At 41.8% G+C, this 72089-nt stretch overlaps 1 protein-coding gene and 1 pseudogene across 1 annotated transcript; one reads left to right on the forward strand and one right to left on the reverse strand.

Moving 5' to 3' along the window:
* The first annotated feature begins 33770 nt into the window (after window positions 1-33770).
* LOC133099617 (olfactory receptor 6Q1) lies at window positions 33771-34724 on the forward strand. The gene has a single exon (XM_061203381.1). It carries the CDS (start codon window positions 33771-33773, stop codon window positions 34722-34724), a length of 954 nt encoding a protein of 317 aa, XP_061059364.1.
* A 33969-nt stretch (window positions 34725-68693) lies between these two features.
* Window positions 68694-69617, reverse strand: LOC133099618 (olfactory receptor 9I1-like; annotated as a pseudogene).
* Window positions 69618-72089: the final 2472 nt, after the last annotated feature.

Consider the following 72089-nt stretch of genomic DNA (forward strand, 5'->3'; position numbering starts at 1 on the left):
ATAATATGTGAGTACTTTTCTTAATTTTTAAGGTGGGATGTGGGTGGTAGGGGAAGGAAATGGGTAGGAAGGGCCAATGAAAAAAAGGAGTATTCCTTTGCTTAGAACCTACACTTGGGCCCCCCATCTCATTCAGAATGAAGGTCAAGGCTCCTACTGTGGTCTACAGGCCTTATCTGATAACTTCCTGCCACCCACCCCACGTGGTTTCTTGTATCTCCCTCTTGCCCATTCTTCTCCAGCCACCCCAGTTTCCTTGTCTGACTCGAATCCCACGTTATTGCTCAAATGTCATCTTATTAGAGAGACCCTTTCTGATCTTGTTTAAATAGCAATACTCAACTCCCTATCCTCCTTCCCTCTCTCTCTCTCTCTCTCTTTTTTATAGCATTTATTACCATCTGCAATAGCACATGCTTACTTTTTTTTTCTGGTCTGCATTCTCCACAAGGACAGGAATTGTTGTCTGTTTTGTTCACTGATGTGCTCTCACAGCCTAGATGGCACAGAATAGATGCTCATTAAATGTGTGAGGAATGAATGAATATATAGAACAAGTAAAAAAAGAAAAAAACAACTCGCATAACCAGATGTCCAATATGTTCCTGTGTGTGTGTGTGTGTGTGTGTATGCATAAACTATACATACCTAAAGGTTTGAAAAGATATATGCCCAAATGTTAAAATGGTTATCCCAGGGCAGGGGGATAGGGGTGGGGCTTTCACTTCATACTCTTGTGTATGTCTGAATTTTTTTCAGCTCTCATATATGTACTCTGGCCCCCTCCTACTCCACTCCTCTCAATTCCAACAACAAATACGAAGGAAGGCAAAAGACCAGCTGACTTCAGTGAGGGAAAAGGAGGTGACTGCTGAACACTTGTTGCAAATATTGGCAAAGTCTGGTCAGAATCCAGATGAATCTCTGAAATGGAGGCTGCCGAATCTGAATAGAAAGATTAGGGGGTGCAGGTTCTGAGGGAAAAGGTAAATCTGTACATTTATTTTGTGAATTTCCAGAAGGTTCAAATCAGTAATTGAGATGTTCTACAATATCACATTACCCACCGGGAAAAGCTATAGATAAGAGATGTCGATTCTGTAGGAAAAAACAAAGACGTAGAGATGATAAAAATAAGAATTTCTGAATCAGATTCCTTTAAAATTGTAAACTGTAAGTTTGAGTGTATAACTTTTCCGTTTTCTGATTAAAGGTGAAATTAATTAGGTGAAGCGTATCTGCCTGGGGAAGAAGCTGTCCCGAAATGGTTAATGAAAAATACAGGATCCTGGGATTAGAGGTGCAGGTTGTTTTAGACAAATAATTAAGACTGTGCAACTGAGAGAATAGGGGCATATTGTACAAAGTTTGGAGAAATTTTAAATGGGTATGTGGGTCCACACTAGTCTTGGTATTCAAGTTGGGTTATTTGTACAAAGGAGTAATTTACCTTTGAATGGACTGTTGTCTTCCTTCCCTGTCTCCTAGCCAATTGAGAATTAATTTGTTTCTAAAACAGTACAAAGTTTTTTGGTTTCACCTGGGAGAGTGAATGAGCCTCTGTCTTTCAAGGTTGCACATTTTTCTGCATTTTTGTCTGGGCAGAGATAAGAACCCCAGGGTGGCAGAATACAATAGGCTATTCTTGTAACTATTCTGGGCACCGTCAGTAGCCTCTGTTCTTGACCCTACATCCACCTTGACGCGGGAACTTTGTTATTGTTTCCCAGAAAGCAGATCCAATGTGACAAAGGATTAATGAATAATGTCAATTCTACTGAAAATGCCTTGGGGGGACTGAAAAGCTCTGTGAATCCTGGGGAAGTAGTTTTGATCTATGACAAAACTCAGTAACAATCCCCGTTAGTCATATATGTTTTCCTTCCAAGGGGGAAAGGTTTTCCCATTTCTTTCATCTCTTTTCTCTGTGTTCTTAAGCAAGACAATCTAGTCCCTTTCAAACTCCCCAGTCTCTCATCCTCCCATCTATTCCTCTGCCTGGCAAATGGAGGAACCTCTTTAGGGTCTGTTCCTCTTAGAAGGGAGATAAGGTGTGGGGAAGGGTTTAACTGGTAACCCACCTCCGGGCATCTGAGTATGTACTTGGCTCAGAGGGATAAATGGAGTAAAGCAAAAGAGAGCCACCTACCTCTCCAGGACTGGGGGTTCCATGGCCCCTCTTGGACACTGTTTTCTTGTTCACCCCTCTCTGTGCACTGTGTGTATTTAGGGGAAAGGATTGTGCTTGGGGATTTTCTGGGTCCCACCTGATAGCTTTATGGTTCAAAACAAATAATAGAAAGTGTGGAAATTCCATTTCGGACCCTCTGCCACTTCCTTTGTCTTCCGAGTCGCTGACCGCTCCCAAACCCCAAAGGGAGCATCCTTGGGTGTTTATCCCGTATCTTCTTACCTTTTCACCTTGGCCTTGCCTCAGACACAGAAACCATAATAATGCAACCCTGTTCCACCCCGACACTGTTGCCTTTCATTGCAGTTTTTCCTCTCAGGCAGACATTCTTCTCCATATTAGTCTTTAATTCAACTGAAAAATAGAAGAGTCACACATACATCACTGCTAAGCATTAGTGTTCATATCTTTAACATATGTTCATGGATGGTTCAAAGATTGACTGCTCTTTCTTTTTATTCATTGGACTCTGGTTCTTGTTGCCACTGACTGTGGCTTTATCTATCTTCATTCTGATATGAAAATTTTGCCACTGAATTGTGATTCACTCACTCATTCACTCATTCATTCACTCCATGTTTATTGAGCACTTACTATGTGCCAGGCAGTGTTCTAGGCACTGGGGATATAGCGACAAACAAGGCTGAGAAGATTGCTGTTCTCATGGCTCTTATATTATGATGAGAAAGGAAAACACAAACAAACAAATATCGGACGGTGACAAATTCTTTGAAGAAAATGGACATGAACGCCAGACAGGGCTGTGTTAGGGGCTACTGACACTGAGTGAATGAGGAAGGCCTTTATGATGAGGTGACACTTGCTGATTTAAACCTTCAAGTTCACAAAATAATTTTCAATTTACCCTTCCCTTTCAGAGTCTGAATTTTTGGATCAGTGTTCTAATGTATTCTGCCATTTCAGAGGAAATATGAATCTAGACCAGGGATTGGCAAACTTCTGTAAAGGTCCGGATAGTAAATATTTTGGGCCTTGTGGGCCGTAGAATCTCTGCGGATGCAGCTCTTGTGTTTGTAGCACAAAGGCGGCTCTGACAATATGTAAATGAAAGGAAGAGGCTGTGTTCTGATACTTTACTTACAAAAAGAGGAGTCAGGCCTTAGCTGCGTGCCCTCCCCCGCCCCGCCCCTTGGCCAATAGTTTGCTGACCTTTGCTCTCAACTGCACTTTGTTTTTATTTACTTCAAAGTAAATAAAAAAGGCAGCAGCAGCCCTTTTTCTTCGATGGGAGAGCTCCTCCCTATTAAATAGTCCTTTCCTTAATTTTTTCTCATTAGAAAAAAAATACAAATTGAGATAGATTAATTCAGAAAATTTATACAATAGACAAGAAAAACTAGGAAAAAAAGTTAGTTTTAACCTTTATCCTCAAATACACTCCATGGATTACCACTGTTAATGTGTTTATTTTCAGGTTTTTCTATGTATGTGTATATACATAATGAGTATATACATCCAAATAAAACCTTTTCTTTCAGCTTTTTTTCTTTTCTCTTTCTTTCCCTTCCCTTTCCTTTCCTGTCTTTTCCTCTCCTCTCTTTCCCTCCCCTTCCCTCTCCCTGTCCGTCCCTCTTTTCTTTCTAGCACATGTGGGATCGTCCTGAAATACTGTCCCACAACTTGCTTCTTTCACCCTACATTACATCATGGTACGCCTCTTTGGATTTGAGAGGCACACATTCCACAGTTGGTGGCTTGTTGTTGCCAACAAATGTGACGTGAGCGTCAAATTATTTTGGGTGAATGGAGCTGTGAGCATCTCAGACCAAATGCCAGCAGCTGTACAGCCCTTTCCTTGTGAGCAGGCACAAACAGCTGGTCCGGAGTTCGGACGGGGGCTCTGTCTTGTTGGTCAGGCAGACTGGCCAGCACTGGCTTGAAAGGCTTGCTCCGAAGCAGGAACTTCTCACAACAGGATGGGCAAACTCCTCTACAAAATGGAGAGAAATGGGCCCAAGGGACCCGGGAGTTCAAGCATCCCCTTCCCACATGGACTGATGGGCTTGCCTTAATTAAAAAAAAAAATACATTATTCATAGGAATGCCAGGAACCTTCCTACATGATCCAAGGAAATCACAGATTCCCTTCCCCTTCTTATGTAGAAAAATTGAGAGACTAATAAAACAAACACCCTCATATCCTTCACTCAAATTTTTTTTTTTTTGACCACACTGCGGAGCATGTGGGATCTTAGTTCCCTGACCAGGGATCGAACCTGTGCCCTTGGCAATGAAAACATGGAGTCTTAATCACTGGACTGCCTTTCACTCTGATTTATGATAATATTTTTCCACATTTGCTTTGTCTATGTTTCTTTCTCTCTTTCTAAAACACACACACATATATATATATACATATATATGCACACATACATGTATAAATTATAAACATATATGCACGTATATATTTAAAAATTTAAGTTAATTTTTAATTGTGCTTCTAAAATAAATCACATATTACATATCCAAAATAAATCACAACTCTAATTTCTCCTGTCAAAGCTATTTCTAATATTCCTTTACCAATTAGCTAGCTCTAAGGGGTTGAATAAAATTCATTTTTCTCCAGTAAGTTCCTGTCTTTAGTACAGCTGCTTAGAATGTCAGAGTTGAGACCCACATGAGTCTCTTTGCTTTCCTCTGAGTTGCAAGATGGTCCACTAGAGTGTATACATCACAAGGGCAGAGATATTTTGTTATTGCTGGTTCTCTGCAGCTCGGAAGAGTGCCTGGCACATAGCAAGTACTCAGTAACTAAATGTGTGTGGAGCGGTTTTTTTTTTTTTTAACATCTTTATTGGAGTATAATTGCCTTACAATGGTGTGTTAGTTTCTGCTTTATAACAAAGTGAATCAGCTATACATATACATATATCCCCATATCCCCTCCCTCTTGCATCTCCCTCCCACCCTCACTATCCCACCCCTCTGGGTCATCACAAAGCACCAAGCTGATCTCCTTGTGCTATGCGGCTGCTTCCCACTAGCTATCTATTTGACATTTGGTAGTGTATATAAGTCCATGCCACTCTCTCACTTTGTCACAGCTTACCCTTCCCCGTCCCCACATCCTCAAGTCCATTCTCTAGTAGGTCTGTGTCTTTATTCCCATCTTACCCCTAGGTTCTTCATGACCTTTTTTTTTTTTCCTTAGATTCCATATATATGTGTTAGCATACAGTATTTCTGTCCATCAAGAGATGAATGGATAAAGAAGATGTGGGGCTTCCCTAGTGGCGCAGTGGTTGAGAATCTGCCTGCCAATGCAGGGGACACGGGTTCGAGCCCTGGTCTGGGAAGATCCCATATGCCGCGGAGCGACTAGGCCCGTGAGCCACAATTGCTGAGCCTGCGCGTCTGGAGCCTGTGCTCCGCAGCAAGAAAGGCTGCGACAGTGAGAGGCCCGCACACCGCGATGAAGAGTGGCCCCCACTTGCCGCAACTAGAGAAAGCCCTCGCATGGAAACGAAGACCCAACACAGCCATAAATAAATAAATAAATAATTAAAAAAAAAAAAAAAGAAGATGTGGCACATATATACAATGGAATATTACTCAGCCATAAAAAGGAACAAAACTGAGTTATTTGTAGTGAGGTGGATGGACCTAGAGACTGTCATAGAGAGTGAAGTAAGTCAGAAAGAGAAAAAGAAATACTGTGTGGAGTGGTTTTTTGTGGCTCCAACTATCACTTAAGAGCTACAAGCAGAAGAAAAGAGGGCAAGATGCAAAAGAAAGGATAACCCTTATGCCAAGAAAATAAAACATTCCTGGGAAATCCATAGCCAAGGGATTGAAATCCATAGCTTTATCTACTTGAGATGCATTGGCTGGAGCTCAGGGCTACCCATAGAGAGGCTGGGACATAAAGTTTAGAGTTGGGCATATTGCTGCCATGCACACACACACACACACACACACACACACACGCGCGCGCGCCTATTAGTTTTCTGTAAGTAAGGAAGAGGGGAATCAATATTGAGCAGCGATGGAGAAAATTTTTGCTGGGCCTTGGGCGTGTGCATATGGACGTGTCCTTGTGAGACCCTGAGTCTAGAGAGTGTGAGAAATCACTAGACAGATAGATAACAAGGGGTCAGGCCACAGAAAAAGAAGCCAGAGCAACTGCTTCTCAGAAAACTGATCGGAATCAGCAGAGAAACAGCCTTGATGGTGAATTTGTGACTGTTTTCTGTCTGTGTGGGATCCGGATGTCTTATTTATGTCCAACTTAATGAACTGATGAGTTAACCCAGTTCCTAAAACGCTAAAAATGGACTTACAGGTTTAATAATTGGCCTGAGCTGAGCTCCACTACTGGTCAGTCCTGAACTGACAAGACTGTGAATTGCTTAAATCAGACAATCTTCTTTCCTGTGAACTTTGTGACTTTTGCATTTACACATCTTGCTGCTGCCTTTGGTTGGTAAGACTGTCTTCACGAGGTTCCTATATCCCAAGCATATCCAGGACTGGCTACATGATTTATGGGGCCAAGGCAAGATGAAAATGTGGGGCCTCTTGTTTTTGGGTTTCAAGATGATGACCGTGGAATTTTAAACCAAGCATGGGGTGCTCTGAGCACGGGGTCCTGTCTTATCAGTCCAGAATGTGGTAGCACGTGCTCATGAAGCTGGTTTGCTGGATACTTACATAGGATGAAACCCTCAAGGCTTAGGCCAGTCGTCTCTGAGTTATTTTTGACAGTTAATCAGAAGACCCCATCCCACAGGGTCGAATCCCTCTGTGTTGGATCAGATTTTCCCTGCTTTGCCTGGCAGTGAACTCAGACTAACATTCACAATAAATCAGAAATTGTTATTTTTAAATTTTATCAGCAGTAATTTTGGAGTGGTTGCCACAAAGGAATTATTCTAATTAAATATGGGGGATTGAGAATACAATTTTATGTGTGTTTCCTTCCATGATTTCACTAAAATGTCAGCAAAAGAAAAATAAACGGTATGAATCCATAAGGATACAGAGAGCACGGGAGGTGAGCAGAGCAGTTGAGAGATAAAGAAAGCTAATTCTTAAACCCTTACAAAGGGTCAGGGAGAAGCTAACAAGACATTAGTTGAGTCTCACTGCAGAAGTCCTTAAAGACCCAGGAGCTGGGGACCTAGGTATTTCTAGAGACAGGGGTAGGCTGGGACTAAAAACCGGAAGACAATGGAAAGTCCGAAAGAAGAGGGGTTGCACCCCAGATTCCTTACCTTGCCCCCAGAAGATTGGGAGCAAGTTTTTTCTCTGTAGATGTTGAACCACAGAGCTTTTGGATTTGGGGATACTATGTAGAATTGAGGGCAGTAGTCGAGTACCAGATTGCAAATGGGGATTAATGAAAATCTACAAGGGGTTTCCTAGCTTGCTCATACCCATTTGGCTCCCAGAATGCTGGAGGCCAGGCTCAGCAGGGACACAGGGAAGTCCTCTCTGGGGAGACCACCAATTAAGGGAAGAGGGCTACCTTGATCCCCCAACCCCAAAGGCCAGCACCCCTCTAAACTGCCCTTTGCTAATGCCTATAAGCCAAGAAGCCCAAGGATGCTGAGCTGTGCCTCACTGTTAAATATGAGTGGACAGCCAAAGATTTGGGGAAAAAGACACTAGAATAAAAGACAAAAGTCAACAAACAGAAAAGGAACCTGGGGGAAACAGAATACAGAGGTTAGATGTCAGTTTCAGAACATTATAATTAATATCATATGAGAGATGCAAGAGGATGCGACTCTCCATCACTTTCTATTTCCATTTCTTGTTTAAATCTTTTTAAAAAATGGCTCCAGTACCTCCTGATATCATATATCTATTAGTGATTTACTCTCTGTTACTCCTAGTTGAATAGTAAGCTCTATGAGAGCAGGAACTCTGTCTTGTTCATTTTTCTATCATCAGTGCTCATGACCGGCACAAGGTTGGTGCTCAACTAATACCGTTGATTGAATGGATAAAAACTGTATTCATAAACAAGAACAGGGTACTATAAGAAAAGGAGCAGTGAAGAGCAAAAAAGATACTGGAATATTAATAGCATGATAAGACAATTTAAAAGTTCAATAGGAGATTTGAAAAATAAAATGGAGAACATATTCTCCAATATAGAATAAACCAATGAAACATAATTAAAAAACCAGAGTAAAATTGGAAGATGAAGCAAAGAGTTTTAACATCTGACTGATAGAAATTCCAAAAAGAAAGAACAGAAAAATTGGAAGGGTAAAGGTTGGCACAAAAATGATAAAGAAAAATTGCCAGAACCAAAAGATGTTTTTAGAATTCAAGTTCACTGAGTCCAGGAAAGTAAATGCAGCAGAGTAGTCTCAAGGCACACAGTCATGAAATTTCATATTGCAGGGATAATAATAAGATCCTATAAAGTTTCCAGAGAGTAAAAGAAGCCACAGATAAAAAATGAATATCAGAATGGCATTGGACTTCTCAACAGCAACACTGGAAACCAGAAGACAGTGGGGTAACACATTCAGAAACTAAGAGAAGGTGATCTCCAACCTTCAATTCTACACTTAGACAAAGTATTAAACTAAAGTGGTGGTAAAATAAAGAATTGCTCAGATATGCCAGGTCATAAAAATATACCTCTCATGCAACCTGTCTCAGGAAGCTACAGAGAAAGTGGCAAAATTAAGAAATAAACCAAGAGAGAAGAAGATCCCAGATATAACAAACAGAGAATCAAGAGAGGAGGGGGAAAAACACCCATTCTGAAGGTAATCTTAGGATGACAGCTATTCATCAGATCGAAAGGACAACCAGTCCAGAGAGGAGCAGGAGTGTGCAGGGCCCCAGTAGACGTGTCTCTGAGAAATACACTGAACTCATGGTTTACCTGATGTATTTGTATGGAGATGGATTTTTAGTTCGGTTTGGAAATAGTTTGGGGATAGTTTGAGTTTGTGTCAATTGTAGGTATATAAAAAACTAAACAAATGAAAAACTTAGGCAATATTAACTCAGGAAAAACAAAAAGTTATATAAGAAAGGGTATGTGATCATAACATGTCAAATGACTCAGCTAAGAGTTACATTTTTATAATCAACAATGTAAACCTTAAATATTAATTTAACAAAAAATCTTGACATAACTTTATTGAGAGAATAATGTAGAAGGGATATAGGGATATGGGTGTGGTGTGTGGGTTAAAAGAACGAAATCCTTGTTTTCCATCTTATGAAGTCAAAAGTTAAGTCTTGAAATGAAAATATTAAAAAAAACCCATAGGCATGTGATCTAGACATACGACAGTAAACAGGATAAGAAACAAATGGAGTTGAAAGCGATTGCTTTGGGGTGTGGAGTCTGGGCATAGGGAGGATTTAGAGCAGGGAAGCTTTTTCCGTTATAAGCGTCATGGTACTGATTGACTCTTTAAACTGCACAATGAAGTCCTTTGATAATAAAAAGTAATTGAAAGCAGTATGCTAACGGGGTGATGCGCTGCATACCACCTCATCTGTAATCTATTGGTCTCTTGGTGTGGTGTTCACAGTGAGGGCTGGGAGACAGCTGCATCCTTGCAGCTTGGTCATGTGGAGTGTGGTATCTTCTTTGAAGCCATCACGAGCTTATCATGTTCTTTTCCTCTCTGAGGGAATAGAAGGTCTGGGAACCAAGGGTTGGAAATGGACATCGAGATTTTCACTATAGATTTAAGGATAAACAAACATGCAAATAGCATACAAACATTTGGTTATTTCTTCTAACTGAAAAAAAACCCCAACCCTCTTTTTTTCAAGAGTTCTGCATTATGTTGCTCACTTTATTAGTAGCGTTGGAAAATTTTAAATCCCATTTTGATGGGAACTTATGAGTTACTTATAAACCAACTCATTTAAAGGGTGGAAGGAATCTTGTTCACTGCCTTTGTTTCTCTTTTGAACATGTTCTCTGCTTAGTGTCCTATTTTTAATTGATTAATTAATTTATTTTTACATCTTTATTGGAGTATAATTGCTTTACAGTGTTTTGTTAATTTCTGCTGTATAACAAAGTGAATCAGCTATATGTATACATATATCCCCATATTCCCTACCTCTTGAGCCTCCCTCCCACCCTCCCTATCCCACCCCTCTGGGTCGTCACAAAGCACCAAGCTGATCTCCCTGTGCTATGCGGCTGCTTCCCACTAGCTATCTATTTGACATTTGGTAGTGTATATATGTCAGTGCCACTCTCTCACTTCATCCCAGCCTCCCCTTCCCCCACTGTGTCCTCAAGTCCATTCTCTAGGTCTGCGTCTTTATTCCTGCCTTGCCACTAGGTTCATCAGTATCATTTTTCTAGATTCCATATATATGCATTAGGATACGCCCAACTCTCTTTTGACCTCACTTCCCCCTCCAGCTATTTCCCTGTTTTTTATATCAGTTTACAGTCACATTTCTCTAGACAGTTATCCTTACTCATTGTCTTTAATTTTTCTCCCATTCTCCCTTGAACCCACTCCAGTCAGCGTTCACTAAAAACAGCTCATTTCAAGCTCTTTAATGGCCCCTGTGTTACTAAATCCAATGGTGAATTCAGTTTTTATCTTACTGTTGGCAGTGTTTGACACAGTTGACAGTATTGGATTCCCAGAGACACTTTTTCACTCAGAAGGAGGGCTGAGGCTAATTGATGTTTCTGGTTCCATGGCAGAAGAGGAGAAAAACTGGAGGGTCACTTAAGGGCTTTCCACTGCTTCAGCCTGGGAGTGACAGACATCTCTTTTTCTCACATATTATTGGCCAGAACTAATCTTCCATGTGCCCAAGGAAGGAGGAAAACAGATGGGATTTGGTGAACAAAAAGCATGACCCTGACTCAGTCACTTTTCAGGATGCATGTGTGTGAGGGTCAAAGGGAGTATATGTACCATCATGGAATTGTATTTATATGTGGTTATGACGTACGCTTTATTATTAAAAAGTTTTTAAATGTAGTTCCCAAAGTGAGCTCTCTTCTTGTCTCCTGCTTCTGATTTAGGGCGTGTGTGGTCTCCACTTTTGCCCTGAGACAGCTCTACTGTAGAATTCAGCAACTCTTCCCAATTCTTTTAATCTTTACAACAGCTTGGACCCTTAATTATCCTCATTTTAGAGACTGGGACGTGAAGACTGGAGAGGTTATGTGCCTTGTCTAAGGTCACACAGCAAGTAAGTGGCTGAACCAGGATGCCAGCGTGAGGGTCCTGATTCCTGGCTTTGTTTTGGACCTCATCCTGTGTTCCTGGGGGGTAGACCCTATCAGAGATGAAGGGTCATCTTCCCATGATGTGTGGGTTCCTTCTAGCCCTATAGCTCTTTGCTGCCCTCTCCTGACTTCCACAGTCATGTTGAAGTGAGAAGTTGCTGCTGCGGAGAGCGCCCATGATCTGGCAGTCTCTAAGGTTACAACCTGTATCCCCTCTTCTTCATATTTCACACCCCCATCCCCCCTGATTCCTAGACGCTGAGTATATAGTAGGCACTAGGAAATATTCTTCTTTTTTTTTTGTTTTTTTTTTGTTTTTTGTTTTGTTTTTTTTAATAAATTTATTTATTTTATCATTTTTATTTTATTTATTTATTGTTTCTGGCTGCGTTGGGTCTTCGTTGCTGCACGGGCTCTCTCCAGTTGCGGCAAACGGGGGCTACTCTTCGTTGCGGTGCGTGGGCTTCTCATTGCGGTGGCCTCTCTTGTTGCGGAGCACAGGCCCCAGAGCTCGCAGGCTTCAGTAGTTGTGGCACATGGGCTCAGTAGTTGTGGCTCGCGGGCTCTAGAGTGCAGGCTCAGTCGTTGTGGCGCACGGGCTTAGTTGCTCCGTGGCATGTGGGATCTTCCCGGACCAGGGCTCGAACCCGTGTCCCCTGCATTGGCAGGCGGATTCTCAACCACTGCGCTACCAGGGAAGCCCGGAAATATTCTTCTTGATTAATGTCTCAGAGCAGCAACTCTGATGGCAGTGTTAGTGGACCTTAATGAGTTTCCACTACATGCTGCTCACTGTACATACATCACCCCATGGACTCCTCGTAACAACTCTATAAGGACGTGCTATTAAGTCTCTTGCACATAAGAAAACTGAAGAGTGGAAAAGATGTAGTAATATGCTCAGGATTATCCACTTACTAACATTTATTCTACATACTGTTAATGAGCATTAAAGTCCTGCAAGTCTCTGGGGTTATAAAAGCACAATTGGTGTCCTGTCTTCCGGTCCTGGGAATGAAGGTCTGGATGGCCTCTTCTAAGGATGGCAAATGTATGTTACTTGTGAATCACTGCCCGGGCTTGAGCTCTTTAGCAGGCATTGCTAATCAATTACAACACCCTTTCTAAGACGCAGCCTGGGAATCCTCCCTGCTTCCCCTCTGATGTATCACAAATTTCTGTTAGAAGCTTTTGAACCCCAAGGCTTTGCTCTAACACATAATGACATGTGGGATTATGGGTGGGACAGTTTGGTAGCATCTCGGTGGGGAGAGCTGGGGTGAGCAGGCATGTTCAGATGAGGGCGATAAGAATATCACATCTCTCTGGCCACAGTGGTGACCTGACCCCTTTGGAGTCAGTGAGATGCTTTTTCATGACTTCCACTTAGATTGTGGGAGAGGTGAGCTCTCTTTTCCACTGGACTTGTGTGTGAGGTTATAAATCTGGAGCTGCTGGCAATCCCTCTGCCACCGAGTGGAGAGGGCTTGTTGAGAGTGAAGCCAGCATAGAAGTGGATAGAACAGGGAGATGGAGAAAGTTGACCCTGGGGACTCTTCAGTTATACAAGCCCATAAGTTGTTATTCTTTTTTTTAAATTGAAGTGTAGCTGCTGTACAATATTATATAAGTTACAAGTGTACAATATAGTAATTCACAATTTTTAAATGTTATACTCCATTTATAGTTATTATAAAATATTGACTGTATTCCCTGTGTTGTACAATGTATCCTTGTAGCTTATTTTATACACAATAGTTTGTACCTCTTAATCCTCCACTCCCATATTGCCCCTCCCCCCTTCCCTCTCCCCACTGGTAATCACTAGTTTGTTTTCTATATCTGTGAGTCTGCTTCTTTTTTTTTGGTATATTCACTAGTTTGTTGTATTTTTTAGATTCCATATATAAGTGATATCATACAGTATTTGTCTTTCTCTGTCTGAGTTATAAATTGGAATTCTTGATTAAGAGAGCTTGAGTTGGTTTTTCTGTTATTTGCAACCAACATATTCCGGAGAGACAAGGTCTCATTTTATAGATAAAGAACCTGAGGACCAGAGAAGGGGAAGTGATGTCCCCAATGACACATGTGTGGTAAGTGGCATTCATCCTCTCAGCCACTCACCTGTAAAGAACCTTGGAACTGGGACACCAGCTATATCCTGAGTACATGGGGATTATACAAATAACCCTATAATCTATGCAATTTATTTTTGAATCCCTTCATAATTGTTATTAAAGGCTCTTCCTGGTCATATTCTCCTTTCCTAGAACTTCTAGGAATACCTGAAATTCAGGTCAAGCATTCTTCCCATACAATTGAGTTAATACGTTTATTTGACAGAGACTATTATATCACACACACACACATACGCACACACAAACACCCCAAATATTTAATCAGTGATACTTTACTCACGTGTGAATTCCTGTGGGGTGGGCTACCTTGTGACTGAGACTTCACCATTTTCCTGCTGGGAAGGGATGTCTCTGAATGCTTCTACTCTGATCCTCCCCATGGCCAATGTTGGACACACATTTATCTGGTTTGATTCTCTATTTGCACTCAAGTTACATTGAATCTTGGAGGCTGAGAGAATTATACCCTTGACTGATTTGCTCCCTCTCTGTCTCCATAATATAAATTCGTTCTCACACATACTTGCATTGGGACCTGCTACAGCAAATCATTTCTGAGCACCTTTAATCTATTCATTCATTCCCCAATTATTAAATGCTCACTATGTCCTAGGTGGAAAGCTATGAACAACACAGATAAATCCCAGCCCTCACAGAATGTACTAATACATTCCAGAGGTCCTAGGAGCTACATTGTCTTCCTGTAGTTCCTCTGGATTTATAAAACCTGTGTATTTATGTTAATAATTTATTTATTGTGTACAGGGTGAGGGTTACTAGAAGGGAGGAAAACTTCATTTCATGGGTGATAATCATCTTTTTCTGTTTTTAATCCTTTCCCCTGTTGGCTGGAGAGTTATTTCCTGTTCCCTTTTGTTTCTCTCTTCCTGTTGATCCTCTAAAGACCTCTATACCCACTGGATTCTCTGGCGCCTTTGCAGTGCATTCTAACACCAGGTGTATCCTAATGGACTTAAGACATGCTAGACGGTGTACTAAGTGCCCTACACAGACCACTCATTTCATCCTCCCTACAACCCTGTGGGGCTCTATGGTTGTGTATCATAGGAATAGATTTTTAAAAAATGAGTGACTTCAAATCTTTGCTTCAATTTCATTTAACTTGATTACTGTTTGAATTCTGAAGATTCAGAATAGATTCAGTTCATATTTAGTCTTGACAGCCTCTTACATGTCTGGTGCTTCAGTAATATGCCACAGATGGAGATAAAATTAAGCCTGGCTAAGGTGGCATTCAGTACCACAACTGACCTGGTCTGGCCATGTTGGGCATCAGAAGTTTGACCACACTGAAGATTTATACATTCCAAATATCTAACTTCTTTTTTTTAAAATAGCTTTCTCTCCTTTTTTTTTAAAAAATTAATTAATTTATGTATTATTCACTTTTGGTTGCATTGGGTCTTCGTTGCTGTGCGCGGGCTTTCTCTAGTTGTGGCGAGCGGGGGCTACTCTTCACTGCGGTGCGCGGGCTTCTCACTGCGGTGGCCTCTCCCATTGTGGAGCATTGGCTCTAGGTGCGTGGGCCTCAGTAGCCGTGGCTCACAGACTGTAGAGCGCAGGCTCAGCAGCTGTGGCGCACAGGCTTAATTGCTCTGTGGCATGTGGGATCTTCCCCGACCAGGGCTCGAACCCTTGGCCCCTGCACTGGCAGGCGGGTTCCCAACCACTGCGCCACCAGGGAGGCCCCAAATATCTAACTTTAAGAATATCTACTGACAGCTAGATCAAGATGGAGTTCAGGCTTTAAGAATCCCCTCTGCTCCACAAACATAGCAAGTGCTGGATAAAACAAACAAACAAAAAAAGAAAACTGAAAAAGGCATAGTCAGACCTTAAATATCAGACAAGCATTTTTGAAGATCCAAGCTGTCACAGAAGCACAAACTGTGATCAAGACTGAAGGGGTGGGTGGACTTGCGGGTTTTGAATGCAGAGGCAGTTAGGGGTGGTAAATGAGTCAAGAGCATTCCCTGTGAGATGGGGAAGCAGAGGCAGGCTCACTGACTAACTCCCAGCGCTAGGGTGGCATTCATTTCTCGTCCTCCACCCTCATGGGAGGAAGCTAGAAATAAACCTGCACCCAAATGCTGAAGGAGCAGTGGCTCATTTCCAGCTCCAGGCTGGAAGAGGAGAAGGATGAGACATAGCCTTGTGACCAAGAGCTGAATCAAGCTTCCCCCTGACCTAGCCTGGATCAGCCACAGCCCAGTGGCTCTGCAGGACAGTCCCCTCTAACTGTCCGTACTAGATTTGGATTGAAGACCCCCAAAGCTGCTAAACAGGACAATTGAATATTCAGGTAAAGGAGAAGGGAAGAGAGAGAGGGAGAGAAAGAGAGAGTGAGAGAGAACAAGAGAGAGCATGCGAGAGAGAATTGAAACAAACATACCACCTCATATTCCAAATGAGACTATAAACCAAATTAAAAAAAATTGATGAATAAAAGCGAATACTAAGAAAAGTAGCCAACAAACCAACAGTCAGAACATGGGTTCACTTCTGATGAAACTGATTTTACAGAATGACCAGACAAGGCTTTAAAGTAAATATATTATTTCAAAGAAATAAATGAAATAAAAACTTCCATTAAAATAATTAAAAAATAGGCTGAAAAAAAGAATGGAGAGATATGAAAAAGAACCAGTTAGAATATTTGAACATGAAAAAATAGGCATGTGGGGCTTTGAGTTATGATGGCTGTTTGGTTATATATATCTAATTTCACTACCTTTCTAAAGCACACTAAAATTACAGTAAAGGGATTAAAGAAAGAAAAAAGAAACAAACCAACAGGAATGGGGAGAATAGGTGAAGAGACAACAGCAAAAGTATTTTGGAATCTGGAGAGGAGATGAATTAGTGGTAACTGGTTAGTAAGCCAGCCAGACCTGTAAGTCATTTTGGTCTCAGAAAGCTGACAAAACCCCCAATTCGTCCTGAGAACCCTCTAAGTCTCAAGAACTAGCAATTCCAGAAACCTCTGGGCCTGACCAAAAGTAGAGGCTAAACCAAAAGGACTGAGTGAAAGCTGTTTGAGAATCAATTATACCTCGATCTTCTCTCCCACCCACAGTGCTAGACAACTGCACCTCTCTCATCCAAAGAATACTGTGAAATGATGAAACAGAGCCTGTGTGTCCATGTATATCAGGCACTGTTGAGAGTGGGGCTACCATACTGAAAGCAGGGGTATTAAGTGACCATATGGGTAAAGACTATGGAATGCTGAGACTACCAGGCCCTTTCTTCTTGGTTCTCAAAATGCTGGTGGCCAGAACTGGACCCTCTGGAAGGAGTTTGGAATATTCTTCTATGAGGAATAGAATCAGTCTAAGAGGAAAGTCCTAAAGACATAGACATGGGGTGGGGGTGTTCCCCCAAGAAGTGGCTTACTCAGATCACCATAGAGCAGGGGTCCCCAACTCCCGGGCCACAGACCGGTAGTGGTCCCGAGGCCTGTTAGGAACCGGGCCACACAGCAGGAGGTGAGCGGCGGGCGAGCAAGAGAAGCTTCATCTGCCACTGCCCATCACTCCCCATCGCTCACATTACCGCCTGAACCATCCCCCCACCCCCGTCCGTGGACAAATTATCTTCCATGAAACTGGTCCCTGGTGCCAAAAAGGTTGGGAACTGCTGCCGTAGAGAAAAGCTCCTAAGTCATACTCATCTGCTCAGAACTTCCAAACTGCTTTTTAATCCTGTTTACCCTTAATCCTGAGGAGATAATCTAAGATTACTTGAAACTTGAGGGAAGCCTCTAACATGGAACATAGAAAACACAATGAACAGACAGAAAAAAACAACTTGGAGGAAGTGCAGACTTTGTAGAGGAATGGGGAAGCAAACAAACAAAAAAATGCAAAATTAATATTGCTAGAGAGAGAAAAAGATATTGTATTTATGAAACAGAATGTGTAAAAAATTCAGAAAAAAATTTTAAAGAATGTTTGGAAATTAGAAACATGATGGCAGAAATGAAAAACACTCAATGAAAGTGCTGGAAGATAAATTAAAGAATTGCCTAGAAATTAGAACAAAAATACATGGAGAGGAAAATAAGAGAGAAAAGATAAAAATTGAAGGACGGGACCAGGAAATTTAATGTATGAATGATATTAGTTCTAGAGGAAGAGGACAAAGGAAATAGATGGGGGAAAATGAATAAAATAATTCAGGAAAATTTCCCAGATTAAAGGACATGAATTTGGATATTGAAAGGGCTCACTAAATGCCCAGTAGAATGGCATATCAAGGGTTTTCAGAAACTCAAAAAAGGAAAGACACCCCAAATATCAGAAAATATACTTTCATGTACCATTTTTAAATTTTTATTTATTTATTTTTTAAACATTTTTATTGGAGTATAATTGCTTTACAATGGTGTGTTAGTTTCTGCTTTATAGCAAAGTGAATCAGTTATACATATACATATATCCCCATATCTCTTCCCTCTTGCGTCTCCCTCCCTCCCACCCTCCCTATCCCACCCTTCTAGCTGGTCACAAAGTACCGAGCTGATCTCCCTGTGCTATGTGACTGCTTCCCACTAGCTATCTATTTTACATTTGGTAGTGTATATATGTCCATATATACACTACCACTCTCTCACTTTGTCCCAGCTTACCCTTCCACCTCCCCGTGTCCTCAAGTCCATTCTCTAGTAGGTCTGCGTCTTTATTCCTGTCTTGCTCCTAGGTTCTTCATGACCATTTTTTTTTTTTTTAGATTCCATATATATATGTTAGCATACAGTATTTGTTTTTCTCTTTCTGACTTACTTCACTCTGTATGACAGACTCTAGGTCCATCCACCTCCCTACAAATAACTCAATTTCATTTCTTTTTATGGCTGAGTAATATTCCATTGTATATATGTGCCACATCTTCTTTATCCATTCATCTGTCGATGGACACTTAGTGTACCATTTTTTTTGAAAGCTATGGAAGGACATGCTCCACAAAATGAAGGGTGTAAACCAAGAAAGGGAACTAAATGAGACACGGAAAACCAACCGAGAAGAGAAGTGAAGGCAACTCTTAAAGTGATAATGATGGGGAACCCAAGGGTAGATCTGAGAGAGATTACTAGGTACCAGGCACAGTGAGAAAAGCAGACTGGATTGGAGCTGGCCTGAAAATTTGTGACCAAGCACAATGCCTATTTCAAAGCCAAAGGAACCTTCACTTTTACTGATAATATCCACAGTGATGAGTCTATATGGCTGAGACTGAATGATAAGACAAAAAAGAAGTATGCCCTAATAGGAATGATTACACTAAAGTCTAGTGTGTCTTTTGATCAACAGTATGGCAAGAGCCTTCTGATCTCCATGGACTTCAATGCAGAAGACAATATTAATTGTCCTGAATAAGAGAAATCTTCCTATACATACATATAGGCCTACACATGCATGCAATGACTGTAGAAGGATGTATAATAACCTGATATTTACTATTTTGTTCTTTTTGAATTTTGTATTATGTACATGTGTTATCAATTCAAACTTTAATGAAATAAAAATAAAACATTCCCTAAAAATTTAATTCAAATGCACAGAATTATAAATGCACATATCTAGAAGCAATCATTTTACCTGTGGGCATATAGCCTAAGGATAAAACCTCACATGTTCAAAATGATGTACACAAATAATATAATAAATAAACAATTAATTAATAAATAAACAATTTAAATAAATTTAATAAATAAACAATTAATTAATTAATTAATTAATTATTCCAGCTTTGTTGAGATTTAGTTGATGTGTAACATTGTTTAAGGTGTACAATGTGTTGATTTTACAGAATTATTTTAATAGCAAAAGAGTGGAAACAACCTTTACAGGAGGCTTGTGAATTAATCATGTTCATCCATAAAATGAAACACTATGAAGCCCTTTAGTAGGTAATGAAACTCATTATGTACTGATATGAAACAATCCTCACAATATTGTCTCAAGTGAACAAAGGCAAAATAGAGAAAAGGATGCATAATATGCCAATATGTGTGTATAAAAGAGAGAAAAATGACTCTCTCTCCGTGTGTGCATGTGTGTGTGTGCATTTCCACATATATGAATAGAGTATATTAGAAACAATAAAAGTAATGGAAAACATTGGTTGCTTCCAAGAAGAGGAACTGAGTGTTGGGAAGGAGGAAGAAGTAGGAGGGTAACTTCTCATTGTTTACCCTTGTGTAACCTTTGGTTTTGAACCATACAAATGTATTACTTATTTAAAAGCAAATTTAAAAAATGTAATGAACGAGATGCACTCTGCACCAGAGAGAGGAAAAGAAAGAATTAGAGAATTGGAAGATAGAATATAGGAACCTGCTCAGAATGCAATACAGAGAGCAGAGAGATAAAAACATCAAGAAGGGTTTTACATATAGAGAGGAATGACAGACTGACAGCAAACTTCTTATCATTAATGATAGATGTTGGAAGATAATGGAATAATAACTTTAAAGTGCGAAGGAAAAAACTGTCAATCAAGAATTTTACAATCAGCTAAATTTTATTCAAGAAGGAGGGTTAAAAAAAACATTTTTAGACATACAAATACTAAATACATTACTACACACAGATCCTTACTAAAAGACTATTAAACTTTGCTTCAGAAATAGAAAGGTGGGAACAGAAGGAAAATGTGGATTGCAAGAAGCTAGTATCCTCTAAATAGTTCTTCTTCCCACCCACCCCTAAATCAAATAAGTTGTTCTAGAGAGCACAGAGATTGACGAAATGTGTTGAAAATTTTAATTAATGATTAGAGTCTAAGATTATTTTTTTGTTTCATAAAACAGTAATAACAAGGTGAGGGAGATAGTCAAAGAAGGAGATACTTAAGTACATTAAGGATTTATTGAAGTTGGGAGGAATTAAATAATTGTAGACTTTATCAGAACATTTATAGTTAAGAATGCAGGTTACAAAATTCAGAGTAGTCATTAAAATAAGACATATTGATATCTTCCAAATCAGAAGGGAATAAACATTATCAAACAAAAGAAGCTAAGAAAGAAGAAAAAGAAGCAAAGAATGGTAATAGAAAACACAAAATAAGATAATATAGTTGTGTAAACTACTAAATTACAAAAAATGGAAATGGGTTAAATTCATCTATTAAAAGACAGAAGCAATCAAATAGATAAAAACAAAATGCAACTCTATGCTTCCTACAAGAGACAGAGTGATACACACACACACAAACACACACACACACACAGGCTGCAAATAAAAAAGTGGAAAAAGATGTGTAACATGTATACTAACAAACAAGTTAGTGTAGCAAAATTAACGTAAGACAAAATAGATCTAAAGGCAAAAAACTTTCATAGGGATAAAGAGAGAAACCACAAAATAATAAATGTAACCACACACTAGGAAGATAAAACAATTATGAACTTTTATATCCCTAATACAATTTCATATAATGTAACATAATAAATAAAGCAAACATTGAAAAATTCTAAGGAGAAAGTCAGAAAACAACAGGAGGGGATTGACACAACTCATAAAGCAAGCAGACAAAGATTAGAAATGATATAGCAGCTTTGAATAACAAAATTAGCAAGTGTGATCTAAAATGTATGCATATGTATATAAAAACTTTGCACACAACAAGTGCACATGTATTTTTTTCAAGTACAGATAGAATCTTTGTAAAATTTGACCATGAGGCCAAAAAGGAAATCTCAATAACTTTTAAATAATTGATATCATAATGACCACAATATCTTATCACATAATTAAATTAGAAATAATTTGAATGATAAAAAGTAGTTTAACACACCCCTACTTTCTTTTTTTCCACTTATTGGGAAACTTAAGAATGCAACTCTGAGTAAAGATGAAATAAATGCCATAATAAAAAAATATTTATAGCTGAGCAATAATAATTTACTAAAATAAAAAAATTGTTTGATGTAGCTAAAATGGTGTCTAGAGGGAAATATGTAGCTTAATTGCATTTATTATAAATGATAAAAATGAAAATAAATGTGTTGTATTCAACCAAAAAATAAAAAGAGCAATGAAGTAACTTATGAAGGTAGAAGAAGGGAAATAATAAATACAAGAGAAGAAATTAATGAAATAGAAAATTAGAGAGGACACAAAACCAAAAGCTTGTTCTTTGAAAAAAGAAAAAAGGAATATAATGTAATAGGTAAATCACTAGCAAGACTCATCAGGAAAAAAAGGGAAGATATATAAATAAGTAATATTAAGAAAAAAAGCTTGGTTGTCACCCACGAGGTTGTTAAATATTTTGAATATCCCTCTGGATATATGACAGAAGTGATAGTATCAATTAATGAGGAAGCATGTTATCAGCATGAGAAAAAATTAGATCTCTGCTTTGCAGCATGACAAAGATTAAATCCAGTTGTGTTAAAGATCTCAGTGTAGTAAGCAAAACCTAGACATTTTTAGAATACATTTTAGTCAAGGTACAATAGCACAAACTGTACAGGGGAAGATAAGTATATTTTACTACATAAAACTTAAAGATGCTTCACAAAGTTAAAACACTGGGAAAATACTGACTGTATAACAAAGTATGGGTGTTTAGAAAATACACAGAATTTCTACAAATTATTAAACTACTCAACAGAAAAATGAAGGAATGCAATGCACAGGAGAGGAAATCCATGTGGTCAATAAGCATTTGATGTGATGTCTAACCCTCTGTTGGTCAAAACTGTAAGAGGCTGTATCACCCAGTGTTGGCTTTGTATTAGAAATATTGTTAAGTAAGTCTCAAACACTGCTGGTGGGAATAGAGGTGGGGCAATCCCTTTAGAGAGCAATTTGGCATTATTCAGTGAAGTGGGAGGTGCTCATTTAGGTATACACCCTAGAGCAGCACTGCTCATTTAGGTATACACCCTAGAGCAGCACTTCTCAAACTTCAGCTTGTCTCAGAATCACCTGGTGGGCTTGTTAAAGCACCCATCACTGGGCCCCACTTCCAGAGTTTCTAATCCAGTGCGTCTGGGGAAGAGACTGAGGATTTGCATCTAACATGTTCTCAGGTGCTGCTGCTGGTGGTGGGACCACACTTTGAGAACCACTCCCTCAGACAGCCTTTTGAAGGTGTGCACAACAAGATGTGCACAAGAATGTTTATCGTTAGGAAGAGCAAAAAATCAGAAACAAATGCCCACCAGCAAGAGAATGAAGAGTAAATTATGCTTTTATAGTAAAACAGAATATACATAGAAATTAAGATGAATGAAACTAGAGATGTAAATATAATATAAAAAATGAAAAAACACATTCTATGAAAAAAGCAAATTACAAAGTGATCTATGGAGTTTGATACCATCTATATACATTTTAAAGAAATGCAAAACAAAATAATATAATGTTTATGGATAACAAATGGTATAAATTATGCATGAGCAGTATAATGCTGAATTTATGATACTGGTTAATTCTAAGGAGGGAGTGAGAGTGATGGGATTGAAAATGGATAAACAGAGGGCCTCAACTGTATCTGCATTTTATTTATTTATTTATTTAATTTTATTTTTTGGCTGCATCGGGTCTTAGTTGTGGTACACGGGCTTCTCTCTAGCTGTGGCCTGCAGGGTCCAGAGCGTGTGGGCTCTGTAGTTGTGGCATACGGGCTCTCTAGTTGAGGCGTGAAGGCTCAGTAGTTGCGGCGTGTGGGCTTAGTTGCCCCGCTGCATGTGGGATATTAGTTCCCCGACCAGGGATTGAACCCACATCCCCTGCATTAGAAGGTGGATTCTTATTGATTGATTGATTGATTTTGGCTGCATTGGGTCTTTGTTGCTGCGTGTGGGCTTTCTGTAGTTGCGGTGAGTGGGGGCTACTCTTCATTGTGGTGCGCGGACTTCTCATTGCAGTGGCTTCTCTTGTTGCGGAGCATGGGTTCTAGGTGTGTGGGCTTCAGTAGTTGTGGTACATGGGCTCACCAGTTGTGGCTCATGAGCTCTAGAGCGCAGGCTCAGTAGTTGTGGCACATGGGCTTAGCTACTCCATGGCATGTGGGATCTTCCATGACCAGGGCTTGAACCCATGTCCCCTGCATTGGCAGGTGGATTCTTAACCACTGGACCACCAGGGAAGTCCCTGTATCTGCTTTTTAAATCTATCTATCTATCTATCTATCATCTATCAATTGTATTTTTACCAAAAAAATGATCTTAATTTAATATTGCTGTCTTAGTTCAGGCTGCTATAACATAATACCCTTGACTAGGTGACATACAAACAACAGAAATTTATTTCTCACAGTTATGGAGGCTGGAAGTCTGAGATCAGGGAGACAGCATAGTTGGGTTCTGGTAAAGAACATCTTACAGGCTGCAGACTGCCAAATTTTTGTTGTATCCTCAAATGGCAGAAAGAGGGCAAGAGAGCTCTCTGGAACCCCTTTTATAAGGGCACTAATCCCATTCATTAGGGATCCATCCTCCTGACCAAATCACCTCCCAAAGGTCCCACCTTCTAGTACCATCACATTGGGCACTAGGATTTAACATGAATTTTGGAGAGACACAAACATTCAGTCTGTAACAACTGCCAAAGGTTAATATTTGATAAAGCTGGGTAGCGGGTATAAAGTCATCATTGTATTATGTTCCTTCTTGTGTGTACATTTGAATACATTTGAATTATTTCATGATAAAAACGTATTAAAAAGAACACCTGGAAAAATACCAGGCCAGACTTTGCTTCTGGATGTTGTTAAAGACGAAAAACATGATTTTGAGAAGACTGAGTCTCTATTGTGAAATAAGAACTATATACAATGCCACATACTTCATCATAATGATATACAAAAATTACGACTACAAGTAGTGATTTCCAATTTCTTCTTAGAGGAATGGCGAAGGCCCTCAGCTTTTCACTCTAGACTGTGTTCCTCTTCCTTTGTCAGAGAGTTGGTGTTGCTGATCCTCCTCTATGTGTCCTGGTTTTTGAGCTGGGATATTTGATTCTTTAGGCAAGAGGAGAATAAAAGGAATATGATCATTCAAAGCCTCTTTTATTACCCTCACAGAGGAGAATGCTGCCTTTAATTGCTCAAGTTTGGACTTTGGTGGTATAAAACTGGGACAACAGATAGAGTGATAGAACTTAAGAAAACCAGCACGGCTGGGTTGGTTTACATTGTCAGGGCAGGGTATTACCGGCATAAGTGAAATAAAGTGTTCTGAAAGGTGAGAGGAGAGGAGGAGAAAGACAGGAACTGGTGGGGCCTGGGTTTGAGAGCAGAATTTGACATTTGCCTGTTTCCTTGGCTCTCTAGGCTGTTTCCTCCTGAATGCCCTAGGCCTGCTGGCATGGTGGTCTTCCTAACTTCTTTTGGTCAGCCTCGTATGTCAGTGCAGAAGAGGATGTTTTGCTTTGTACTCTTGGAGTCTCTGTCAGATTGGGTCAACTTGGGTCAGAGCTGAAAAGGGGTTTTTCCATTGAGCAGAGATACAGGTATGATACTGTTAAACATCCTCCCTTTGGCAGCCCAAAGTATTATGTGTAACCATCTCATGTCCACTGTTAGATAAGTGGACCCTTTTACTTTATTGCCTCATTCATCTCTAACCACATCCCTGTCAGGTAGCATTATTTTCCTAACTTTAGAGATGAGGAAACTGGCTCAGAGAGATTGACTTCCCCAATGTAGCACATCCATCTAGAGGCTTATGTGGGATTCAAATCCAAGTCTATGATGTTTTACACTGAGCTACACTGTGCTAGGTTTGTGAGATCCAGTAAAAATATAGGACTTGGCCCTGTTATCAAGGAGTTTTATGGATTAGTTGGGAAGATAGCTTTACTGTTTAGTTGGCACCTGAAACATTAAGGCTGGACCCAAGTCATGTGAAATCAAGGGGAATGATCCCACGTGTATGTTAAAGAAATAGTCATCTCCATGTAGAGAACAAACATATGGACACCAAGGGGGGAAAACTGCGGTGGGGTGGGGATGGTGGTGTGCTGAATTGGGCGATTGGGATTGACATGTATACACTGATGTGTATAAAATTGATGACTGATTAAAAAAAAAAAAAAAGATGACAAACAACTGAAAAAAAAAAAAAAGAAATAGTCATCTCCAGGGCCCTGTTAACTTTGGTTCAGCTGCCTCCTATGATCCAACAGAGTGGATACTCACCACCCCTGATGTTCCTTTTGCTTTATAGTGAAATGATGCCATATTTCCTTTATGCAGAAAAAGATTTCTCAGCTGTAGATAATCATCAAATCCTCTGGAGGAAATTCTCTTTTTTTTGGAGGAAGTTCTTTGGAAGGAAGGCAAATGAGCATAGTTACATTCAGGATAAAAGTGACCCTTAGTCACAGCCTCTACGAGACTCTGAACTCCTTGCAGATTTTTTAAAAAATATATTTATTTATTTATTTGGCTGTGCCGGGTCTTAGCTGCGGCATGCAGGATCTAGTTTCCTGACCAGGGATCGAACCCAGGCCTGCATTGGGAGCACGGAGTGTTAACCACTGGACCACCAGGGAAGTCTCACTCTTTGTGGACTGAGGTTGGGTATTTCACATCTGAATTGCACGTAGCCTGAACCAAACGGGCTACTCAGTTATATCCATTGTTATCATTGTAGCTTTTCCCCACCTGGGGATAAAGGGCAGGTAGGTGGGTGGGGTATATCCGACTCACCCTAGTAGAGGAAGACCTCATTACAGCCTTGGTAAATCTGGAACTCTTGAGTTTTCATTTCACCCTGTTCCAGAGTAGTTAGAGCCAGAAACTTTGACAAAGAATCTAGCTGGTATGGAACCTTCCTTGGCTGGCCCCTCATCCTCCATCGGTGTTTGTCCAGCTAGTCTACAAATTGGGATTCCCATGTAGCTTTTGCACACCCTGTGAGGCAGAGTTTTCCATGATTTATTATCTTCTTTCCTTTGTTGACTGAGTGCATCAACCCTCCGTGGAGACCTGATCCCATGGGTCACCCCTAGGGCGTTAAAGGCACCTACGTGGGATATGAGTCGTTTTATGGCCAGTGACAACCCCTGTTTCTTCCCTTTCCAGTTCAGCTGATGGTGGATCTCTGCCCTCTGCCTTTTGTTCAGAGAAGCTGTGATCCTTGAATTTGGGGTCCCTGTTACACAATGAGATCCAATAGCCTGCATTTGCCACCAGTCCCAAGGTTCTGAGCACTTGGGACCTTTGTGTTCTACCCAGAGAAAAAGCAGAGAAGTAGCAGGGACAGGTGAGTGGCTCTTCTGGAGATTTCTGAGCACCTGATTATGGGTTATTTAGCTTCTGGTTTATAGCAACGCTGGAAACTAACAGGCACATATCCTAAGAGCATGCAGAAGGTGGTGAATGGAAAAAGCATCATCAACCAAAGAGATACCAAATCTAGAGTCAGGAGCCCTGACTTCAGTATAACCCAATCCTTTCTTCAGTTTTCCCAATTTGTTATCTCATTTTTTTTCTTTCAAAAACTCTTACCAAGTCATTGTGGTTTTAAATATCAATCCATTTCTCAAGTGAGGAAACTGAGGCACACAGAATTCGACTGATTTTCTTAAGCTCACATAGAGTAGGGCTGTCAAGGGGCGTTTGGGGTTTTAGTTCCCCTTCCTCTCTGTCTGCCCCCTCAAGACACTTAAAATAAACCTACAATATAAACAAAATCAATTTTCTTGTTATTCAAGTGCAACTTCAAGGCCATCCCCTGGCTCCCCCTGAGATTGCCATACCCTAGGCTTTCCCTTTATTGAAATTCTGCAGTAATCACTAGACCATCAGTAACGGAAGCAAGATAATAAGAAGGTCTTCCTGGAGTGTACCTTTAAAGTTTTCAGAGCCTGCCTATCTACTATTCACTGATTCACATAATATCCGGGAGACAGGAAGAGCAGGCATTATTCCTATTTAGAGATTAGGAGCTCAGATAGATAGTTTGATCCACCTCGGATCTTTTCTGCTATAGTGGGCTCTCTCTGGCTTGCCTTGGGACTGGGGTCTCTGTTGCACATATGACTGGAGACCCTTCCCATTTCTTTTCTATGCCTCCACTTCCCATTTTTCCATTCATGAAGAGACCGTCCGTGAGTGGCTTTGAGGAACAGGTCATGGTACAGAGTATTGAAGCTGCTGGAATAATGAGAGAAGCTCTCAGTTAATTGATCAGGTTTAGTTTTAGGAAAGCCAACCCCCGGGGAGGTGGTACAGTGGAAAGATGGTGGGCTCTGGGGTCAGACTGGGCTGTATTCTCATCTGGACTCTGCCACTTCCTAGTGGTTGAAGCAGGGTTTGTGGGAGCCCCACATGCTAGGTGCCTCTCTCCCCCTCTGCAGCCACCTGGCAACTGGGGAAACTTAGGGCTTGGTGGAGCAGAGTTTGAGAAGAGCTGATATAATACAGTTTTTCAGGAAATTTAAAATTAAATTCAGTAGCTAAGAAAAAGAATTATATGCAAAAATCAATTCAACTTGTTTCTCACCCAAGGCCAGTGAGCGTGGGCTGCTCCAGGCACACAGGCATCATTCTTGCGGGCACCTTCGGTCTTGGAGCTGATTGGCAGGAAGGTTGCTTGGACTTCAACATCCAAATTGGACGGCTCTTCTGTAAGTATTGGTGGCCTTCCTTTCCTTCCCATTTCCTTCAAACGGATAACTGGATGTGGAAAGAAAATAGCATTCTGGGTCAGCATAATGCTCAGAGCATATATCCAACTATTTTTATTATATCAACATATTCATTGCATGCAGACTTCATCCAGTGACTCTTTTTGGCACTGGCAACACAATGATGAACAGACAAAGGCACTATCTTCAAGGAGCTTACGTGTGTGTGTGTGTGTGTGTGTGTGTGTGTGTGTGTGTATGATATTATGGACAAACAAATAAATGTCTAACAGATGACAATGAAGCTGTGACCAAAAAATTAAGGCAAGAAGGGGGTCAGAGAGTGACGGGAGTTGTATTTTCAGAGAGGTGGTCAGAAAGGGTCTCTATGTGAAGGAGAATTGAAGGAAGTACAGGAGGAAGTCACCCAGAAAGGCAGAGGGAACAATAAGAGCAAAGGCCCTGAATTTTCACTTAATGCTACGTCCTTCCATTTTTAGACCAGCCCTGCAAATATACATATTATGCCCTCCATTTGAAGATGAAAAAAAATGAGGCTCAGCAAGATTAAAAACCTTTCCTAAAATACAGCTAGTACCTGATGGAGCCAGGGTCAAGCTCAGCTCCCCTGATTTTAGAGATGGTGCTGTGAACTCGGGGGGTTGTCTGTGTGCCTGAAAGTGGGGTAACTATTGCTGTCACGACGCAGGGAGCCAGAGCAGAGAGGAGCCAGAGAACAGGACCCTGGGCTTCAGCTCCTACACCTCCTGTAGCCCCTTCTGCCTGCCTTGTGGTCCCCAGCCACCACTGTCTGCTCACCTTGGTTTGGTGGTTGGTTTCTGAAATCGTTGTCTGGGTCTTAGTATGTTCATTTTCCAATGCCTTTCACCTTTGGGGACAAGTCTCCCAGAGGCTGGGTAGAGAAAACTGAAACAGGGAGAAATCTAGCCTCTCCCACCAGGCTTATCACATAGCTGCACCAGCAAATAGCTGCAGGAACCCAATTTTAATTTCCCTGCATGGGCCTCAAACTGTTTTTCCACATTTGTTAGGGAAAATCTTAGCCAAGGGAGCACCACCTTTTGAGGACACTAAACTAGGCCAGGTTCCTGGGTGGCGTCCCCTCCTCATTCAGTGATTGTCCCATAGGACCCTATCCTCTCCCCCCAACCCCACCATGGCCGTTTGTTTCCTACTTGACACTTGGTTGATAATGTTCTCTTAATCTCGGAGAGGAAGCCAATGTGGTTAACAGGCCTGGGATTGTCGCTGTGCCCCTGCAGGTCGCCGGAGCCCGCCGGGGGACTTCTCCAGCGGGGCCCCGAGCTGCAGAGAAATGAACCTCACAGGCAGGGCCGGCAGCCAGGGTTGCAGGTTTGCCATTTGGTGACATGAAATAACAGAGGGAGGTGGCACAGTGTGTGTGTGTGAGAAGCACAGACATCTAGGTCAGATGCGCTGGGGTTTGAATCCCATCTCTCCCACTTACTATCTGGCTCTTGACAGAAGAGGTTTGATGGCTCCTGATCTTGGAGGCATGACTGGTTTTCCTTAGGGATCTAGGTTCTTTTGATGGTGTGGTTCTGCCGTCCACTGAAGTCTCCAAATATTCTGAATTTAGTCTGTGACTAGAGAGGGAGAGAGCCTGAAGAGAGTGGGAAAGCTCACCTGCTTCTTAAAAATCCCAGCCCACAAGTGAGGTGCATCCCAGGCTGGAGGCAAGAGGCTGGAAATGAGCCCCTGGCCCGGCTGCCTCGTAACAGCGCTCCACACTGAGTGGGGGTGTGTGGGTCTTTGCGGTGTGTGTGTGTTCAAAATATCCTACTTCTTTACCCCTCGTCGAGCAGTTGAGTAATAAAAGCCGTTCTTTCAAGGTAACATCTGGATTTGATACAAACCCCCTCAGGTTCTGGCATCCTATCTCTAAGTTATGGATCAGAGAACTGAAATTATCATAAGGTAACACCTGTCCCAGGCCCTGTGGTGGATGCTGGGGGCACCTGCCCTGTGCCAGGTCCCGTGGTGGATGCTGGGGGCACCTGCTCTGTGCCAGGTCCCGTGGTGGATGCTGGGGGCACCTGCTCTCTACCAGGTTGCCCCTCTGGTACATCTGCTATGGCACCTGCCACAGAGCAGGTGCCCTGTGCATATTTTGGTCTGACCTGCATACAAGTTTGGAGGAATGAGGGAAGGGAAAGTCTTCCTACTGAAGATGAGACTGTCGAACTTGAGTCACAGGTGGAAGGCCAGGTAAGATTTAGCAATAATACTAACAATTCACGGATGAGGCAACCAAGCTAGTGAATTGCAGGGCCAGGGCTTGATTTCAGATCTGTTTGACTCTAAATCTTGTGCTTTTAATGGCTATGAAAAAGAATGAACATTTCAGAAAACTTTACCATGAAACCTGTAAGGCAGGCTTCTACAGCATCTGTGTGCAGTGAGGAAGGGTATCTGGAAAGGGTGAGCACTGTTCCTAGGGTGCTACATGATAAGCCAAATTGCAAAGGGGAGAAACGTGCAGGAACTGTGCTCTGAAATTTCCTGGAGCCAACAGAAGCATGAAACCTCTGGGGCTGCAGTGCAATTATTTGTTCAGGAAACCAGTGTTTGTAGACCCCCACTATGGGGATGTTGGAGCCTGGATTTAGGTGTGGTGAAGATACATGCAGGAATCTGAAGACTCTGACCTTGTTTATTTCTGATTTTGTATCTCTACATGCTTTCACTGCCAGCAAATCATGAAATGTTGACACCCGAGGGAACCTGTTTATTTTTAGGGGAAAGAGCAAGGGTTTTAGATCTTGGCAAACCTGGATTCAAATTCCAGTTCAGGCATTTGTGACCATAGGCAAAACACGATTTGTTTTCCTCCAAAGGGTCAGAGACATTGAATAATTTGTCCAAGGTTACAGAACAAGTATGTAATGGTTTCAGTTATCTACTGCTGTTTAACAAACCACTCCAAAGCTTAGTGGCTTACAGAAATGGCAATCAGTTATTTAGTTCACAGATCTGCAATTTGGGGAAGGCCCAGCAGGGAAGGCTGGTGTCAGCGGGGTCAGCTTGACCAGGGCTGGAGGGTCGATTCCTCAGATGGCTCATTCACCTGGCTGGCATGTTGGTGCTGGCAGTCAGTGGGAGATCGGCCAGGGCTGAGGACCAGGGACCTTAATTCCTCTCCACCTGGGCCTTTCTGCAGGCTGCTTGGGCTTCCTCATACCATGGTGGCTGGGTTCCAAGAAGCAGGGAGAGGAATCAGTTTCTTAAGGCCTGGAAACTGGCACAGCACCACTTCTGTCTTCTTCTGTCGTCAAGCAGCCACAAAGCTCAGATTCAAGGGGAGTGGCCATTGGCCCCATTTTTTAATGGGAAGAGTGTCAAAGAATTAAAAAATGACCACAGTAATGGGGACATTATATTCTCTCACTTACTCTTTTTTTTTTTTAACATCTTTATTGGAGTATAATTGCTTTACATTGGTGTGTTCACTTACTCTTAAAATTAGATAAGAGTTCATCTTTTTGGACCCCATTTTTATTATCTGTTTTACAAGATGGAATTATTTAGTGTTTTGCCCATGGTCACATATTTCAAGTTGATATTGGCTTTTGGATTTGAACTCAGTCCTGTGGAATTTATCTCTTGACAGCTATCGCTCTCTCTTTTTAAAAAAATATTTATTTATTTGTTTGCACTGGGTCTTAGTTGTGGCAGGTGGGCTCCTTAGTTGTGGCACGTGAACTCTTAGTTGCAGTATGCATGTGAGATCTAGTTCCCTGACCAGGGATCAAACCTGGGCCCCCTGCACTGGGAGCACGGAGTCTTTTTTTTTTTTTAACGCATTGTTTACTTATTTATTTATTTATTTTTGGCTGTGTTGGGTCTTCGTTTCTGTGCGAGGGCTTTCTCTAGTTGCGGCAAGCGGGGGCCACTCTTCATCGCGGTGCGCGGGCCTCTCACTATCGCGGCCTCTCTTGTTGCGGAGCACAGGCTCCAGACGCGCAGGCTCAGTAGTTGTGGCTCACGGGCCTAGTTGCTCCGCGGCATGTGGGATCTTCCCAGACCAGGGCTCGAACCCGTGTCCCCTGCATTGGCAGGCAGACTCTCAACCACTGCGCCACCAGGGAAGCCCCAGCACGGAGTCTTGTCCACTGCGCCACCAGGGAAGTCCTCTTGACAGCTCTCTTTATCACTCTCCAGGCCTCGTGACCACAGCCATCAGCACCTCATGCTGTACTCCCAACCTGGCCTTCCTGCCTCTCGTGCCCTCCTCTCCAGACCTGCTTCAGCACAGTGCACTTGTCCCTTCTCAACATTGCTCCCTTGCTGAGCACTCTTCAAGGCTCTCTGTTGCCCTCTGGCTGACACTCAGCTTTGACCTTCATTAACTTGGTTACTAGCTCTTCATGATGTTGGCCTAGACTGTTCCTCAAGCTCAACGAAAGTCACTTCCCCTCTATGATCTATTCCAGGAGAAGTCAACATCTAAAAATGTCCTCTAGTATGTATGTAAGTGTGTATGCATGCATGTATTTTTATTGAGGTGTAGTTGATGTACAGTATTATATAAGTTTCTAGTGTACAACATAGTGATTCACAATATAAAGGTTATACTCATTTATAGTTATTATAAAATCTTGGCCATATTCCCTGTGCTGTACAATATATCCTTGTAGCTTATTTATTTTATATGTAATAGTTTATACCTCTTAATCCCCTACTCCTAATGTGCCCCTCCCTACTTCTCTCTCCCCATTGGTAACCACTAGTTTGATCTCTATATCAGTGAGTCTATTTGTTTTGTTATATTCATTCATTTTATTTTTAGATTCCACATATAAGTGATATCATACAGCATTTGTCTTTCTCTGTCTGACTTATTTCACTAAGCATAATACCCTAAATGTCCATCAACAGGTGAATGATAAGGAAGATGTACACACACACACACACACACACACACACACACACACACAATGGCATACTCCTCAGCCATAAAAAAGAATGAAAATTTGCCATTTGCCACAACATGAATGGACTTGGAGGGTATTATCCCCTAGTATTTATTAACCCAATCATGATAAATACTTTAGAGGGATTATCTAATTTAAATTTTCACAACAACTCTGTTAGTTAGGTTCTTTTGTATTTGGAGCCAGGAATGCTTGAACAGGAAGCCAAGCTCTTAACCTTCATGGTACTTGAGGTTTCCAAAATGCATGATGTTCTCTCTGATGTCTCAGATTTTATACTTGTCATGACTCTCTGTTTCTCTATCTTTTATGTCACTAACTTATACTTATTTTTCAGGTTCCAATTTAGACAGCTCTTCCTCCAGGAAGATTTCCCTGATTCTTCAAGACTGGTTGAGCTTCCCCTCTACTGCCTCCCATTAATATCCTTTCTTATTTCTATCTAGCACTTTTCATTTTGTACTGAAATTGTCTGTTTTCTTGTGCCCCTCATGGACTATACATTTTTTTGAGAGTTAAAAATAGTGTCTTGACTTTATTTTCCTCTCCTGAAGTGAAAGATACTTCAGTCCAGCATCTCATAGGTTCTCCTTGAGTTGTCATTATCTATGAGGCTGAGACTACTCACATATGCAGCCATGTGACCAAAACTGGACCCATATAACAGAGTTTGTTATGGTGGGCTTTGCCGAGGTGCATGAAACGCGCCTCCTCTTCTTTACTCTCTTCCTCACCATGTACCTGCTCACCTTGGTGGAGAACTTGGCCATCATCCTGGTGGTGGGTTTGGACCACCGGCTACGTAGACCCATGTATGTCTTCCTGACACATTTGTCCTGCCTTGAAATCTGGTACACTTCAGTCACAGTGCCCAAGATGCTGGCTGGTTTTATTGGGGGACATGGGGGCAAGAATATCTCCTATGCTGGATGCCTGTCCCAGCTCTTCATCTTTACCTTCCTTGGGGCAACGGAGTGTTTCCTACTGGCCGCCATGGCGTATGACCGCTACGTGGCCATTTGTATGCCTCTCCGATACGGGGCCTTGGTGTCCTGGGGCAGCTGCATCCGTCTGTCAGCTGCTTGTTGGCTGGTTGGCTTCCTCACCCCCATTTTGCCCATCTACCTCATGTCCCGACTGACATTTTGTGGCCCCAATGTCATTGATCACTTCTTCTGTGATGCTTCACCCCTGCTAGCCTTGTCCTGCTCAGATGTCACCCTGAAGGAGACCGCAGACTTCCTGGTCTCTCTGGCTGTGCTCCTGACCTCCTCCACAGTCATTGCTGTGTCCTATGGCAACATTGTCTGGACGCTGCTGCGTATCCGCTCGGCTGCTGAGCGCCGGAAGGCCTTCTCCACCTGTGCAGCCCACCTGACTGTGGTGAGCCTCTTCTATGGCACTCTTTTCTTTATGTATGTCCGGACCAAAGTGGCCCCTTCCATCAACTTCAACAAGGTGGTTTCTGTCTTCTATTCCATCGTCACTCCAATGCTCAACCCTCTCATCTACAGTCTTCGAAACAAAGAGGTGAAGGGAGCTCTGGGCAGAGCCTTTTCCTTCAGGTCTTGGAAAGGTCAGTGAGGAGGCAGGTGGGGATCCAGTGTCCTTGCCTTGGCTTTTTAGAAGGAGGGTGGTGAGGACTCTGGGATGGAACAGAGGCCTAGGAGTCAGGAGTTATGGACTATGTATTAGTTAAAGTAAAACGCTAGTCTGCTGTAGCAAGAGAGCCCAAACTATAATGTAGCTTAAAGAATGAAGGATACTTTCTCTTTCCTGAAGAGTCCAAGGTGAGTGATCCAGGTTGGTGGACGTGCTCAACAGGCATTCAAGGATCCAAGTTCCTTGCATCTTTTTTTTTTTTGGAAGCTCCCTGTCTCCAGTCACCACCACATGCTTCTCTTCCTCTTTGCCATCACTTCTCTGCTTTCTTTCCTTCTTTTTTAGCTATCCAATTATTTTCATTTTTATTTTTAAAAAAAATTTTATTGGGGTATAGTTGATTTACGAAGCTGTGTTAGTTTCAGGTGTACAGCAAAGTGAATCTGTTATACATACACACATATCCACTATTTTTTATTTTAAAATTTCATTTATTTATTTATTTATTTATTTTTGGCTGCTTTGGGTCTTTTTTGCCGTGCGCGGGCTTTCTCTAGTTGCGGCGAGCGGGGGCTACTCTTCGTTGTGTTGTGCGTGCTTCTCATTGCAGTGGCTTCTCTTGTTGCAGAGCACGGGCTCTAGGCATGGGCTTCTGTAGTTGTGGCACATGGGTTTAGTTGCTCCGCGGCATGTGGGATCTTCCTGGACCAGGGCTCAAACCCGTGTCACCTGCATTGACAGGCACATTCTTTATCACTGTGCCACCAGGGAAGTCCTCCACTCTTTTTTAGATTCTTTTCCCATATAGGCCATTACAGAGTATTGAGTAGAGTTCCCTGTGTTATACAGTAGGTCCTATTTGTTATCTATTTTATATATAGTAGTGTGTATATGTCAATCCCAATCTTCCAATTTATCCCTCCCCCTTACCCCTGGTAACCATAAGTTTATTTTCTAAACTGTAACTGTAACAGTTTACAGTTTCTGTAACTGTAAACTCAGTTTCTGTTTCCTTGCATCTTTAGGGTCAACACCCCCTTGGATGTTGGCAAACTAAGGCCTCTGGGCCAAATCCAGCTCAGCACTTATTTATAACCACCTGTGAGCTAAGAATAGTCTTTAAATTTTAAATAGTTGAAAACAACTCAAAAGTAGAATAATATTTCATGGCACATAAACATTTTATAAAATTAAAAATTTCAGTGTCTGTAAATCAAGTTTTACTAGAACACCGTCACACCATACGTATCGTCTATGGCTGCTTTTGTGCTACAGTGACAGACGTGAGTCGTTGTGACAGAGACCGTTTGCCAACCCCCAATCTGGGGCCTTCTTATTACTTCCATGATGAACATAGGGTCCCAGTGAACAAGAAGAGTGAGCATAGAGCATGGAGGAGACACAGCCTGTATTTTAAAGTTTCTTCACTAGATATAGCAATCATCATTTCTACTCACCTTTACTGGAGAGAAGTTAGCCACAGGTCACATCTAATTGCAAGGAGGGTAAAAAGAATTGTGTGAACCATACTGACTCCATTTTGTCAGCTCCACCTTGGGCCTGCAGTCCTACCCCGCCCCCATTTCTGTGTGACTGAGCTTTAGCCCACTCACAAGGAATGCACCCAAGCCAGGTAAGTTCCCTATTAACATTTACCCTTGCCTTCATCTGATATGAAAACTAAAAGAATGCCTTTTGCTGACACAGATGGTTAATGGCCATGGAAATGTAGGGGAAACTCCTGTTCCTGGTGGTGCAGATGTGCTTCTCCCTAGTAGTCGGATTCTACTTTTAGCTTTGGCCGCTTTAAATTCCCCTGTACCCCTTTTGGTGATGTGCGCTGTAGCTGCGAATGCCTCTGGGTCATCATCCACCCGATCCTGACTGTATGTAAGTTACCAACAATAAATTTTATAATTGCACTTTATGGAGTTGCCTGCTTCATTTTTTGGTCTCAAAGTTCCTTCTCAGTTCGAAGGTTATTATTCAATATCTCTGCCTCCCAGCAAGAGTCCATAGCTAGGCAGACAAATACCTGCCAAAATTTGATTATTGTGGAAAAAGGGGAGAACAAGTTTTGGTAGACAACCAGCAGTTTCCACCACAAAGTCCCTAGAATCACAGCTGATTTTCCATGTGACCCATGTACTTATCTTCTTTGTATCTACATTCTTTTTTTTTTTTTAATTTATTTTTATATTTATTTTTGGCTGTCTTGGGTCTTTGTTTCTGTGCGAGGGCTTTCTCTAGTTGCGGCAAGCGGGGGCCACTCTTCATCGCGGTGCGCAGGCCTCTCACTATCGCGGCCTCTCTTGTTGCGGAGCATAGGCTCCAGACGCGCAGGCTCAGTAGTTGTGGCTCATGGGCCCAGTTGCTCCGTGGCATGTGGGATCTTCCCAGACCAGGGCTCGAACCCGTGTCCCCTGCATTGGCAGGCGGATTCTCAACCACTGAGCCACCAGGGAAGCCCTCTACATTCTTTTATTTGAAATATAGACCAAGTTTCCTGCTATACCAAATGGTGCTTTGAAAATTGATTTAGATCTCATGGCAATGTCAGCTCACTTGAAGTAGGGCTTAAAAAGACAGTTATAATTCAAATAGTTCCCTGTATGTAGATAGTTGCATTCCTAAAGACATTAATGATCATCCTTCGAATGTGGATTTTAGAAACTACAGTACGTGGAAGAGGAAAATGCTGAGCTTGGGATAAGGTAGAGGAAGGACAGAATTTCTGTAATGGTGTTTCTTAAGTGGCCAGTAATGAGCAGATTACATAATGGTGCCCACAGCACCAGTCTCTACCTTCCCCCGCCCCAACCCAGTATCTTAACTGTTGTTGTTGTTTTTTTTTTTTTAAATAAAGTGCCCAGGCAACTCCATCTTCTCCCATCTTCCGAGGAGATGGAGTCCGCAGTCAGGTTCCCAGCAGTGCCACGCTGTCTTGGGGAACTGTCCAGCCAGCAGCCCCCTACACCAGTGCATGGAAAGCCTCCAGCTTCGCCTGGTACAGGTGGTGAAACTGCTTGGCCGGACAGTGGAAGCGGGTTTTGCAGTTTTCCGTCTCCCTCTTGGCTCCTGCTGGTTCTGAAATGGATGTTTCCGGGCGGCTCCTGCAGGGTCGAGTCTTCACTTGACTCCCTTCCACTGTGTCACAGGAGCACGTCTGATTGGTGCAGCCTGGGTCACGTGCCTGCCGCTGTTGCAGTTTTAATAGTTAACAGAGAGAGCACAAGTTACATGTTTTGAAAACCATTTCATTTATTGAATATTATATCAGTGATGTGCTTTATATTCTTTTGGATGAGGGCAAGATGCAAAAACAGTGTAAAGATGATAATCTTTCAGGATCAAATATAAGAATTCATCTGGGGGGGCTTCCGGGCTTCCCTGGTGGTGCAGTGGTTGAGAATCCGCCTGCCAATGCGGGGGACACGGGTTCGAGCCCTGGTCTGGGAAGATCCCACATGCCGCAGAGCAACTAGGCCCGTGAGCCACGACTACTGAGCCTGCGCGTCTGGAGCCTGTGCTCCGCAACAAGAGAGGCCGCGATAGTGAGAGGCCCGCGCACCGCGATGAAGAGTGGCCCCCGCTTGCCGCAACTAGAGAAAGCCCTCGCACAGAAACAAAGACCCAACACAGCCAAAAATAAATAAATTAAAAAAAAAAAAAAATTCATCTGAATAAGACAGAAGCAGTAGTTACTTTCAGGCACCTGACCTGAGTAGATTTGACACAAAGTGAATTTGACTTTTAGGTTTCTGGATGATGGGAAATAAAGCAAAATATACTGGGTGTATTAGAGTCTTCCAGAAACACAAAACCAATAGGATATCTATAGCTATATATATATCTATATTGAAGAGATTTATAGGAATTGATTGATGTGATTGATTATGGGGGCCAAAAAGTCCCATGATTTGGCAACTGCAAGCTGGAGAACAAAGAAAGCTTGTGGTATAATTCAGTATGAGCCTGAAGGTCTGAGAACCAGGAGTGCTAATGTCCAAGGGCAGGGGGAGATGAATGTCCCAGCTCAAGCAAAGAGCAGATTTGACCTTATTTTGCCTTATTGTTCAATTCAGGCCCTCAGTGGATTGGGTAATGCCCACCTGTGTTGGTGAGGGCCATCTTCTTTACTCAGTCTACTTATTCAAATGTATTCTTTCAGAAACATCCTCACAGGCACACCTAGAATTAATGTTTTGTCAGCTGTCTGGGCATTCCTTATCCCAGCCAACTGACACATAAAATTAACCATCACACTGGGTTATGTAGTTCTCATTTATGGTAGCAGAAAGAATTCAAATTCAAACACAGGGAATATTTTCTGGATTTTGAGAACTATTCTAAGAATAACTCTGTGGAAAACATCAGCAAAGCTTATGATTTTAAGCTTCTTGAAGAAGAAATCTGTATTTTGAGGTAAATTACATAAAATGGTGAAAACTCTGAGGCATACGCTTAGAAAGGATTCTATACATGTAAAAGTGAATCTTGCTTTAATAAAATCTGATGTAAGAAAGTAAACTGAAAAAAAAGGCCTTTGTGAGTGTGATTCTTTACATTATAAAACATTCACTCCCTTAAAAAACAGACCTACAGGGACTTCTCTGGTGGTCCAGTGGTTAAAACCCCACGCTCCAATGCAGAGGGTGCCAGCTCCATCCCTGGTTGGGGAACTAAGATCCTGTATGCTGCATGGTGTGGCCAAAAGCAAAAAAACCCCAAAAAACCCAGACCTACCTTCCAGAATCTGCATTGCTGGTGAGGTGTATGGTATGTGTAGGTACTGACAATTAAAGTTTTAAAAGACACTGCTAAAAAAAGAAAAGACACTGCTAATGATAGATCAATCTGCAATGAAGATAAATTATGAAATCATGTCAGGGAAAATGCATATTTTTGTAAATATGGGATTTCTGAGAATATAATTCCTTTTCTGGGGGTATTTTTATTCATAGTGTAAAACAGAGTTATGTGAAGTGCTAGCTTAACATAGACACTATTTCACTGATACCCAAAGTCACAGGGAGTAATCCCAGAGAGAAACAAGATTTATTAAGATAAATTCTGTAACAAGTGTCGTTTAATCTTGTTTTACCCACTCTGGGTATGAGAGTCTTGGCTTAACTGTTAGCTGGGGACTACCTGGTAACTATCTTGGAGAAAGTCCTTTGACTTGGGACATAGCGAGAATGACCAAACCTACACTCTGAAATCAGAACTCTACAGTTTTCTGCGTACCGTTATGTAACACCATCAAAGGCTTTGATATGTGTCTACTTCACTAAGGCCCATCTGGATCTCTTTCCATATTTTTTTTATCCCTTGCGCTTGTGCTGGGATTCCCACTTCTTTTTTTCAGGGTTCTTAGTCTTTGGTTAGTCTCTTGTTTTTCACTTTTTCACATTCCAAGCCCTTAGCAGCTGATTTCTATGGCACATTTGTCAAAATGCTGGTTTTGACTGTGGGATGATACAGCTCTCTCTCTCTAATCTTGAGTCTTCTTTATCTTTATCCTTGTTTCCTTTGTGGCTTCATTTGCATTGGTCGAAATAAAATTCTCAGCAGGCCATGGCAAGATAGGAGCATTTTAAACCCCTTTTGGCAGGAACTTAAGATGAATCTCATTGCTCAGAAAAATGGATGCCTTGATACCTTGAGACATTTTGTGTAACACCATCCAGCAACATCCCTCCCAGGGGGCAGTCCAGGAGCACTGTCATTTAATTAATATATGCCCAGTTATTGTGGGATTAATCATTATCCCCACACTCTCATGGAAGTGGAGGGGCTTCATTGAGAGCAGACCTTGCTCTAGTGCATGGGTGACAGTCACCTGTCCTCATTTACCCAAAGACAAGCAGCTAATCAGAGCAGGTTCAGGTTATTTACTTCTTTTTTGTCTTCTTCTAGCTTTATTGAGATATAATTTACATCTAGCACTGTATAAATTTAAGGTGCACTGCACAAAATTGACTTATATACATCATGAAATGTTTATCACGATAAATTTAGTGAATGCCCATCATCTCGTACAGATACAAAATTAAAGAAATAGAAAAACATTTTTTTTCCTTGTGATGAGAACTCTTAGGGTTTACTCTCTTAACAGCTTTCATATATAGCATACAGCAGTGTTAATTATATTTATTATGTTGTACATTATATCCCTGGCACTTATTTACCTTATAACTGGAAGTTTGTACCTTTTGACTGCCTTCATCAAATTCCCCCTCCCCCCTACCCCACGCCTCTGGTAACCACAAATATGATCTCCTCTTCTATGAGTTTGTTCATTTGTTTGCCTTTGAAGTATAATTGACCTGCAACACTATGTTGGTTCCTGGTACATAACATAATGATTCGATATTTCTATTCATTTCAAAATTATCACCATGACAAGTCTAGTTACCATCTTTCACCATACAAAGACATCACATACTTATTGACTATGTTCCCCACACTGTACATTTCGTACATGTGACTCATTTATTTTGTACCTGAAAGTTTGTACCTCTTAATCTCCCTCATCTATTTCTCTCCTCCTTCCACCCCTCTTTCTTCTAGAAACTACCTGTTTGTTCTCTGTATCTATGGCTCTGTTTCTGTTTTGTAATGTTTGTTCATTGGTTTTGTTTTTTAGATTTCACATATAAGTGAAATCATACAGTATTTGTCTGTCTCTGTCTGACTTATTTCACTTAGCACAATACCCTCTAGGTCCATCCATGTTGTTGCAAATGGCAAAATTTTATTCTTTTTTTATGGCTGAGTAATATTCTTGTGTGTGTGTGTGTGTGTGTGTGTGTGTGTCTTTATTCTTTATCCATTCATCTACTGATGGGCACTTAGGTTGCTTCCATATTGTGGCTATTGTAGATAATGCTGCAATGAACATAGGGGTGGATATATCTTTTCGACTTAGTGTTCTTATTTTCTTCAGAAAAATGCCCAGGAGTGGAATTGCTGGATCATATGACAGTTCTATTTTTAATTTTTTGAGGAATCTCCATATTGTTTTGCATAGTGGTTGCACTAATTTAAATTCCCACCAACAGTGCACAAGGGTTCCCTTTTCTCCACATCCTCTCAACACTTGTTGCTTGCCATCTTTTTGATAATAGCCACTCTGACAGGTGTGAGATGATTTCTCACTGTGGTTTTGATTTGCATTTCCCTGATATTAGTGATGTTGAGCATCTTTTTCTGTGCCTATAGGCCATCAGTATGTGTTCTTTAGAAAAGTGTTCTCTGAGGTATGTTCCCACTATACCCATTTTGTTGAGAGTTTTTTATCATAAATTCAACATAGATGTTGAATTTTGTCAGAAGCTTTTTCTGCACCTATTGAGACAATCATGTTTTTATTCTTCAGTTTATTAATGTGGTGGATCACAGTGATGGATTTGTAGATATTGAACCATCCTTTCATCCATGGGCTAGATCCTACTTGATCATGGTGTATGATTCTTTAATGTATTGTTGAGTTCAGTTTGCTAATATTTTATTGAGGATTTTTGCATCCATGTTCATTACTGATATTGGCCTGTAATTTCCTTTTTTTGGTGATACTTTTATCTTATTCTGGTGTGAGGGTGACACTGGCCTTGTGGAATGAACTTGGAAGCATTCCTCTACAATTTTTTGGAATAGTTCGAGAAGGATGGGTGTTAACTCTTCTTTAAATGTTGGGTAGAATTCATCTGTGAAGCCATCTAGTCCTGGACTTTTATTTGTGGGAGTTGTTTTATTATTGATTCAATTTCCTTACTGGTAATTGGCCTGTTCATATTTTCAATTTCTTCCTGGTTCTGTCTTAGGAGATTGTACATTTCTAGGGATTGTTCCATGTCTTCTACATTGTCCATTTTATTGGTGTATAATTGCTTTTAGTAATCTCTTATGATCCTTTATATTTCTGTGGCATCGGTTGTAACTTCTCTTTCATTTCTGATTTATTTATTTAAACCCTCTCTCTTTTTTTTCTTGGGGAGTCTGGCTAATGGTTTGTCAGTTTTGTTTATTTTTTCAAAGAACCAGCTCTTAGTTTCATTGATCATTTCTATTGTTTCTTTTAGTCTCTATTTCACTTATTTCTGCTCTGATCTTTATGACTTCTTTCCTTCTACAGACTTGGGTTTTGTTTGTTCTTTTTCTAATTCTTTTAGGTATAATGTTAGGTTGTTTATTTGGACTGGGTCCAAAGGCTGGCTATGGGGCCCCAGGGGTCCCAAGGCTAGTGCTGGCCCACTGGTGGTGGGGCTGGGTCCTGGGCCCTCTGGTGGGTGGGGCTGGGTCCCAGTGCAGCTGGGGTTTTAGAGGGTCCTATGGCATCTGACTTGCCGGTAGATGGGGCTGTGTCCCTGCCCAGCTATCTGCTTGGCCTGGGGTGTCCCAGGACTGGTGCTTCCTGGCTGGTGGGTGGGGCAGCATCCTGGCACTAATAAACTGGAGGAAGGATTCCAAAATGGCACTTGCTAGCACCAGTGTTTTCATGGTTGGATGAGCTTCCAAAATGGCTGCTGCCAGTGTCTATGTCCCCAGAGTGAGACCCAATTGCCTCCTGCCTGTCTCAGAGACTCTCCAAGACAGCTGGTGGGTCTGACCAGGCTCCTTTCAAATAACTGCTTCTGTCCTGGGTCACAGAGGATGTGAGATTTTGTGTGCATCCTGTAAGAGTGGTGTCTCTATTTCCTACAGCCCTCTGGCTCTCCTGAAAGTAAGTACTGTTGGCCTTCAAAGCCAAATGTTCCGGGGGCTTATCTTCCAGGTGCAGGACCCCTGTGGATGGGGAGCCTGATGTGGAGCTTGGATACCTCACTCCTTGGGGAGAATTTCTACAGTTGTAATTATTCTCCCGTTTGTGGGTCACCTACGTAGGAGTATGGGTCTTGATTATACCACGTCTCTGCCCTTCCTAATTGTGTTGTCATGGTTCCTTCTTTGTAACTTTAGTTGTAGAAGATCTTTTCTGCTAGTCTTCATGTCTTTCTCAGCAATAGTTGCTCTGTAAATAGTGGTAATTTTGGTGTGCCCATGGGAGGAGGTGAGCTCAGGATCTTCCTACCCTTCGTTCTTGGCCACTCTCTATTTACTTCTTATAAACAGTTTCACAATAGATACATTTAGTACACTCTGATCAGGTTAGGTTGGAAATGTTAGCTCACAAGCTCTTTGCTTGTAAAGACCATACTTTAGCCATTTTGAAGTTCCCTCCCCATGACCTAGCTTCTAACAACAGTCTCATAAAAGTTTCGGCTATTCAGCAATCCATCAAGAGATTCAGGTTTGCCATTATGTATAATTTAATTGAATTATTTAATAAATACTCTTACTATTTGCTGAGTAATATTCTACATGCCTTATAAATATTAATTCATTTACTCCTCATTGATAACCCCACAAAGTAGGGGCTATGGTTATCTTCCTTTACACACGAGGGAACTGTGGTACAGAGAAGTTAAGTAACTTGCCCAAAGTCACATAGCTAAGTAAATGGAAGTGCTATGGCTTGAAACTTACTCATCTGACTCCTAACATCTGCACAATGACGCCTTGGATTAACTGGTCCCCTCTTTTGGCATCAGTTCCTTATCTGTAAAAGGACAGGAGGGACTTGATGACTTTATATACTTACCTTTTGAGTGTTTAATAAGTGCTGAGAACCTTCACACATTTTTTGTTTTTTCATTTCATTATCACAACAACCTAGAGAGAAAGGCTTAGTCTCATCTTACACTGGAGAAAACTGAAGCTTAGAGAGCTTAAGCGACATGCTCAAGTCCCTACAACTACAGCATGGAGGAGCCCGGAGGATTTGAGCCAGGTCTGTTTGACTTCTTTTGACCATTCTATTGGATTGGCCAAAAAGTTCGTTTGGGTTTTTCTGTAACATCTTACCTTGCTGCCTCCCCTCAAAGATCTCTTCCAATGCTAACTTTGCAGAAGTTGTTTTATTCATTCATCAAACAACTACTCTGTCTCCTCTTTGCACCAGGCACTGGCTGGCTGCTGAAGGGTCACAGGATGAATTAGACCAGATGTTTCCATCAAGGACGATATTAGTTGCAAACATGGCTCATCTCTCTCTCATGGAATGAAATACAAAATAGAAGCAACTAAGTGAAAAGGAGGGTTCCAGATGAGTGTGATAGGGCTCAGAGGAAGGAGCATTTTCCTGTTGATGAGCTTAGGGAAGGCATCCTTGAGAAGGTGGAACTCCTGACTGTTCACTACTGATTTTCTCACTTGAGATGATGCCTGCCAAGCATGTGTTCTTTTGTGTTTTTTTCAGGATGGAGAAGGATGATGTAGCATTTGGGAAAGAAGAGGCAGCATATGAGGCTTGCTCCTGATGCCAAGATGGCAAAGACCTGCATGGCTACTATGTCTTTGCTTCAGGCACTCATGTATGCAGGGATGAAGGACACTTAGGTGGGCTGAAGGACATTTAGGTGGGCTGGGAAGGCCACCAGCAAGCTAACCAGACCTAGCAAACCCAAGTAACCCAGCACGACATAAAACAGTTCCAAGGAGCCCTCATCACACTTTACAGTCACTGTGGACCCAGGCTCTGTAGAGTTCACAGGTTGTGGGGGCCATCTGGTCACCCAGAGTGTACATAAGGTTGCCTGGACCAGGGAACAGGTCATGGGGATGGTTCTAGGGAGAACTGGCCCCACCCACTTCCTAATCCGGGTGTGAGGCCGGGTGACATGGAAGGCTGCCACCCCCACAATGGTCTTGGCCAGCACAGTGGACACACAGAGTGTGAAGGTGACCCCAAAAGCTGCCTGGTGTATGGCACAGGTGAGGGGCTCTGGATGACCAATGAACATGAAGAGGCAGAGGAAACAGAGGGCCAAGGAGGACAGCAGAAGGTAGCTGAGCTGGTGATTATTGGCTTGGCCGATGGGGTTGTGGTGGTGCCAGACGAAGACGCCTAAGATGTGGCCAGAGCAAGGAGGAAGAGCAGGGCTGTGCAGACAGCCAACACTGAGATGAGGGGTTCGTGGTAGGGCAAGAAGTCGAGGGTTTTGGGGATGCACTGACAACTCTCCCTGTTGGGCCATTGGTCCTCAGGGCACTTCTCACATGTAGCACTGTCTAAAGGAAGAGAGAGAAACTGGGTCAGAGAACAGAGTGGGGAAGCTTCTGGAAACTTTACCATGGTCAAGCGGTTATACGACTTCTGATGGCTTTTCCAGTAGAATCAGAGTATTTCAGTCTTGTTACGATGGACCTTCCAGATTGCCTGATGTCCTCAGATTTAGGGCCAAAAACACTCATGGCTGAAATCCTGATAGTTGCTGCTTATCATGCATCAGACTATAGTGAAATAACATTGACACGGCAACCTACGGAAGCTCTAACTCCTGGTTAGGCTTTGACCTTTTGAATTGAACAACCATTGTGGCAATGTTGTAATTCATAGTCACAGCTAATTTATTTATGCATTTATTCATTCATCAGCCTATTTTATATAAGGAATGTTTATGGGGATGCTTAGTATGTAAACAGACTCTCTCTCCTGTTTTATGGAGCCACCCTTTTCTAAGTCACTCCTTTGATAGAACTTATCAGAGCTTTGTTTTCTGTAGTGATTTTAAGGATAGGCTTTGTGGCTAGAGTTCTGGAGCAGTAATACATTCTCATTTAACCTCTTTCCTTGATTTGGATTCTGAACCTGGTCTTCCTGAAACAATCTCTTTCTTTTTCAGTACATCTACCACCTATTACTCTCCCCCAAACACATATTGAAACACATACTGCTTCTCTACTTGAGTAATTCAGTGGCTCCCCATGTCCTACAGAATACAGTTCAAGTTCCCGAGTCTGGCAAGTAAGGTCTTCTGTGATGTGACCACCTGCTTCCTACAACTCCCATCCCAGTCTAGACTCAAGTCACTCTAGGCTCCTTGTTGCTTTCATGCCTTGAGGCTTCATTAACTTACTCCTTGGCCTGGACTATCTTTATCATGCTTCATTGCCTTTGAAGCCCTACTTGCTGTTCAAGGCCTATATCACATGCCACCCCCTCCAGTGAAAAGTCTGCCTACATATCCTTCACCAGAATTAATCATTTCTCTCTGCTTTCATGACTCAATGCTTGAGCTTTTATTAAAGCAACTGACTTTAAGCCTAGTTTCTCTATTCTACAATGACCAGTCTCCTTTAGCAAATCATGAGCTCTGCGGGGCCAGGGGCTGTGCCTTATTTGTTGTTACCACCCTTGCACCCATCACAGTAGCTGCATACAGTAGGTGCCAGTTGCTATCTGTTGAATGAATGACATCTTAGTAAAACAGATTAAATCATTAGGAGGCTTTTCCCCAATATTTATGGAATGCCTACCATGTGCCAGACATTAAAATAGGCACAAAATTTGGGCAAACTCATGGTTGATGAAAGAAAGAATGAATATATAGCCATACATGGCTATGAGGTAGCATGTGGGAAGGGCATATTGACATCATCTTTCTGATCTCCTTTTCCCTGGATTTTTTTCCCCATTAAATGAATCTTCCCTTGATGTAAATAACAGCTGTCATCTGAAACCTTCCTTGGCTGCTGACTGGCCACCTGCTGACCAAGGGCCAGCTTCCCTCCCTACCAGGTGTCATGGACATCACTCCTCCAGGGCAGGGAAGGCAACTGTAGCAGCAGTTTGACTTCTCAGATAGCGTTGACTTCCTAGTTCCTGCAGGACATTTTTCATTGCAGATGGAGGCAGGGACCTGCACAAGGGAGGAGAGAGAGCACTGGGGAGACTGCAGGGGAGACTGAATAGCATCCGTGCAATCAGGTCTTAGAAGAATTTGCAGCATCATTCTCACTTACTGGTCCCTCCCTCTCTTCTTTCTTTCTCCCTCTCCTCTCCCGCCTTAAAAAATTAAAAACCCTATTTATCTCCTTTTTCCTTTCTTTACCCCTTTCCTCTTTCCGTCCCTCCTTTTCTTGTTCAAATTGTTATCGATGTATTCCATGCATCAAGTACTGTGTAGGGTATTAGGGGGAGAACAACAGGTAAAGATGAGTTCTTAAGATGTCACAGTCTGGGGGGAACCAAGAAATCTCAAGGAGAAGAAAGATATGAGCATCATTGCTCCACAGACAAAGGGCTGGCCCCTGGATGTTGGGCTGGAATTCTGGCTCTGCAGGGTGACCTGGGGCTTAACCTCTCTAACCCTTAGTTTTCTCTTCGATAAAATGGGGGTAGCAAGTATATCTATTTTGAAGATTGTGTGAGGATTAAATGAGGTGATGCAGTGAAGCCCTTACTACAGTGCCCGGAACACTGTGAATGTATACCAAATGCTAGTGAATAAGATAATATTCTGAATGTTCTAGGAAGTTTGTCTTCCATTCTGGGCTCATCAAATCCCTTAGCTTTTATTTCAAGGGACTTATTTTCCCCCCGAGCCCAAACAGAATTGAGAGATGAATCAACAGTGAATCAGAAACAAAGACTACAAATACTAGCCAGGCAACTAATTTACAGTTTCACAGCCCTCAGCATTACCGACATTAGGTGCTAGATACTTGTTGTGAAGGGCTGTCCTGTGCATCATAGGAGGTTTAGCAGCATCCCTAGCCTCTATCCACTGAATGCCAGTAGCATTCCCCTCAAGTTGTGATAACCAGAAATGTCTCCAGACATTGCTAATGTCCCCTGGGAAGCAAAGTCACTCTGAATTGAGAACAACTGAGATTCAAATCATGCTTGCAGAATGAATTTTCTTGGAAAGATCTGATAAAAGGATTCTTTAGTCTGGGGAAGGAGAAGTGAGGGGAAGATACCTGAAATAGTCCTCAATGATGACCCCAAAGCCATGGGAAGCAATGCTCATTTCTCCCCTGGAACTCTACTCTGCTCCCTTGCTTTATTTTTTATTTTTTTGAAGTACAGTTGATTTACAATGCTGTGCCAATCTCTGCTGTACAGCAAAGTGACTCAGTTATACACACACACATATATACATACAGTCTTTTTAAATATTCTTTCCCATTATGGTTTATCCCAGGAGGTGGGACATAGTTCCCTGTGCTATACAGTAGGACCTTGTTGTTTATCCATTCTAAATGCAATAGTTTGCATCTTCCAGCCCCAATACTCTGCTCCCTTGCTCATTGGCTCCCTTGTTTCTTTCTCCCAGGATGGGGGAATTTGGCCATTGAGGTGTGACAGTCATGGGAACAGAAAAAAGACATGCAAGACTAAGGTGAGACCAGAGGGAACTAGGTTGAAATCACTGAGGATGAGGACAAAACATCTATACTTGTTACAGTAATTTTCTTTTTCTGATTACAGAACCATGTGGAAAATGCTGTGGATGCTTAGAGAAGGGAATGATAAACCCTGCCTGGATGAGCTGGAGGAAAATGCAAGAAGCATGGCATGATACTTGAGATGCAACTGCACTTAAATTAGAAGTCCCCCACCTGGCGACCTTAGATACTTAGGAGTCTGGGAAAGGACAAATGGGGCTCTATGGGCTGTTTTCCATTGTGTAAAAAAGCTTGGCATCAATTGTCTATTTCCTGACATAAGGCTACAAGGTTAAAACAGAGCAACTCCTGGTAGACACACTAGCTATCTCAGGATAAACTTGAATTGGCAATTATATATAATTTTTTGCTAAGTTATTTTAATATTAATTCTATTTCATTCTTATAAGGTAGTGATTGTTTTTATTTTCCACATTAAGTCAAGAAACAAAAGAATTTGCCTGTGATCATACAGCTAATAAGTGGCAATTTGAGATTCAATCCTGTTTTTTCTAAGTCCAACTTTTAATTTTTCCTCTGATAAGAAGCCATGTAATTCAGCAATAAGTACCATATAAGACTCTTAAAAATATCATATTCTTTGATCCCAAATTCTACTTCTAAGTACTTATTATACTTATAGGAAATCAGAGGTAATCTTAAATATGTATGCACAAGTTATAACACAACAGAGGTATTTAAATTGCAAAAATTACAAAACATTGTAATGTCTAATAGCAAAAATATTTAAATATCTTCTTAATCTGTATTGTTTAATATTATGCAATCATGCTTCTGAAGATACATAACATGGCATTTAATGGGATAATATATATATATATAAAATTTATTTTGCTATTTGTTCATTAATCACCTTTGCCTTTAGCAAACTCCTTTGCTTTTGGAGCCAGAGAATGGTTGTGGAAGGTTTTGTTTGCTGAACAGCCTCAGAGTTGTGTAGGTCAATGGTCTACCCTACCAAGTACTCTGTCAGTTCAACATAACAAACCCTGCTGGGTGCTTGGGGGTGAGAGGTGCTTGTGGGCTTGGTCCTTAGGGAGCTCTCTGCTCTCACCTTTAAGCGCCCTTCAGATAATAGCACTGTCATTTATCAGCAGCTCTTTTCCAGGAGGTAACCTCAAGTCAGAATGTCCAACAGTCAGGGTCTGTTCTCTCTGGTCTGGGAGGATGTAGAGGTTTTGAATGTCAAACGTTGCCAGCATCTCCCCCTCTTTAGTGAAGCAAACCTCTTCCTGGGCTTTGGTGGTGAAGCGAACCTTTTGGGTGTAATGGAGCATCTGAGACAGAGACAGAAGGTAGAAGGAGGGAAGCTGGTTAGGAGCTGAAGAGGCACAGGGGGCTTCCTTCACCTCACGGACTGCCCTCCCACATCTGTGCTTGCCAGCCCTTGGAGGAAGGCACCTTATCTCTGTACATTTTATGAAAAAAGAACTCTGCTTTCTCATCTCCCAAGTTTGTGCTAACCTGTGATAAGCAGGGGAGTGAAAGTTGAGTCAATGGAAACCTGGCAGTATTGGGTCTTGCCTAAGATAAATTCACTCACAGGATGGTCTTATGAACATGGGTCTCTATCCATCCAATTTTGCACCATCTGTCCATACAAATTACTAAGCTTCCTTCTTCGTGTCAGACATGATTGGTAGCTAGGACACAAAAGCTCAGTCCTGCCTTCAAAGCATCACCATGTTCATCTCAGCAGTGTGGCTAATAGGGAATGCTTTTGATTAAAAGGTGTTATAGACCAAGGAGTATGAATGTTTCAATGCATCCCAAACACTCCATAGCTGGGAGAATCTCAGCTTATGTGACTATCAAAGCCCCATTATCATTCCCTTCTGGGAATAGCTTAAGTAGTAAAAAAGGCAGGTCAGGTAAAGTTCCTTTAGGAGCCCACCAGGGTCTTTAGAGTGGGTGCTTTGGGATCTTTTCACACCTTTGGAGAAGATGGAATTAACTTTGATTCTATGAGTAGGTTGTGATCTTTTCCAGAAACCAGAAACTCTTTAAGAAAACCTTTGAGGTTCTTTATAATAGAGCTCCCTCTTGCCTTTCCAACCTTTTCTTTTCACTGTTTTTTTTCTTTTTCCTTAGTCTGTCTCATGCTTTGAACCAGCTAGATCACTTTCCCACTCCTGCTCATGCTATACCCTCCAATATCTGGTATGTGTGATTGTTTATTACTCTTTACAACTAGAGTGTAAACACTTTGAGGGCAAGCATGTATTTTGCACATTTCTGTACCCCCATTGCTCCAAGGTGCATGAAGGTTGCTTTGTAAATACTTGTGGCGTAAACACATATTTGTTGAATTAAGCTATGGAAGCCCTGTAAGACTACAGGAGGGATTTTGAACAAATCACTTTGCTGGGGGCAGAGTTGGGTCTAGAATCGTGAAAGATTCCTGGAATTCTTCAGCCTTGAGAGGCAGTGCCCAGACTCTGGAGCCAGGTTGCCCGGTGTGATTTCCAACTCTACCTGAACCAGCTGTGTGGACTTTGGATATGTTATTCTACCTCTCAGTATTCTCATCTGTAAAAAGGGGACCTACCTCATAGGGTCATGAAATGTATTAATACATATAAAGTGCTTGGAACATTACTTGGATAGAATAGCACCCAAAAAGTGTTAATTAACTATTATTACCCTTATAGCCTTATAAGAACTCACATGATATAAATACTGATAAAATTACCTAAAACCTATCTTAAAGAAGCTGTGCCTAGTTTGAAGACATGCTTTTAAAATTAAGAGGATTTTTCTTCTATTCTGAATTTGTTTCTGTAACTTTGCTTGGATATTTGCAGTGGTGTGCTGTTAAATGTTTAACAACTGGCTCTCTGGGGAAAAAAGCCAGGATTTTAGTGTTTGCTGATTTCCATGGTTTAACAAACAATTTGCATAATTCCTGAAAATTTTACAAAGACTCTCATTGCCAGTAGGAGCCAGCTCTCTCTTCTTCATCTAAACCCCGGATGTCTTTAATAATAAGGGATCTGAGCCATAGTCACTTTGGCTCTAAATTCAGTACACCTTTCATTAGACCACAACACCCGTCTGCTAGTCTCTGGGATGAACAGGGACTGGGTGAGGGTCTTGTCTGCTCACCTGCCAAGGCCTGGCGTTCTGTGAATTCGCACAAGTGCCTCCCAGGAAGGGTCCATCTCTTGGGGAGCAGTCCATCAGTTTCTGATAGGCAGCCAGCAGGGCTTTGGCGGCCAGGTAGGCTTGGTAAGTGGCCGTCAGATCAGGAAGTTTGAAGGTAGACAGATGGACAGCTGTCACGTTCTCAAGCCCCGTGCAGTTCTGAGCCCCTTCTCTGGCCCTTGGGGTGGGAGCCCCTCATCCAGACCACCTGCATCCCTGCAGCTGCCCCCACAGCTTCCTCACCAGACTGTTGCTTGCGTAGGCGGCTGGGCGCAGCGCCAACAGTAAATCCTCGAAGCCGGGCATCCCTCCTGAGTGTATGGTCAGGCTCAAGCTGCCGTTCAGCAAGCCCAGGGCCGTGGGACCCGGAATCGAGGGCTTGTAGGAGAAGGAGGTGGAGAAGATCCACGTCCTCCTGGTCACATTCTTCCAAATGGCCTCGGCCAGGAGCCTGAGGTGGAAGTGGTAACAGTCACAGACGATGACGTGGCAGCGGGGCTGGAGGCAACGGCGCGGACCGCATCAGCAGCCCTGGCGGCTGATCCTCTTGGAGAAGCCCACGCAGCCGCCCGTGCGCCTCATCTCCGTCTGCAGTTGCTGGCCCAGCCACTCGAAGTTGCCATTGTCAGAACGCACCAGGCCCACCCAGGTCCAGTTAAAGGGACTCAAGAGCTTGGTCAGGCCCCAGGGCTGGTGGGCGCTGCTGGGCACCGTGCGGAGGAAGGACGGGAACCAGAGCGGTCAGAGAACCGGGGATGCTGAGATCCGTGGATGATCCGCGGGAGGAAAGGGGGCTGCGTATTCCTGGCTAGAACGCCCCCCAATGCCCCTGCTCGGTATCCACAAATGTTCTCCTCGGCCACCAGGTGACTTGGCCTCATTCCTCCTCTCTCTGCCTCTTATTTTTAAAAACATTTATTTTAACATACAAAAAACCGTGCATAATTAACGTATACAACTTGATGTGTGTGGAGATGCGTATACACCTGTGAAACCACCACCACAGTCTATGCCATAAACCCATCCATCATGTCCAAGTTTCTTCCCCCCCTCTTATTTATTATTATTCTTATGTTTTTGTGTGATAAGGACACTTAACACAATATTTACCCTCAGCTAATTTTTAAGTGTACAATACGGTATTGTCAACTACAGGCATTATGCTGTACAGGAGCTCTCTAGGACTTAATTTATTTTGTATAACTGAAAGTTTGTGCCCCTTGACTGACATCTCCCTGTTTTCTCCTCCTCCCAGCCCCTGGCAACCACCATTTCTACTCTCTGCTTCTAGGAGTTTGACTATTTTAAGTTATGTAAGTAGTATCATGTAGTATTTATGCTTCTGTGTCTTTCTTTCTTTTATTTTTAATTTTATTTCACTGGCCTTTGATATATGCTATACATTATGTGCAGGTCGTTCCAAAGCCTATAGGCTCAGGCCCGAGAAGCCAATTCACCTCACTGCAATGGACTAAAGAACATATCTTAGGGTGCTGGTGAAAGAAAGATATGCTAAGTGTTTTGTCATTCTATATTGTATATTTCTTGACATTGTTTGAGAAATAAAGGTTCAAGTGAATTAAAAACTTGAGTTATCATTAGAAGAGTTGAAACAGGATATAGAACTTCCAAAGCATTGTAAGGAAAATAGATTTAAAAAATCAGGACATTTCAAGAAAGGAGAAAACAAGAAAAAATTATAATAAATAGAAAACTATAATAATAGCAATCGTAAATGAAAGCATAGACATCCCTTCTAACTAAATAACAAATGAAAGTGCCTTCTACTTATTATTTCTATCATTATGGTTTATTAGTTATTAATAAAAAGTTATGATGAAGCATATGAAAGGGAAAATTTTATAAGACGGTGGAATAACATCAAACACGTTAGAGTAAATGTGGAAGGTTAAATTACTCTAGTTAAGAGTGCTGTGTCACAGTACTATATATAAAATAGATAACTAGTAAGAGTAAATGTGAATCAGAGTAAATGTGAAAGGTTAAATTACTCTAGTTAAGAAGGGTGCTGTGGGCTTCCCTGGTGGTACAGTGGTTGAGAATCTGCCTGCCAATGCAGGGGGCACGGGTTTGAGCCCTGGTCTGGGAAGATCCCACATGCCGCGGAGCAACTGGGCCCGTGAGCCACAACTACTGAGCCTGCGCGTCTGGAGCCTGTGCTCCGCAACAAGAGAGGCCACGATAGTGAGAGACCCGCGCACCACGATGAAGAGTGGCCCCCGCTCCCCGCAACTAGAGAAAGCCCTCACACAGAAACGAAGACCCAACACAGCCATAAATAAATAAAAATAAAAAAAAAAAAAAAGAAGAGTGCTGTGTCACACTACTATATATAGGATAGATAACTAATAAGGACCTACTGTATAGCACAGGCAACTCTACTCAATACTCTGTAATGGAAAAAAAATCTAAAACAGAGTGGATATATGTTTATGTATAACTGATTCACTTTGCTGTATACCTGAAACTAACACGACATTGTAAATCAACTCTACTCCAATAAAAATTAAAAGAAAAAAAAAAAAGGAGAGTGTGCTGGGTTCGCTTCTTCCTGGCTAGATGAACTCTCCAGCCATCTATATCCTTTGGGTGCCAGTATTCTGACACCTATGGACCTCGTCTAAGGGCTGCCCTGCCCTCTCTCTTCTGGTCAGAGGCTTGACGTGAGACTGGGGGTGGGAGGAGAGTGAGGCTCGAGCATTCATGCCCCCAGATGCCTCTCTGCTCAACGGTGGGTTGTCAGCGGCTGCCTTCATCTGAGAAAGGCCACAGCTCTAGTGGGGAGGACCTCTCCTACTACTTCCTCCCCTCCGTGCATGGGGAGGAGGAGCTTCTTACCGTGGCTGTCCCCTGGATGTTTCACCCTTAACCCTGCCTACTCCTTTGAAAAGAACGCCTTCACCACATTCCCATGGGAGTGTGCCATCTGTGTTTTGCCTTTCCAAGGTCAAAGCGGGGAGGATTCAGCAGTTCTGACACAGGTAGCTGGGGTAAAGATTTTGACTATTATAGACACTTCCAAATTGCATGAAAAGCCGAAGTCATCTATTTGCTATTTAGAAGAGATGCATCTAAAGCAATAATAGGAATGGGTAACATTAAAGCCTTAAATGAGTCCACTTGCCCTGGAGGCTCTCCAGCCCTCGGGACCTAGGGAAGAATGAGAGGCTTTTGGAACAAAGGGGTGAGGGATTAAGTCAGTGCAGAGTGTGATTTCTGGTGGGCAGACAGACCATGTGAGTGCCCGTAAGTCCTGCTAAGCTTTCTTCAACCCAATGATTAGCAAAAGACTTCTCAGGACGATGACAGGATAGTGCTCTGGTTAAGTGAATATTAAAGCTAAGAAATGGTCATAGAATTAAAAGACTTTCTTTTCTTCATAGAGAACCATAAAGACTAAACAAAATATGGCTTGTCTATTGAGTTCCACCCTATAAAGCCTTCCCTGACTCCTGTTCCTAAGGCTGGACTCCGGTTCTTGCTTCTCTGTCCCTGCCAGCCCTAGGACCCTCCCCATCATCACATCATCACATCATCACTGAGCTCTTTCTACTGCGGATTGTTTGAGCTCATGTCTTTTCCCCTTCAATTAGATTTTAAGCATTTAATTGGTCTTAGCTGTTGAGTGCATGAATGAATGCATGCTCTTCTCTCTCCTCCTTCTCATCTTCCTCCCTCTCCCCTCCTCCTGCAGGTTCCCCAAGTTACTCAGTGCAGGGGTTTGCTGTCCCAGACTTTCCCCAGCCTGTTAGGGAAGCTGTCCCACCAGGTATATGCAGACAAGTCCCTTTACTTCAAAGTCCTTGGTGACTCTCTCATCCTAGACTGGGCAAAATGATACTGAGGACTTGGGTATCTTTTTCTCAAAAGATAACTGCTCCTTCCAGGTTTACATTGTTATCATTATTGTCAATAGCAATAACAACTAACAGTTATGAGCATTTGTTATATACCAGGCACTGGTTATTCCATTGTTAACACCCACAATGACTCTAAGAAGTAGATGCATCACCATTCATCTTTGTTACCTTCATTTTGTAGATGAGGAATGTGAAGCTCAAAAGGGATGTCTTAATTTGTCAGGATCACATAATTAATAAGAAGTGTTGTTAAGATTCGAAACCAGGTTTACTCACTTTCAAGCCGGTGTCCTTCATCATTTCTAGTGCTTCTGCTTCCCAGCCCATCTCTGTCCAGTTCCCTCTGCTGATTGTACATTCTGGGATTTATGTGACACAAGGAGAGTTTCTACTGGGTCCTTTGATTTTATGAACTATGGGGTTTTGCAAAACCAGAGTCGGCACAAGCAAGGAAGATGTAGTCAATTTGGAGCTCCTTGAATTTTAGCAAAATAAAGATACCACCCAACAGGAGTGGGGTTCCTAGTGTTAGAGAGGCTATGCAGACACTCTGAGTTCAGTGGACCTGGGAGTATGTGGCCTCCAAGGCTGATCCTGATGAAAACTAACTGAAATTGACAGAGGTTAACCTCATCACAAGTGACCCATTGGGCTGTGATGCTGGGGAGACCTAGACGGTGGGCCACGTGTATCCTCAGGGCTGGAATGTAACTAACCAGACAGGTGACAATACAATCAATTGAAGAAAGACTCAACCTGCCTGAGTGAAACACAGGGAGAGGATGTCTCAGATGAGCTGAACATTCTGGTTGCCTGGGCAGGTCTGATTTCATAGAGACAATAGTCTGGTTTCTTCCTTATGCTCCAATTCTAGGCTCATGGATTATCCTTCCGAGAAGAATTTGGCTTCAGATAGAGGCTTTTCTGCAGGGAGAGAATACGCTGAGCAGACAATTCGAGGCTGTTGGTCGTGTTGAAAATCACATTTCTCATTCTAAGTTAATAAGTGGTGTCTGACTTTGACAATGATTTTGGGCAGCTTGAGCCAGCCCCACCAATACCAGGCATTTCTGGGCGAGTACTTCTTTCCTGGAACTATGATATCATCCCATTGTCTGTGCCCCACTCAACTATGAGCTCTTTGAGGTTGGCAGCTGGAGCTTACTCATATTAGTATCTGGGGGGATTATGATCTGGCCTGTAGCTGTTGTTCAGAAAACATCTATTGAACGGGTGTGAACCGTGCTATTTTTAGAGCTACAAAGCTGAGAATGTAGTAATCAGCACCTCAATGCTGAATGTATCAGGAGGCTTTTTTTTCCCTGTCACTGGGACACCTGACCCAACAGTGATGGTTGCTATCCCAGTCTCGTGAGGACCATGGGGCTGGAGATAGAGGCCCAGGTGGGGAGGGGGGTGGCACTGTGGGCAGGATGGTCTCGGGTCCTAATGTCACCCATCGTGCTGGAGTGGGACCTCAAAGCAGCCTGTAACCATGATGACTGGACTGATATCACGCACTTTAACTTTTTTCAATTAAAGCAATGAAGACCTAGTAAGTAAAGTAATTTTTAAACTACTTTTTAAGATTTTCTCATAAATAAAAAACTAGGAAAAGCAATTCTCTGTCAGCCAAGTGTCCTGATGTCTGACTCAGAAGCTAAGGTCACTCTAACCCAACATTCCAGCTTGGAACCTTGAGGCTGGGTTGTTCTGCCTTGAGTTCTCCCATGGTTGACCCTTCGAAAGCCATGTGGGTGCCATGGTGTTATCGCTGTCTGGGTTCATGCTTGCCTTCTTGCCCGGAGGGTGAGTGTTTCTGAGGATAAGGCCATGGCCTCACATGTGCCTCACGGTACGTGTGGTTATAGCACAATGCTCTATACCCTGAGTAGTGTGCACAATAAAAAATTGGAAAGAATAACCAGCTCCACAATAGGCAGCATTTTTATTTAGCTGAGGTTCCCTCCTCCTTGCTTCTTCTACCCTGGAGTTGAATTGCCTGATTTTGAATCCAAAATTACTACTTACTAGCTGTGTGATTTGGGGCAAGTGACAGTTCTTCTTCGAGCCTCAATTTCACCCACTGTAAAATGGGAATAATAATAATATCTACTTCATAGAGTTGTTGTGAGAATTAAATGAGATAATAAAATGAATATTATAATAATAGGAAATACGGACATAACACCATAACTCAGGCATTTTTCTTTTTTTTTTTAAACATCTTTATTGGAGTATAATTGCTTTACAGTGGTGTGTTAGTTTCTGCTTTATAACAAAGTGAATCAGTTATACATATACATATGTTCCCATATCCCTTCCCTCTTGCATCTCCCTCCCTCCCACCCTCCCTATCCCACCCCTCTAGGTGGTCACAAAGCACAGAACTGATCTCCCTGTGCTATGCGGTTGCTTCCCACTAGCTATCTATTTTATGTTTGGTAGTGTATATATGTCCATGCCACTCTCTCACTTTGTCACAGCTTACCCTTCCCCCTCCCCATATCCTCAAGTCCATTCTCTAGTAGGTCTGTGTCCTTATTCCCATCTTACCACTAGGTTCTTCATGACCTTTTTTTTTTTTTTCCCTTAGATTCCATATATATGTATTAGCATACTGTATTTGTTTTTCTCTTTCTGACTTACTTCACTCTGTATGACAGACTCTAACTCCATCCACCTCACTACAAATAACTCCATTTCGTTTCTTTTTATGGCTGAGTAATATTCCATTGTATATATGTGCCACATCTTCTTTATCAATTCATCCGATGATGGACACTTAGGTTGCTTCCATGTCCTGGCTATCGTAAATAGAGCTGCAATGAACATTGTGGTACATGACTTTTTTTGAATTATGGTTTTCTCAGGGTATATGCCCAGTAGTGGGATTGCTGGGTCATATGGTAGTTCTATTTTTAGTTTTTTAAGGAACCTCCATACTGTTCTCCATAGTGGCTGTATCAATTTACATTCCCACCAACAGTGCAAGAGTGTTCCCTTTTCTCCACACCCTCTCCAGCATTTATTGTTTGCAGATTTTCTGATGATGGCCACTCTGACCGGTGTGAGGTGATACCTCAATGTAGTTTTGATTTGCATTTCTCTAATGATTAGTGATGTTGAGCATTCTTGACATAGTCAGGACACTCAGAGGCCAGGTCACCGAGGTTTCCATCTCGCCACCTTCCTCACTGCACATCCCCTCCTGTAACATCCATTTCTACATTATCTTTTCAGAAGCTTCTTTCAAGGGTCTTTCTCTCTGACCTCACCAGCTGAGACAACCTCCTCAGAGGGATGGGACTCATCCTCGGTACATGCTCTGAATACCTAGTTATTCAACCACGTGGGTGACAGGGGAGTAATAATATCTCTATGCCAATTACTGTTGCCTGCACTTGACATATTTGTTACTAACTGCTGCAACCATCAGTAAGTAGGTAGGTCTATGCTTGTTTCACAGAAGACAGAATTAAAGCCTTGGGAAAATAACCGTGCAAAAGGTCACACAGATAAAATTTAAATTTTTTCAAACTTTTGGAAAGCACACTTAATAGTCTCTGGAATATATATGATCTCCCAACATAGTTACAAGATTTACATTACCTCATAGGGAAAGAACTGGTCCTTTTGTTCCTGCGAGGGACTTCTATGAAGCACTGCTGATATTTTTGTTTTCTGAGCAGATCCAAGGAGATTGCTGCTGTGGCGATCTGAAAGCCATAGTCAATGCAATTACCTAATCTTCCTTGGGTTGATTTTATGGATGTGCTGAAACCCACTTTTGAATACACTCCCAGCAGGTAGCAAGACCAGGCTGTGAACCCAGTTTTATCCAGAGTTCCTGGGCAACATTCAAAGCTTGCAACCTCCAGATTCTCCAGGTGTCTAACTGTTTCGCCTTCTTGCCCAATTCAGATTGCCTTGTTTCTGAATCGTTGAGTTTTCTGATCCAGTTGAATTCTTTGGTGGTTTTAACATCTTACAGGTGTCACCTAAGATGATGCTTCTGGTATGAAGGTGGTAATGCTAAATGAAAGAGGGACTCTTTTTTCCTCTACGATTCACTGTGATAATTTACCTGCCTGCAGTGGGGGGTTGCGTGAGCCCAGACTTGCCTGCAAATCACAAAATGAGTGCGACAGGGCTTCGTGTTTCTGGGAGAAGTCATCTGCCTTCAATTAGAGCTGACTCAGGGCTCTCAGTAGGTAAGAAAACAATGGGTCTGGGGATTAAAAAGCTCAGGAGGGTAAGTGGTAGATCCTAAATGACATAATTTCCCGTGTTTCTCTCTGTGCTCTTCAGGGACTGAACATTGTCACTTCCGTGCCACTTCCTCCAGGGCTGGAAAGAAACGGAGAGACAATCCAGACCTACTTTGATACATTACAGATGAAGGTACAGACCCGGGGGTGGTGGTCCACATCTTATCCGAGGTCACATAGCTTCTCAGCTGCCAGCTGGAGGGCTGATCAGAAATGATGGTGGAGGATGGCTATGGTCAGGGCGAGGAGACTAGGACCGTGAAACCACAGTCTCACCCATTATTCTGGTCTGCTCAAGGATTCTGCTTCCTTCCAGACCCAGTTCAAGTCTTACCACTTCTGGGAAAGCTGACTAAACCCAATATAGATGTTCCCAGCCCTCAGTGAACTGTACCTGGGTTTGCTTTCCATTCTATATTGTGGCGGAGTCTTGAGCATCAGGTCTTCTTTAGTTTAAACATCTGCCTCACAAAATATTCTGTGGGAGAAGGGTTCAGTCCTTTAGCCTATTTATTTTTAAAAAAAAATTTTTTTATTTTATATTGGAGTATAGTTGATTTACAATGTTGTGTTAGTTTCAGGTGTACAGTAAAGTGATTCAGTTATACATATATCCACTCTTTTTCAGATTCTTTTCCCATATAGGTTATTACAGAATACTGAGTAGAGTTCCATGTGCTATACAGTAGGTCCTTATTAATTATTTTATATATAGTAGTGTGTATATGTTAATCCCAAACTCCTAATTTATCCATCCCCCCACCTTTCCCCTTTGGTAAGCATAAGTTTGTTTTCTATGTCTGTGAGTCTATTTCTGTTCTGTAAATAAGTTCATTTGTACCATTTTTTAAGATTCCAGATATAAGTGATATCATATGGTATTTGTCTTTCTCTCTCTGACTTACTTCACTTAGTATGATGATCTCTAGGTCCATCCATGTTGCTGAAAATGGCAGTATTTCATTCCTTTTTATCAGCCTATTTAATTTTGAAATAAAGGAAGATCACTTTAATGGTGTTAAATCAGTAACAACAACAGAGCTGGGAAAAGTCATAACTGAGAAGGGGACTCCTAGGGCCCCTTGATTCCCGTTTTGCTGTTACCAAGGAAAGTGGGGAGGCACATCATCTGTCTATGTATCACTAAATCATATGTCTTAGTTTGGCTTATTTTTGATCTCTCTCTCTTTGTATATATATTTGTTTTCTAGTTGTTTCTAGTTGGTTGTTTTCTTGAATAAGATAAACATTAATTCTTTTTCCACATAAAAGAAGCCTGGAGATAGGCAGCCCATGGCTGGTATGGTGGATTACAAATGTCATCAGGGGCTTAGGCTCTTTCTGCTCTGCTGTTTTCTATGCCTGGCTTGTAGCTTCAAGGTCACCTTGGTAGCTGAATGGCAGCCAGGGCTCCAGCCATCACATCTACACTCCAGATCAGAAGAATAAAAACCTAGAGGCAAGTGTTTTGAGTTTTGTGCTATTATAACAATGCTTTATGAACATTCTTGCACCTGCACCCTGGTAGGCATGGGCAAGAGTTTCACCGTTGTTCATACTTAGGTCACTGAAATAGCTGAATTACTGGTTATGTGTATCTTTGATTTTTAAAGGATAATGCCAAACTGTTCAACAAAATTGTTAGACTAATTTATACTACCCATTTTCCATATCCTTGTCAATATAGTGGTGTCATACTCTTTAATTTTTGCTAATCTAATGAGCGTACTGTGGTTTCAATTGGCATTTTCCTGATTACTAATGAGAATAAGCATCTCTTCATAGGTTTATTGGCTATGTGGATAGTCTCTTTTGTGAATTACTTGTTTGAGCCTTTGTGCCATCTTTTCTTAGTGATTTTTAAGTACGCGCACGGGTACGTGCGCATGTACACACACACACACACACACAATATAATAGTCCTTGTTGATTGTGTGTCTTAAAAAGATTTTTTCCCATTCTGTGTTTTGACCTTTCATCTTCTTGATCATGTGTTTTAATGAACAGAACCTCTTTAATGAACACTGACACATTTAGGGATAAATTTATGATTAATGCTTTTGTCTTACATATATGAAATTCTTCCACATAATGAGGTTATGAGAACATTCTCCTGTATTATTTTATAAAACTTTTATTAACTTCCCTTTCATATTTAGTTCTTTAGTCTACTATGAATTCATTTTTGTGTGTGGTGAGAGGTAGAGGTCTGTATCAGTTAGGGGACTTACAAGTAACAGATGGCACATTCAACTTGGGTAATGTCTAGTAAAGTCACTATTTAAAAAAGGTGTGGACAAGATTTAACAAAACCAAGATGGGATGATGTGGTACCTCACAGCTAGTAACAGAGGGAAACCATTACCAGTCGTACAAGTAGTCATTCATATCGTGGCTTTTTGACCTTCAACCGGTGACTTCCAACATCACTGTGTTCAATTGCCTCAAGCCAGCAGAATGGGAAGGAGCATGGCTTGTTGGAAATGGTCTACACCATTTATTCAAATATTCTATTGGCTAAACTCTCAGCTACATGTCTATACTTAGCTGCAAAGGAGGCTAGTTAAAAGTCTAGTTTTTTAACCAGTCCTAGCTGAATAACATGAATCATTTGGGGTCCGAGGGCAAACTGTGGTAGGCAGCCCCTTAGATGGCCCCTGATGATTCCTGCCCTCTGGTATTCACGTCTTTGAGTAATTTCTCTCTCTTGGGAATGGCCTGGATGTAGTGACTCACCTTTAGTAAATAAAATGTGGTGGGATGTTACTTTTGAGATTAAGTTTCAAAAAGACTGTGGTGGGCAATTAGTTCTGAGGAAAGTCATCTGTCATGTTGTGAGCTGCCTCATGGGGAGGTCCATGTAGCAAGGAATTGACATATTTGGCTACCAGTGGGGAAGGATCCAAGTCTTCCCAAATCCATGCCTTAACTTTCAGCCCTTGCCAACATGTTAATTACAGCTTTGTGAGAGACCCTGAGCCAAGGACATCCAACTAACCTGTGCCTGGATTCCTGACCCTACAGAAACTGCAATAGGAAATGTTTGCTGCTTTAAGCTGCAAAGTTGACAACAATAGACAACAATAGACAGTGACATGCAGCAGGGGAACTGTTGTTCTATAGCCTCACGGGGAGATGCTATAGATGGCAAACAGAGCTTCAATACCCTGCTTACGTCTTGGGGTTCTTTTTTCCCCTTGGATGTTTAGCCTTTGATTTCTTAGTATCTTTTCACCTCTTTGTTTTATCTTTTTACATGTTTTTAAGGAGCCAGCTTGGTCAGAAAATCCTAGTCCACCATATTGCCAGAAATAGAAGTCCTATTCATTTAAATCTTTCTGCTTTTCAATAGATCTTTGTTGAGCACCTACTGTGATTCAGGAGGTGCACTAAAAATAGCAGTTCTTGCCTCCGTGGAACTTACATTTTACTGGGGGTGGGGATAAAAAACAAACATGCAGTTAGATATCAGGCATTGTTGTGTCTTGAAGAATAAAATAGCAGGGTAGGGGGATAGACAGTGACATGCAGTAGGGGAGCTGTTGTTCTAGATATGGTGGTCAAGAAAGGTTTCTCCCAAATGAGGCAACATTTCCACAGAGACCTGGATAAAGTAAATGAATGGGTCTTGTAGGTTGATAATGGGTGGGTGGGGGGGAGGAGAATGCTTGTGTAGATAGTTTCTCCTTTGTAGGTCTGCAGAGGATGCTGGGAAGCAGGCATGGATCTCTCATTCCTTTTATTTCAGAGAGGTTGAATGTAGGGAACTTGGACACCGCTTGGTGGATTGTGGATCTGAGAATCATTGTTGCTCTCAGTCTCTCAGACATCAATAGAGCTGTCTTATCTGGGACAAGCCCCATGGCTGATGCTGACTTAAATGCCCAGGTCCTATCTTAGCCATCACAGAGAATAGGGTCCGTGTAGGTTCTGAATAAATTTTTATTGAATGACCATTACATGCAATCTCTTCCAGCTTCTCTCCATCCAGCTGCTTAGCCAAGAACTGGCACGTGTATCGGGATTTAGGCTGAGTAAAGTTCTCTCCTTGTTAAATAGGTCTTTTATTTTATTTATTTTGTCTTCTCTTACCTATGACCTTTGAATGTCCCTTCACATGACTCCCAAGTTCCTAAGCAGGAAAACCATCTTTCATGATTCCTGGAGAAAGAGCCTAATGAATAAGGCTATTTTGTTGTTGTTGTTGGGAGAAATTTATTTATTTATTTATAATGTAATTTTTATTTTATATTGGAGTATAGTTGATTTACAATGTTGTTTTAGTTTCAGATGTACTGCAAAATGATTCAGGGGCCATTTTGCCTTAAGTCGTTCTATACCAGAGAAGGGACAATTGTTTATAAAATGGTGTTCAAAGGTGATATAAGATAGTAGATAAAACTAGAGTTTCTGGAACCTGAGTCCCTGAGCTCCAATCAAGGCTTCTGTGACCTTGGACAACTTAACTTCTCTATGTCTCATTTTCCCCATCCCTACATGGGGATAATAATTGCACCTACACCATAGGGCTGCTAAGGCATCATAGAGTTGTTAAATACATCTAAAAGTTTTTAGAATAGTGTCTGACATATAATAGGTGCTCTGTAACTCTTAGCTGTATTAATAATAATAATAATAATAATATTTTATTAAGAGATAGGACAATGAATTGTTAGGTTCTTTAGGTTGTAAAAGAGACCATTCAGATAATCTAGTAGAATATGGATCTATGGTTAAGACTTTTATGCTCCAAAAAGGAGACAGGGATTTCTTGGGGGGACCTATTGGGAGTGCTAGAACTCAGTCTGGAACATAATTCAAGATTTGGAAAGATCTAATGTAGCACTAGGGACTGGTTTATATGGCTGCCTCCTCAGCACCTGACATTTGCTCATTTCCTCTCTGGTCTGTCCATAAACATGACTCAGCCATTCTCTCCATAGCTTATCATCATTTGTGAGTCTCATTTCTCAGCTAACTTAGTATTTTCCCATATTTTTCAGTTTAAATCCTCAAGGGGGAGATACTTTTCTTAAAAAAAATAATTAATTAATTTTTGGCTGCGTTGGGTCTTCGTTGCCGCGTGTGGACTTTCTTTTCAGTTGTGGCGAGTGGGGGTTACTCTTCATTGTGGTGCGCGGACTTCTCATTGTGGTGGCTTCTCTTGTTGCGGAACATGGGTTCCAGGTGCGCGGGCTTCAGTAGTTGTGGCACACGGGCTCAGTAGTTGTGGCTCGTGGGCTCTAGAGCACAGGCTCAGGAGTTGTGGTGCAGGGGCTTAGTTGCTCTGTGGCATGTGGGATCTTCTCGGACCAGGGCTCGAACACATGTCCCCTGCATAGGCAGGTGGATTCTCAACCACTGTGCCACCAGGAAAGTCCAAGGAGGAGATATTTTTATTGTTCCTGCTTAATAATCATTGTACGACTCTGGAGCATCTCATGGCTCTCTACTCTGTTCATGCATTGATGAAACCTGGGTCAGGGGCTTATTCTAGTCAGATCGCTTGAAGGGGAAGGTCAAATGCTAGAACAGTGGTTACCTAAGCTATGAGTGGGGAAGTTTCTCCTGCAATGGGAGAATTATAGAAGTATAGACGCACTCTTCATTTACTTAATTTACTGGGTCTCATAATGAGACCCAGTCCTTTCTTTATTCAAAGAGTGTAGATATAATCAGTGTCAATGAGGGCAGATCTGCTGTAACATACTGGAGAACTGCTTTCCATTAGAATTCTCTAAGTATGGAATCCTTTGGCCCTGATGACCAAGCTTGAACTAGTCCCCAAAGGGGAATTTATTGTAGTATTCCAACGTGTCTTAAGGAAGCAAGAAAATTACTGTGGCTGCTTCTTAGTACAATGGGAAGTAGGAAATAGAAAGTGTCAGAGCTTAGTCTTTTTTGTTGCAGATTCTCTTTGAATAACTACTTCATTTTTGCCTCTCTCTTGACTTCTCTACTTTGGACAATCGGGTCTCCTATGCTAAATCTCTTTTACATGTTGAACTTCACAATGCCCATGGAAAAATTTTTATTAAACTTAACGTGGGTCAGGTGCTCACTTCTGAACAAATCAGCTGTAGGTAGGGTGAAGGGCCGTCTTAATAAAATGGTTGTTCCCATATAGAAGGGCATGGAGGATCAACTTCTCATAAATTCAAGATTGGTTAGAGGGGTTCATTGGGCACACAACAATACATTCAGTGAAAAAGACATCCTTTGGCTATCCTTGACTATGTGGGATGTAAACAAATGCACTCTCCCCTTCCACCCCCCAAGTTAAACATCCATACTGATTTTATTTCTTGGGCGAAAAGGATTTATATTCACCTTCCTGAATTCATTGTCTTGCCCTACCATTTGTTCATGATCTCCTTACTATTTGTTCACAGCCATGGAATTGTGGCAAGGCCCAGGGTTGATATCGGAAAGTGAGGGAAAGGGAAGGGAAGAGAAAAATATAAATTGAGCAACTATTTGGTGCTAGATTTCTTAGTCATCACCTTAGTTAATTTTTACCATACGCTCTTAAATTAGGAGTTGTTACATTTGTTTTAGACTTGAGGAAATTTAGGATCTGAGAAATTAAACCATTTACCCTAGGTTTCACAGTGAATTAGTGGTAGAATTGGGATTCAGATACAAGCCTGACTCTGAGAGACATTCCTTGCCTATGGGGCTGTAAACTCTGAACAAAGGGACTTTGAGCAAAGGCCCAAAGGGACTATGAGAAAGTGCTTTCTGAATTGCAAAGTGGGATCTTCTATCTAACCATGTCTTTGCTATTTGCCGCTTCCATGAGGCTCAAATGAGACCATGCATGTGCCATAAAAATGTGTTCAAAAGCAATTACTGAGAACTCATCTGGTCCAAACTCTGGACTTGGAGACGAGTTCAGCAACGAAGAAAACAGACTCTGCCCTGAAGCGTTTTGCAGTCTTGTGCAGGAGTTTCAGTTACTTTCCCCTCTTACCACATCTTTTGCCAGAGAAGATAATATGTGGTTCAGCGTTTTCCTTATACCTGCCTTATACCTACCTTTGCTCTCTGACTTTGCCGTTTCTGGAAATAGGATGCTTGGTAGGAGAAAATTGTTCACGAGGCAGGCTGTGCGAGTGGAGAGGAGAGGCAATGCACCATATCCTTCAGAAACTAAGGAATTAGTCCTTGAGGAAACATCCCCAAAGGCTTAATTCACCTTGAAGATATCAGAGTAACAACAAAGCAGGAATAACAAAACCTGATTAAGTGATTAAGTGGGAAGGCAATTTGCAAATTTGGAATTTGCAAATTCCATTGTTCTGGCGTGAGCCAAGAAGGAAGACTCTCCAAGCGGGTGACTGGAATCTCTAGAATGGTGAAGAGGAAGGCTCATTTCTTAAACACTCCCTTCCCTTGGCCATTTAGAGACTCAGTTTTGTCTTACACAACACTCCTCGCTTACTGAAGTGATCAGTCACTCACGCATTAAAAAAAAAAAAAAAAAAGACTATTTAGCTTTATCCACAGGGATCTCCTGATATAATCTTTGTCCCAGAGAAAAAGGCAGTATTGATGGGAGCAAAACTGAGAGAGAAAGGATGGGAAACCCAAGCACGCAAAGAGTATTGGGCTGGATTGAGATTAACTGAAGACCTCTGGGGACTCTGAGATTCTGTAAATTATGATGTCAGCGAGCAGTGAGACTTCTGGGTTCTTAGGAATGGGCTGGAGGTGGGAGAGGGAGAAGAAAGTACATTTGAATTGCTGGAAATAAATGTTATCACATTTGCAGTTAAAAATTTTTTTTTTAAATCTTTTATTGAAGTATAGTTGATTTACAAAGTAGTGTTAATTTCTGCTGTACAGCAAAGTGATTCACTTATACATCAATATACATTCTTTTTTCATGTTCTTTTCCATTATGGTTTATCACAGGATATTAAATATAGTTCCCTGTGCTACACAGTAGGACCTTGTTGTTTATCCATCCTATATATAATAGTTTGCATCTACCAACCCCAAACTCCCACTCCATCCCTCCCCCACCCTTCCTTACCCTTGGCCACCACAAGTCTGCTCTCTATGTCTGTGAGTCTGTTTCTGTTTTGTAGATAAGTTCATGTGTGTCATATTTTACATTCCACATGTAAGTGATATCATATGGCATTTGTCTTTCTCTTTCTGACTTACCTCACTTTGTATGATAATCTCTAGTTCCAACCATGTTGCTGTAGATTTGTAGTTTTTCTTGTGTGCCTGTGGTACCTCTCTACCTTCTTTTTGTTTGTGGGTACAGGTTGCATATACTACTGGTGCCTATTAGGATATATTAATATGGGAAAAAAATGGACCAAGACGAGAGGTCCTTACACCCAGATCTACACACTCTGTGACACTTGGAATCTACCAGTGACCTTTCTGAAGGCCGCTTTCACATCCTTATTTCTCAGGCTGTAGATCACAGGGTCCAGCATGGGGATGACCACAGTGTAGAAGACAGACACCACCTTGTCTTCCTCGAGGGATTTGCCTGAACCACCCCGCAGATACATGAAGATGAGGGTCCCAAAGAAAACGGCCATGGCAGTGAGGTGGGAGGAGCACGTGGAGAAAGCCTTAACCCTGCCACCTGAAGAGTTCACCCGCAAAATGGTCTTGATGCTAAGCAGCTAGGAGATCAGGATGACCAAGGCATTGGCCAAAATCACAAAGTTGCCGAAGAAGACAATGACAATCTCAGTGTTTGTTGTGTCACTGCAGGCAAGCTTCAGAAGAAGAAGTTGATCTGATTGTTATCACAGAAGGAGAGGGTGAAAGTACACATGGTACGCAGGATGGACCTCGCTACCCCATAGACATAGGCTCCCAGCACTAAACTCCAGCAGATCCTGGGCTGCATGACCACAGTGTAGAGCAGTGGGTTGCTAATAGCCACATAGCGACCATAGGCCATTGCAGCCAGCAGGAAACACTCTGTGCCTGCACAGATGTGAAGAAAAAGAACTGGGAAGCACATTGGCCATAGGAGATGACTGTCTTGCCTGTGGCGAGTGTGGCCAGGATCTGAGGGGTGATGGCCGAGGTGTAGCAGATGTCTAGCAGGGAGAGGTGACTCAGAAGGAAGTACATTGGGTGTGGAGTTGGGCATCCTCTTGGATCAGAATGATCATCCCTATATTCCCCAGAAGGGTGACTAGACAGAAACTCAGAAACACCAGGAAGAGGGGAATCTCCAACTTAAGGTAGCCAGTAAAGCCCATGAGGATGAACTCAGTTACTATGGTGAAATTATTCTTGGCCATGAATTCAACATAGACTGTTGATCTGAGGCTGAGAATGAAATGGAAAAAAAAAAAAAATCCCAGAATTGAAAGACTGATGTTTTCTCTCTGGCAGAAGTTAGGTTTATATTTCCAGGCAAATGTACAGAGATTGTTTTTGAGAAATCTTATACCTGGCTGATTCTTCTCCGGCATCCTGCATTTTTGGAAGCTGAGCCATGAGCTGGTGTTTCTAATTCAAATTAACTCTGGTTTATATTTGGAAATTCCTGTGAAGATAAGAGACACATAGACTCTGAGATTTGGAAATAATCTAGGCAGCATCTGCTCTAATCTCCATTGGCTCTTGGAGTCTCCTCTGCTGCACACCCTCCACGTGCTTGTACGGTTGCCTTGTGAGCTTCTATCTGTGGACAGTTCTACCTGTTAATTCTCTTTTCGTATCTGGATTCGTTCTCTTTATATTCCATGCATTGGCTTTAGTTTCGCCTCTTCCAGACACAGCAGTTCTAATCCCTTTTTCTCAGGAAAGCATTTCGGAAGTTGGAAGATGACAAATCTGCTCTTTATGTGAACTATTCCCTCATATTACCCATTGATATATATTTTTCTTATTATCTAATTCAGCGTGTGGCCAAAAACTGCTTAGTCAGTTGGTATTAAAAGATGTTTAAGGGTACAAACTAGCAACTAGTAGATAACTACGTTCCAGAGATCTAGGGCACAGCATAGTGATTATAGTTGAAATACTGTGTTGTAAACTTCAAAGTTGCTAAGAGACTTGATTGTTCTCACCACAAAGAAGACGTGATAGTTATGGGACATGATAGAGGTGGTTAGCTTATGCTATGGTGGCAATCATATTGCAATATACGTGTATCAAACCAACACATTGTACAACTTAAACTTACACACTGTTATATGTCAATTACATCTCAACATCAATAAAAAACTGAAAGTCTTTTTCTCCATTTTAATCTTTACCACTTTAATCTTGGTTGGGGGTTTCCTCTAACTCTAATAAGTGGTCACTAGTGGGAGGGAGACACTGACATATCATATAAAACATAGCCTCCTTGAGCTGTTCCCTCCATCCCACTCCAGCAGCCTGGCCTGGGGATGAGTTATGTTCTTTGGAAGGCCCTTTTGGTGTGGTCAATATCCATGGCTACCATCTCTAGGACAAACACTAACTAGCTGAATAACCTTCAGAAGTTCACTTTCCCTCCTTGGGCTTTACTTTCTGTCCTGAGAAATGGTAGGGCTAGATTATATGATCGTTAAAGTTCTTTTGCTCTCACAATCCATGATTTGTATGTCTAGGTGTATGGGCTAAATGAGGCTCTTGAAAGAATTTTCCTAACATCTGTACTATGTAATGTGTATACTCTAGCTACTAATTACTGAGTATATTAAATATGCAGGCACTATTTCAAGTGATTGATAGATACTTAAACATATTATGGAATCTTGGATCCAAAGATTCAAGGGAATCTTGAATATTTCCCAGTTCCTTGGGCAATAATATTCCCCAGTTCCTGATAAGCCATCATTATTGAACAGGGCAAGGTCCTTCTTCATATTATTTTCCCTCCTATCCCTCCATCCTCAATCCTTCCCCAACCCCTCATAGGGATCTACTTTATTATATGTGAAATATATATCATCCCATGTTTATTCCTTTTACATTTATTTAGAAATATGTGTATCTTTATTTTTTTAATATTTATTTAATTTATTTATTTGGTTGTGCCAGGTCTTAGTTGTGGCAGGTGGGTTCCTTAGTTGCGGCTCACTGGCTCCTTAGTTGTGGCATGCGAACTCTTTAGTTGTGGCGTGCATGTGAGATCTAGTTCCCTGACCAGGGATCGAACCTGGGCCCCCTGCATTGGGAGCTCAGAGTCTGAACCACTGCTCCAGCAGGGAAGTCCCAGAAATATGTGTATCTTTAAAAAAATATAGTGATTTTAGTGTGTTTTCAATTTTATATGCATGATCTTTTTTGTGTCTTTTCCCACATATAGCGTATCTTTGTGATTTATCCATGTTATGTAGGTAAATCTAGTTTGTTATTTCTGATTTTATTATGGTTTTCTTGTGTGCTTACAGCCCATTTACTTACCCTTTCCACTAAAAACTTTGGAGCTTTGCATATATTATCTTGTTTAATCCTGGAAATGGTCCTTCAAGGGCTGTTATCTTATTTTTCACTAATGAGGAATTTGAACTTCTGGGAGATTAATTTGTCTAAGGTCACCCAGTTTAATAAGTGGAAGATGTGTGTTCCGAACAATATTGGTTTGATGGCAAATTCTGTGCTCTTTTGCTATGAATTTGTTTTGCCGCCTTCCTACATTTAACTACATATTTATGATTTATGGAATCAAAGAAATCTACCTGCAGTTCTTTAGATAATCAGATCCTTCCTACTTTCAAGTCGTGAGTAAACTTGGTTAATTTCAATATCTTTCTCAACCTCTAATTCTGAAATTG

This window comes from Eubalaena glacialis, chromosome 10 (assembly GCF_028564815.1).
Source record: "Eubalaena glacialis isolate mEubGla1 chromosome 10, mEubGla1.1.hap2.+ XY, whole genome shotgun sequence".
Taxonomy (NCBI): domain Eukaryota; kingdom Metazoa; phylum Chordata; class Mammalia; order Artiodactyla; family Balaenidae; genus Eubalaena; species Eubalaena glacialis.

Excerpts from the sequence above, each read along its gene's own strand:
- LOC133099617 (XM_061203381.1), top strand. The coding sequence starts at position 33,771 with ATGCAGCCATGTGACCAAAACTGGACCCATATAACAGAGTTTGTTATG.